Here is a 54,576-nt window from a genome sequence, read left to right on the forward strand (position 1 = left end):
ATCAAAGTAGGGGCCTGTAGCAGGAAACCGATCTGTCATAAAGAGGACAAAAAATTAAGTGGGGATCACAAGACACTTTCTCAGATTACAGCTCTGGCCCAGACTCAGATTTCTTTTATCTGAGCATGGTTTTGGCTGTGGGTCTTCCTCCTGTAACTCAAGGTTATTTATTCTGCCCATGATGGGGATTAAAGATAACACCCTTGTTTTCCTCCCTGCAGTGTTTTCCTTGCTGGGATGTCATTCCCTGCAGCTAACAAGACTTCTGCTAGTTGCAAGGTAGGGAGGGGGAGTTGGCAACATTCATCTATAAGGAAATTTTTCAGTGGATCACTGGAAAGAGATTGAGGAGGAAGCAAGCAGGAAGAGAGAAGGGAGCAGAAGCAGTTCTAATGTTGAAGGAGGGTCAAAAACGGATGCCTTATTTGTCATAAGGAAGTTGTGGCAGTGAGCATTTTGCTAGAGAAGTGTTGCTTTGTTTTAAATATTGTATTGCTAACCAGAGCATACAAAACCTTTGCTAGACCAATTCTCGAATACAGCTCATCTGTCATCATATGGAAGAAAAAACCATCTGTATGTGAAATGTTAAACATGTTCTCTTCAATAAGCTTTGATAATGGTTTGTTAATACACAGCATTGAGCCCCGAGATCTACCAGGCATATTAAAATGCCGTTGTCTCAAAACCGCAGAATTAACAAGAGGGGGAAAAATGTAACATAGACTGTATATAAAATAGTACGGAATAGGAAATATAAGAGAAAGGAAGAGAGGAATATAAGAAAGATATGTAAAAATGGACATTTATATATAGACATAGATATATAAAGGTATTTATGCATGGATAAAAGGAACATAATGGATATTTTAAGATGTAGAAGTGTTGCAAAAATGATATAAATGTATATTAAAAAAGGAAAAATTTATATAAAAAATGACCGTGTCTATGTAAGAATCGTCTCCAAATCTCACTCTTGAACAAAGTAACAAAACTGCAGAAAAAGAAGGTGGAAAAAAAAAACCCAATCTCATGCTGCTAAGGCTTGTCTTCAAAAATTTCTGAAAAATATTGTACTTTGTGCAAAAGACCGCAGAGAAGAACTACTTGATAGAACAGTTTTAAGCAACATAGTAAGTTGGGAACAAGTTTGGGCAATACAGGAAGAAGCAATTTCATGAATATATTATGCTTCTAATATTACTCCCATGTCTTCCTAGTAGGGTCCATCCAACTGCTGGGAATAGAGCCTCCCCGTTATTGCCCCATGTCCACTCAAGGTGCCCAGACTGAGTCCCCAAAATTAGCTTGCTGTGTCCTTGCTTGGGTAATGCGGAAGTTGGATCCAGATGCCTTCTCTACGTGGAATACGGCTAGGAAAATATTTTACAAATGATGGAGGGTCTTTCTTGACAGGCCAAGAGCTCAAGGTTGTAATTCTGTGTTCTCAAAGACTCCAATACTAGATGGAGAAATTTGGCATCGCTTTGGGAAGGAGATACTCATCCTTCTTTGTATTGAGGCAAAGAAGGCATCCTGAGACAAGGGTGGAGAATAGTCCTTCTGGGTATCCAAAATTTTATTAGGATAAGCTCTTGCAGACTACCAGAGACCAACAAATGCTCTGTCTTACACATTGGCAAAAAAAATTGGCAGCTTTCTTGGCCTTCCCTTGTGTTGGAATGTGGGGGCCAGGTTACGGCAGCTGTGGCCCTTGGAGTGTGGGGTTGACACAAAATACAAGCGGGGTGGACATGACCTTGTAGACGACCCCCACTCTGTCAAGGACCTTGGAGTAATCATCTGTAATGATCTAAGTGCCAGAGCCCACTGCAACAGCATTGCCAAAAAGGCATTAAGAGTTGTTAACCTAATCCTGCATAACTTCTCTGGTAATATTGTATTGCAAACTAGGGCATACAAAACCTTTGCTAGACCAATTCTCGAATACAGTTCATCTGTCTGGAATCCACACTGTATATCGGACCTTAATACGATTGAGCGGGACCAGAGGTATTTCACGAGAAGAGTCCATCACTCCTCTGCTCGCAACAGAATCCCTTATGCCACCATTTTGGCTTGGATAACTTAGAACTATGCCGCCTTTAGTCTGACCTAAGCATAGTACATAAAATTATCTGCTACAATGTCCTACAATGTCAATGACTACTTCAGCTTCAACCGCAACAACACACGAGCTCACAATAGATACAGACTTATGGTAAACTGTTCCAAACTCGATTGCAGAAAATATGACTTCAGCAACAGAGTGGTCAATGCCTGGAATGCTCTACCTGACTCTGTGGTTTCTTCCCCAAACCCCCAAAACTTTAACTTAAAACTGTCTACTGTTGACCTCACCCCATTCATAAGAGGACAGTAAGGGGCAGGCATAAGCGCACCAACGTCCCTACTGTCCCTGTCCTAATGTTCCTTTTTATTCGTATCCATTTCATGTATTCAAAATCATGTTTCTACTTATATATGTTATCTAATACATACTTGACAAAATAAATGAAATAAAATAAGTATACTCGGCAGAGATCATTACAGCCTTAACTGGAAGGGCTGAGCCAGTCAGGGGAGAGAGAGGAAACAGGGGGATCCTTACCTCTGGATGGTGGCCCTTCATAAAGCAACATGATTATGGGGAGCTTCCCTTTAGAGCCAATTTGGGCCAATCTCTGAATGAAAATCTCTTTCTGAATGAAATCGGCAAGTCAAACTAATATGTAAAAACAAAGTGATCTACCTTAATTCAGATTGGATTAACATTAGACCAACTTGATTTTCCAAATCCGTTTTAAGGCTTGTGCCAGAGGTGAGTGCCTCTCCAATTTGGCAGATTTCTTGGCCTTCCCTTGTGTTGGAATGTGGGGGACAAGATGACAGCAGCTGTGGCCCTTGGAGTGTGGGGCTGACAATATGATGCCAGGACTCCTGGTCCATCCAGTAATCTTATTTGGACCCTCAGACTTGTGTAGTGTATCTGTGAGAAGGCATTCAGAGAGTGGGGTTAGGTGGTATTCAGCAGGTTCTGACCAGTTCTGGAGAACTGGTAGCAGAAATTTTGAGTAGTTTGGAGAATACTACCTCTGGCTGGCCTCGCCACCATCGATTCTCTGTCTCCCGAGTACCAGCTGATTGGGAGGGAATGGGGATTTTGCAGTATCCTTCCCCTGGAGTGGGGAGTGAATGGGGATTTTGCAGTATCCTTCCCCTGGAGTGAAGAGGGAATGGAGATTTGGTAGTATCCTTACCCTGGAGTGGGGAGGGAATGGGGATTTTGCAGTACCCTTCCCCTGGAGTGGGGAGGGAATGGAGATTTGGTAGTATCCTTACCCTGGAGTGGGGAGGGAATTGAGATTTTACAGTATCCTTCCCCTGGAGTGGGGAGGGAATGGGGATTTTGCAGTATCCTTCCCCTGGAGTGGGGAGGGAATGGGGATTTTGCAGTATCCTTCCCCTGGAGTGGGGAGGGAATTGAGATTTTACAGTATCCTTCCCCTGGAGTGGGGAGGGAATGGAGATTTTACAATCTCTTTCCCCTGCCACGCCCCCAAGCCACATCCACCAAGCAACACCACGCCTTCCAAGCCAAGCCCACAGAACCAGTAGTAAAAAAACTTTTGAATCCCACCCCTGATGGAGACTCATCAGCAGGCTGCTTTTCCACTTTTGTACATAAAAAGGCGATACTTGCAGGTATCTCCTTGGTCTTAGGAGGGACATCCCAAGCAAGTGGTCAATTGGGGATAGCCCCTTTCCTGGTGGACCATATTTTTGAATGTCAAAGTAAATACAATTCTTCCCTTTGCATGACTCCAGGAGGGTCACAGGCAGTTTTCTGGATTTTGCATTTTATCTGTGTTCCCTTTTTAAGGTGGCCTCATTTGCAATTTACACCTCTCTTAGATGATTATATGATTTATGTGCCACTGGTATTATTTCAACACGATATGTTATTTCAATGGATTTTTATTCTGTTCTTTACTAATTGCATAAACCTCATGGGGAGAATATTTTATTGCAAAGAAAAATTCTAATCCATCAAATAAATAAAATAATGATTCATTTTCTATTCCAGTTTGGCTACTTCAGTGAGGCATACTTTATGAATAGTCTCTTCCTCTATCCACCCTATTTTTAAGTACATGTATCATTTTTTCCCCATTCCTCTTTTATTTGAAACAAAAAAAAGAAGTTATCAGCAACTGAATTTGATGAATCCCTCTGCCCCTGGGCAAAAGAGGGCTTTTATAAAAAAAGCCTTCTTATTTACACACTGAGGATCCTGGATAATGTCTGCTAAATAATTGCAAATGGTTAAAACTGACTAATTCCAGACTGGCTTTTATTGTATGGAATGGAACTGAAAGGAGGATAGCCAATGGGTCATTCTCTTCAGAGATCAGATTTCCTTTCCCCTTTTGCTTCTGAGAGTGACATCAATATGTAAAATGAATTTACATACCCTCAATTCAAGATTAAGAGGAAGGGCTGGCATTCAAATTGGAAGCAGAACAATGGTGGGATTATTATTTTTTTACTATGCTTGGTGGGCGTGGCATGGCTTGGGGGGCGTGGCAGGGGAAGGATACTGTAAAATTTCCATTCCCTCCCGATCAGCTAGGGCTTGGGAGGCAGAGAATACATGGGGCGGGGCCAGCCAGAGGTGGTATTTGCTGGTTCTCTGAACGACTCAAAATTTCAGCTACCGATTCTTCAGAACTGGTCAGAACCTGCTCAATACCACCTCTGAAGTAGAACATTATTCATTAACACACATTTTAAAAATATCATTGCGTTCAAGAGAGAAAATGACATTACTTTGTCCCTTTAAACCATTGTTTTTCAAATATGCCAACTTGAAGGTGCTTGCACTTCAACTCCCAGAATTCTCCAGCTGCCATGCTGGTTGGGGAATTCTGGGGCTTGAGCTCCACCCATCTTAAAGTTGCCAAATTTGAAAAACACTGTGTTTAAATGAAGCAATAAAGTTAAACTAATGTTTGGACTTCTTAGTTTTCCTTCATGTCAACATTCAGGATAGATATGGTGTTGCATTACCTACTGTTAAGTAATTAAGCTCCCCGTTAGAAGAGCGAGTATGCAGAGAAGCGTAGTGAGAGTGATATGGAATAACATGCACAAACCAACATACAGAGACACTGAATAGTATAAAAATATAGTAGTTTACTATGTAGAAATATAGAAGTATTCAGAGTCCGGTTTACAGTCCAAGTCATACACGGTTCAGTAATTCAGTTATCAAACATTCTCAGTTTAACCCACAAAGTAGCTAACAGTTGCAAACCACAATACCTCAAAATACACCAGCCAGCTTCTAACAAAACAGAGAGAGAGAGAGCTAACAACCATTCTGGCTCCCTCTTATAGTTGCTTGAGGTAACAAAGCAATTACATCTCTGAATCATTTAAAGTAACAGTAAAGTAATCATAGCTTATATACATTGCCAAGCCAAGCCTAGGATTACATCCCTAACACCTACCAAACTTCACAGAGTGGTCATCTATTCTACATGATAGGTTTAAGCAGCTCCTATCAAATATGCACGCAATGTTTTTCAGCTATGAGTGACAGTGTGTAAAGCATATTTTGCCCTTTAAAGATGTATGTTTTGATTCAGAGCCCCTTGGAAGCCCACTTGTTAGATTCACCGAGAGTAGCTTTGCTCCAATCCACAGGGATAAAGCAAGTATATAGCAGAACAAGGGAGTTGAGAGGGACCTTGGGGGTCTTTGAAACTCCTGCTCAAGCAGACCTTATACAATTTCAGACAAATGGTTGTCCACTCTTGTTTTACAGCTTAGAAATTACTGTACATAAATTAGAGAAATATGCAGTGGGGTACCACAAGTTTCCGTTTTAGGCCCAGTACTCTTAAATATCTTCATAAATGACTTAGATGGGGGAATAGAAGGGGAATTTACCAAATTTGCAGATGATACTAATAGCCAACACCCCAGAAGATAGGCTCAAGATCCAGATAGATCTGGACACATATAAACTGGGTGAAACCAGGCTTAATAGCAGTGACTGAGAGAGGGATCTTAAAATGTTAGTGGACAACCAACTAAATATGAGCCAGCAGTGTGCAGCGTCAGCCAACAAAGCCAAAGCAATCCTACGTTGCATTAACAGAGGGACACAATCAAGATCAAGATCAAGGGAGGTTCTAATACCACTCTCTAAAGCCCTAGTAAGACCACACCTAGAGTACTGCATCCAGTTTTGGTCACCACACTATAAAAAAGATGTTGAGACTCTAGAAGAAGTGCAGAGGAGAGCAACCAGGATGATTAGGGGAATGGAGACAAAACATAAGATGAACGGTTGCAGGAACTGGGCATGGCTAGTCTACTGAAGAGAAGGACCAGGGAGACATGATAGCAGGGTTCCAATATTTGAGGGGCTGCCACAGAGAGGAGGGGATCAAGCTATTTTCCAAAGCACCTGAAGGCCAGACAAGGAAGAATGGATGGAAACTGATCAAGGAGAGATTCAACCTGGAAATAAGGAGGAACTTTCTGAGAGTGGGACCAATGGAACAGCTGGCCTTCAGAGGTTGTGGGAGCTTCATCCCTGGAGGCTTTCAAGAAGAGATTGGACTGCCATTTGTCAGAAATGGCCTAGGATCTCCTGCTTGAGCAGGGTGTTGGACTAGATAACCTACAACGTCCCTTCCAACTCTGTTAATCTGTTAAAATCTGTTACACTGATTTGAGCAGAGTGAAATATTATTATTTCAAAGTGACTTATAAATGTTGATGTAGAATTGGCCACATTCTGGTATGGCCTTTCAACCAAGTTTTCCCCATGAGCATTTGACTGTTCTCACTGACTGGGTTCACACTTGTCCTGGGTGTTGTGCCATTGTGTGATTTACTTGATGGAGGTTCAAAGAGGACGGAGTTTCAATTTGCACAGTTTCAATTGCACATTTCCAGCTACCATCTGGATTGCATTGACCAGCTGCTCCCCTTGTGTCCATCCCGGACACAGTCCAGACACTCACTCCATGATGGGAGCAGGCAGGTAGTATAATGTTATGAACGCTACAGGATCTGATCAAAACTAAGGCCGAAATACATAGGGTGGGTATCAAGCAGGAAAATGCTGGATGAGGTCATGATTGGGAAGAGCTCAAGGTACAGCAGTTGACTCAAGAGATGAGCTCAAGAAATGTCTGCAGTGTCCTGGGGCTGTTGACCCAGGCAGGAGGGGAAGGGAGGCTTTATAAATGTATATAAAATACATATGCTTCCATAACATAAATAGAAAGGTATATTCACTTGGGCTGAAACTCTAAAGGGTCATTCTTAATCTCCATTGCCCAAACCTGGGTTTAAATTAAGGTTTGGGAAATGTTAATGTTTGGGGCTCCAGGAAAATAATTGGGCTTTGAAGAAGAGTGAGAAGGGTCCTCATGATTTGGGGGAGAGCTGAAGCTGTTGTCTTTCCTTCTCTTTCATTTCCTCTTTAATTCTATTTTAATCCCATTCTATTCCCAGAATAATGTCTGGATTGGACATAGAAGAACAACCAAATTAGGTGCAGGAGCAGGCGATGTGGCAGGCGAGAACCAACGACTGCAGCACATTACTCAATTTTGACTTGTCAAACATCCAGCGATTTCCTGTCATCATCTGACCTCAACGTTATCTTCCCCATTTTAGCTTCCTCTTAAGGAGAGGTCCCTTGCAAAACAAGCTCTTCTCTTTGTGGACATCGCTTCTCTTCCTCTTTGGCTTCAAGTGGCAGGAGAAAGAGCCAAACTACCCAAGTGAGGACTTCAAGGAGAGGAAAGGTAAAGTATGCTTCTCCAGTTCTTCTAGGTGGTGCCTTCCATGGATCTTCTCGTCCGGCTTGGTAAGAAGATGGGTTGAATTCCTCCTTTGGGGAAGCTGCCAATTTGGGCATTGTTTTCCAGGGAGTCCAGTTCCAAAATCTGCAAAACTTGTTTAGCAACCAATGGAATGGATCCTTTCCACTTTTAGGAGTGAGTGGAATTTACTTCTTCTGAGTAACTTTCCCCTCCCTAAAGATGGAGATGGACGGTATCTCCTGTTAAGGAGAAGATGACAGTTTGAAAAAAAGGGATGTATTCCCAGAACTGTGGAGTCTGTGCCCACTTTCAAGCCCTTGAACAGTGGATTTGCAGATAGGTGCATTTTCAAAATCTGTTGGCACAAAAAAAAAAATGCACCCAGAGAACTAAAACAATTTCCATCACCGTTCAAAATGTGTTATCTTTAAAACTTACCGTCTTTCCCAGAAAATAAGACAGGGTCTTATTTTCTTTTGACCCCTAAAATAAGCACTTGGCCTTATTTTTGGGGAGGTCTTATTATTTTTGAGGTGCAGGAGGCGGTGAGGGTGGTCACCTCATGGCTGTTGCCATGTTGCAATATTTTCAGGGAGGGCTTATTATCCGGGGAGGTCTTATTTTGGGGGAAACAGGGTAAGTGGTCTAGGAATAAAAACCAAGGGCTGGAAGGGAGGTACAATGCAATGCAATGCAATAGTAGAGTTGGAAGGGATCTTGGAGGTCTTCTAGTCCAACCCCCTGCCTAGGCAGGAAACTCTATACCATTTCGGACAAATGGCTATCCAGCATCTTCTTAAAGACTTCCAGTGTTGGGGCATTCACAACTTCTGGAGGCAAGCTGTTCCACTGATTAATTGTTCTAACTGTCAGGAAGTTTCTCCTCAGTTCTAAGTTGCTTCTCTCCTTGATTAGTTTCCACCCATTGCTTCTTGTTCTACCCTCAGGTGCTTTGGAGAATAGTTTGACTCCCTCTTCTTTGTGGCAACTCCTGAGATATTGGAAGACTGCTATCATGTCTCCCCTAGTCCTTCTTTTCATTAAACTAGACATACCCAGTTCCTGCAACCGTTCTTCATATGTTTTCGTCTCCAGTCCCCTGAGGTGAATGTTAATTGGCCAGCAGTCTTCCTAAAACATATGAAGAACGGTTGCAGGAACCTAGAAGTTTGAAAGCACATTAAAAATGCAAGTAGAAAGATAGGAACCACCTTTGGTGAGAAGGTAACAGCTTTCCATGCGCCTTCGGCATTTAGTCATGACAAGACCACAGAGACGTCTTCGGACAGCGCTGGCTCTTCACCTTTGGAACAGAGATGAGCACTGCCCCCTAGAGTCGGGAAGGACTAGAATATATTAATATTCAGGATTGTTCAGATGGAGTGCTTCGTAGTATTCAATTGAAGGGAAATTTATTGTGGCAATATGAAGCATCTAAAGAGCCATCAGAGATATTTTGCAATTTTTGAGAACTGCTTGTCGTTTCTTTTTTACAATCTTAGGGGGGGGAATTATTATTTTTTTACCGATGTATTTATGACCAGTGTTTTTAATCTTGTTTGGTGATAGGTCTCAGTTATTTCTGGGAACATTAAATTGGACCTTAACTTAAAATTATGATTAACAATGGAAATAAATAGGTATGCCTAAAAGTACTAGGCAGCTTGACTCCTTTATTATGATAAATTGGTAACTTGGCATCAAGTTTCTTGATCTTAAAATATCAGCATTACTATAAAATTCTGGATATAAAAGAACGGGCCTGTAATAACCTCAAGCCCAAACAATTCTTGAGACCTTTGGTTCAGATCTGACTCATGAAATCCAAAACCCATTTGAGTTAGGATGCTCTCCAACTGAGTTCATAGTTCAGGGGTGTCAGGCGAGCCCAGGAAATTGGATTAATTGGGGGGAAATGTGATTGTAAATCATTAATAAGCATCTCATGTGACTGCAATCTTTAAAAAGTTTCAGAGACTGGATAAACTGTTCTTTGTTAATTGCATGATATAAAAACAGATGGGAATAAAAGGATTATGTTGTAGTCTTTTAAACCACCCCCCAATCCCAGTGCTGAGCTACACAAAATTGTTAGAAAACAAGCAAAAAAATTTCCAGCAATGAAACTTGCTGGGAAAACTGAAGATCCAATGAAAGATCCACTTTAACCTGAAATCACCCAAAACAGCTTTCTCTTCAAGAATCCTCATGGAAAACAGTACAAGAGGATTCAACTCTAAGCGGATCATTTCAGCTGAGATTCCAGCAGCTACTTTTCAAGCTAATGCTGGAAATTGTAACCGAGACATATTTTCAATGTGAGTTTTCAATGGAAGAAGTTCTTGTACCAGAAAGCAAATGTCCAGGGTCCAACCCACATGTCTGGCGCACAGGTTCTGAGTGCACATGAAGCCAATCTGGTACATCACTAGGGATGGAAATTCTCCTGCAATGAGCTCCCTAAAACTTCCCCGTTTCCCCGAAAATAAGACCTCCCTGGATAATAAGCCCAATCGGGCTTTTTGAGCACACGTGCTAAAATAAGCCCTCCCCTAAAATATTTAAATACGTGTGCAGCTGGTCCCCACCATTTCCTGGGGGGCAAGGGGGAACATGCCCCATGCACCTCACATGCGCCTGCCATCCATGCGCAATGGCCTCACAGAGGCCACTCCCACCAACCCTAGCTACCGTGCCCCTTCTCTTAGTGGCGGCCGCAAAAAGGGCCATACACTAGGGCTGGCAAGAGTGTGCCAGAAACAGAGACAGAACTTCTGGCCCTCTCTGGATCAGCTGATCCACGGGCTGTGGTTAAGGGGCCTCCTGCACCTCAAAAATAATAAGACCTCCCCAAAAATAAGGCCAAGCGCTTATTTTCTGGGTCAAAATAAAATAAGACCCCGTCTTATTTTCGGGGAAACACAGTTATAGGGGATCCCTAACCGTCCATTCATCACGGATGGTTGGCTTTTAATGGGCCTTCCCTGCCCCCAATGGCTCTGGGAAATCAGCACACAAGCTCAGTTGGTTGTTGAGCATTCTTTGGTACAGCCGTCTTAGAGCCTCAGCCGCCCAGCTCTCTCTCTCGCTCCTCGATGCCCTTCCTCGCTCTGGAGAGCAAGGCTAAAGGATGAAGGTTGCAAAACCCTGACAGCAATAATTAGGGTTTTATCCCCCTCTTTCTCTGCTGCCATCTAGTGGTCATGTAAGGTTTGCAGCTCAGCTCTCCAATCCCATTCTCCCATATCATGAGATAATTGGGTCTAATTGGTGCTGGAGTTCAGCAACATTTAGATCGGTGGTTCCCAACCTTTTTTGGGGGGCCATGCCCCACCTAAGTATCTTTAAAACCCTGATGCCAGCCTCCCCCCCCCCATGACATATAATTCTTACTTTATTCAAAAAGTGAACTCTACTCACGCGGAGGAAGCCTAAAAGGCCATTAAACTTGATTTAAACAAGGTTCAATTTGCCCCCCATTAAAAATCAAATTGCCCCCCTGTGGGGCTTGGGAACCACTGATCTAGATCAATGTTTCTCCGCTTCAGCTGCTTTAAGACATGTGAATTCTCCAGACAACATATTGGTTGGGGAGTTCTGGAATTGGAGTCCACGCTTCTCAAAGTTACAGAGGTTGGAAAACACAGATCCAGGGGTTCACATGTTGCCTCCCTTCTTCTCAGTTGGGTCTCAGGTTAGACCCTGATAGGATCGTGGTGTCCTTTTCAGCAAGGAAATTAGGGGAGTAAGGTAGCAGGTCGATTGTGGTTGCGATGACAGATTGGGGCTGCTCTTTGTTTGTTCTTCCTGTGCTGGCTTCAGAGATGAAATTATCTCCCACCCGAGAAGCTTGGAGTAGGGGAGAGAGAGAGAGAGAGAGAGATAGATGGAGGGAGGGAGAGATAGAGATAGATAGAGAGAGGGGGGAGGGAGGGAGGGAGGAAGAGAGAGAGAGAGAGAGAGAGGGAGGGAGGGAGGGAGGGAGGGAGGGAGAGAGAGAGAGAGAGAGAGAGAGAGAGAGAGAGAGAGAGAGAGAGAGAGAGAGAGAGAGAGAGAGAAGCCTTGAAGATGAGCCGTGGTTCTATGCAGGTATCTTTAGGGTATGGTAGAATGTCAGGATGGGGGCCACATTTTGGGACACCCACAACCATGATACTATGCCTGGTGTGGGCTACATGTCACATTTGGCAGCAGAATAGTCAAGTTCCTTTAGTTGAGCTGTTGTGCTGACCTAGCCAGGGTCTTTGGTGAATATTGTCTTAGTAGGAGGAGGGCGCGCTGTACCTGACTTTTTCTTCCATTTTCTTCTTCTTTACTGTTTAAGCTGTGAGCTGCCCAGAGTCGAGCTGAACGGCTTCTCAATTTAAATGAATAAAAAGCATAGGCCAGCTTCCATTAGCATAAGGAATTTGTGCAAGTCCAGTAAATTAAGCAAAGTAAACCGTAGGTGAGTTAGCCAGTTACACAGTCCAAAATGCTTTCAAATCACCTGCCAACCAAAATGCCCTTTGGCTTATTGAAGGCTACTGTACCTGGACTGTTAATATGCAGCCACTAGAGGACAGCAAGCAGTCAGTATTTGCTGCTTAGACACAATCAACCCTTGTGTGTATCCAGCCAACAACTATTCAGGTTGAGCAAACACCGCCAATAAGGCATGAATCAGCAGGCTGTTGTGTGACACTTCTCTCTGGCCAAGCGTGCGTGAGAGGGAGAGATGGGGGGAGAAGCTGTTGGTACAATTGCAACCCATGTGCTAAATGTTGGTTTCTCCTTTTCAAAAAGGAAGTGCTGTAGCTCATGAAACTACCGTATTTCCCAAAAATAAGACAGGGTCTTATTTTCTTTGGATCCCCGGAATAAGCACTGGGCCTTATTTTTGGGGAGGTCCTATTACTTTTTGAGGTGCAGGAGGCAACAAGCGAGGTCACCTCATGGCTGCTGCTGTGTTGCAATATTTTCAGGGAGGGCTTATTTTCAGGGGAGGGCTTATTTTAGCAAATGCTCGCAAAAGCCTGATAGGGTTTATTATCCGGGGATGTCTTATTTTCAGGGAAACAAGGTAATTTGGATCATTTTTTGTTCAATTCTCCAGGCAAAGTAGAAGAGAGTTGTTGCAAGCATGCTCAAATTGTGTTTATGTCCTTTCCAGACTGATTGATGATGATTTATATAAGCATAATGGGAGGGAGCAAAGAGGGTGATCCTTGTTGAAGGACATCACCACAACATCTTGGGCACAGGGGGCAGCTCTGGCCGTTGTTTTGCCATTTACTCTACCACTGCCAGGCTCTGCCTCGTTTGGTTAGGATCTGCCTTGGCTGAGATGAATTGGGGCCAATTCTATTTGCTGGTCCTGTTTTTGTTTTAAAGCTAAAGCATTTATATGACACTCCTCATAACATTTCTCAAAGCACATTAATCACAAATAATAATACAGTCATTGATCATATTATGTCATCTACATATTTAATATTGGGACACGGTGGCTCAGGGGCTAAGACGCTGAGCTTGTCGATCAGAAAGGTCGGCAGTTTGGCAGTTCGAATCCCTAGCGCCATGTAATGGAGTGAGCTCCTGTGACTTGTCCCAGCTTCTGCCAACCTAGCCGTTCGAAAGCACGTAAAAAATGCAAGTAGAAAAATAGGAACCACCTTTGGTGGGAAGGGAACAGCGTTCTGTGCGCCTTCAGCATTTAGTCATGCCGGCCACATGACCACGGAGACGTCTTCGGACAGCGCTGGCTCTTCGGCTTTGAAACGGAGTTGAGCACCGCCCCCTAGAGTCGGGAACGACTATCACATAGGTCTAACTATGCATCTGTTTCTATAGGGAAATGATCATTTGCAACATAATAGTAAAACCAGATAAGCAACCCACCCCTGCAACAGAGATATCCCGGGGAAACTCCTGGGCCACCCAAGAGAACCCAAAGCAGGTGGAAGACCTGGCTCAGGTTGGAGGCCGACAGTTCCAGGGGCCTCCAAGACCAAGGAAACGCTCGGCTGCAGTCAGAATGTTTCACGGAGTTGTTAACTTTTGTTGTTTCACCTTTTCAGGCCTCTGATTGACGAAGAGGCAGCCGGCCACCTTCTACAGGAGCCCTCGGTGTTGCCCTCTGTGTATTTGACAAGCTGAGTTCGACACTCAGTGTGGCAGTGTCAGTTTGTCAAATATACAAAGTGCGGCATTTGTCCAGCAACGGAACAGCGGATCTTCCAGGGTCTTCCGAACACAGGTTGCGAGGATATCGGAGGATGCAAAAAGCAAACTGCAAAGTTTCGTATTTTTTTTTCTCCAAGGATTAGGTACTGGCTCTCCCCATTCAGCATCTTTAGAGATGGCATCAACTCCAAGGATCCATCAATATATCCTGTATGTATGTGTTTGGTGGTCATGCAGGTTAACATTGCTTTTATTATAGAGCAGGGGTGTCCAAACTTGGGAACTTTAAGACTTGTGGACTTCAACTCCCAGAATTCCCCAGCCAGCCATGCTGGCTGGGGAATTCTGGGAGTTGAAGTCCACAAGTCTTAAAGTTCTCAAGTTTGGACACCCCTGTTATAGAGCTACAATAACAGAATCTTGCAAGTCTGAACAAGCTTCGCCCCCCTTGCCTCCCTCTGTCTCTGTGAGAACCAGGGATGTGTTGTCTAAAATGCTTTCTCAGTTTACAGTTCTGGTCCTGATTCAGGTTTATTTTATTTATTTATTTATTTATTTATTTCTTAGATTTTTAGACCGCCCCTCTCCCAAAAAGGGACTCGGGGCGGGTTATCTCACTATTACCTTGGTAGGAGTTCTTCCTCCTGTTCCTCGAGGTTATTCCTTCTGTCCATTACCGTGAATGTTTTACAAATTATAAATACAAACATGCTTTTCGCGTAGACAGCTATTTGAAGTTACAACTGCCAAAACATCTTAGGGAGATATTTCCGCGAGTGAGATTCGAACAGCTTGACACAACAGTCAGATATGGGAGAATCCACTCTATATCCTACAATGAGTGCAGGGGTGGGTTCCGGCAGAGACTACTGCCGGTTTGCTTAGGGGTGCACTATCCGTGCACTTGATGCGTGCTGTGCGCGCATGCCCAGCACAACTAAAATTGTTCTGTGCATGTGCAGAAGCGAAAAACAAGATGATGGCGCCTATGGGGCCGCCAGTAGAACCAAATCAGGGGCGTGGCAGGCCAGGGTCGCTGCCAGTTCCAGCGATCCAGGGCACCAAGCTACTACCAGTTTAGCTGAACCAGTCCAAACCGGTAGGAACCCACCACTGAATGAGCGTCTCTGCATTTGTGGAGCGGCAGAGGTAGAAGGCCTGGCTCACATCCTATTGGATTGTTGCTTGTATAAAGGAGAGAGAGACAGGTACCTTGGTCCATATACCAAACGAAGGACCCATTGGGATCCCAATATCAAAACAACTTACTTTATGTGAGGCCAGAACCAGAAAATAACATCTAACCCAGTCCAGTACTTAATCAAAATGGTTCAGTTGAGATCTGCATATGTGGGACTGATTGGGGTAGATTACAGGGGGTGACAATGAAATATAATTTTGTCGTATTTTATCTATATCTTAAATTATTGTATTCTATTCCAATTCCACTTTAAATTGTATTTTATCACATTTCACTTTAAATTGCTTTTATCAAATTTCAGTAATAATTTGCTGCTAGAACTTTGCACTTGGATATGGCCCAAGGGCTAATCAATAAAGACTCAATGTCAATGTACAAGTTTTATAAATTATTGCTTTGACCCTTGTGCAAAGACAGCACTCCTCTGTTGGGTATTAAAACAGCCTTTTCCCAGCCATCTTCTTGGCTCTGGAAAAAAAAAGCTGCCACTTTAAGGAATCTACTTATATTAATGCAAAGTTAATAAAACTGTTAAAGGAGCTGCATCTCTTTTCAGACTCATGAGTCAGATTACAGGCTTTGGATAATGAATTGTTTCGGTTCAATCTGTGCAAATACGTTTCAAAAAGTGTTTATGTTTGTGTATGTAACTAATCAGACAGCTTTAATGAATAACAAAGAGATCAGAGGTGGTATTCAGCCGGTTTGCACCAGTGGCGGAAATTTTGCCCAGTTCAGTGAACCGGTAGCGATGGCCAACTGGCCACGCCCCTGAACCAGGCCCCCTGTCGTCCGTTGTTCACCCCGCCCACCCAGGCGCTGCTCGTTCACCCCAACACTTTGCATACTAGCTCTCAAAGAGGAGGAGGCTGACCGGAGGCCACCCAAAAATCTGCTGGTGAAAAATCTGTTGCTGTTGCCAACATTTTTTGTGTGCATGCACATCCCATTGTCTTGCAAGTCCTTGAAAGAGATGTTGTGTCAAGCACCACAAATCACTAAGACTCTTTTCTACTCTGCACCTTCTTTTGCACCCTGGATGTGGTAACCCTTCACGAGTCGTCTCTAACAGGGCATAAATATTAACCTGAGGCTCTTTTCAGCCTCTGTGTTTACACAGATTTCAGCAAGTGATTTTTAATTATCTGTTTTGTCCATGTTATCTGTAAAGGATGGACTGAAATTAAAATCTTTGTGATTAAGCATAGGTCAGCTGGATGATCATTGAAAACCGAAGGAAGGAAGGAAGATAGGAAGGAAGGAAGGAAGGAAGGAAGGAAGGAAGGAAGGAAGGAAGGAAGGAAGGAAGGAAGGAAGGAAGGAAGGATAATGATACTATTTTTGTTGCTGTTGTTTTGCAAGTGCAGACAATAGAAGTAAGTGCAGCCTCTGCACCCACCAGGATTCCTCTATTTACCACAGAGGACAAACATATAAAAGTGCCCAGTTGGGTAAATACTTATTTTCCAAACATGGCAACCTTTAATCATGGAGCTATGAGAATAAGACTGTACCTAAAGAAATAACACATTTATACAGAAATCCAGCAAATCCTTTTGAAAGTATTTGAGTAAGAATAAAAGAGGAACAAGTGATAATACTGTGAACATTTGTCTTATTGTTATGTATAAATGAATCTATGTGTACATGTAGCATATAGCATTGTTACCTTAGCCAGGAGTCTACAATCTAACACAAAGGAATGGTTTGGCTGCCAAAGACTGCCAGGCAGTTCTCTTCAGGCTAGGGGGCTTTTCAAGGTGCACCATGCGTTGGGAGGGCAAGCTGGCTTCCCACCAATGGAGCATAGAAGATAGAGGGGTGGCCTTCCTGCATGAGAGGATCAGTCTTTCAAAGAGACAGTAGTGATCATGGGAGATGTATTTATTGATCCAGACAGCTCATCTGTCTGGAACCCACACTGCATATCGGACATTAATACAATTGAGAGAGTCCAGAGGTATTTCACGAGAAGAGTCCTCCACTCCTCTGCTCGTAACAGAATCCCTTATGCCACCAGGCTTGAAATTTTGGGCTTAGACAACTTAAAACTTAGCCGCCTTTAGTCTGACCTAGGTGTAGTACATAAAATTATCTGCTACAATGTCCTACTGCTCAATAACTACTTCAGCTTCAACCACAGCAATACACGAGCACACAATAGATACAAACTCAAGGTAAACTGCTCCAAACTCAATTGCAGAAAATATGATTTCAGCAACAGAGTGGTCAATGCCTGGAATGCTCTACCTGACTCTGTGGTTTCTTCCCCAAACCCCCAAAACTTTAACCTTAGGCTGTCTACGGTCAACCTCACCCCATTCCTAAGAGGTCTGTAAGGGGCGTGCATAAGCGCACCAGCATGCCAACCAACGTGCCAATCATCCCTGTCCTAATGTCCCCATTTATTTCCTGTATTCATAATCCTGTTTACACTTATATCTGTAATGCACGTGCTTGACAAAATACATAAAATTAAATAAATAAAAGATTTAAATTATCCTGACATCTTCAGGGTACCTCTTTGCCAAGAGTCAGAGATGCCTGCTTCTATTTAAGAGTTTTTAAATCCTGCCTGTGTTTTTATAAATAAGTCAAGGTGGCAAAACAAAATGCTCCTTCTGCCTCCTATTTTCCCTACAACAAGAACCCTGTGAGGTGGACTGGGCTGAAAGAGAGGGAGAGAAGTCACCCAGCAGGCTTTCTCCTGTTTATTGGCCCATCCAATCGGCTTTCATGCCTAAAGCAAGACTAGAACTCGGAGTTTGCTGATGCTTGGCCCAGCCAGCTTTCATACCCAAGGTAGGACTAGAACTCGGAGTCTCCTGCTTATTGGCCCAAAGTCACCCAATCAGCTCTCTTGCCTAAGGCAGGACTAGAACTCACCATCTCCTGATTTCTAGCCTGTCTAGATCTGGTCTAGCCGCTAGACCCAACCGGCTCTCTCCCTTGTCCTCCTTCTTTTCAGAAGTAACAGATTAACAGAGTTGGAAGGAACTTTGCAGGTCATCTACCCTGTTTCCCCAAAAATAAGACCTCCTCGGAAAATAAGCCCAATCGGGCTTTTGAGCGCATGCGCTAAAATAAGCCCTCCCCTGGAAATAAGCCCTCCCCAAAAATATTGCAACACAGCAGCAGCCGTGAGGTGACCATGCTCACCACCTCCTGCACCTCAAAAAGAATAAGACCTCCCCGAAAATAAAGCCAAGTGCTTATTCTGGGAGTCAAAAGAAAATAAGACCCTGTCTTATTTTGAGGGGAACATGGTAGTCCAACCCCCTGTCCAAGCAGGAGACCCTACAGCTGCCTCTACTTAGGATCGGACTCAACCTCCTGATTGTGAGGCAAGAGATCTACCTTAGAAAGAAGAAGTAGGGAGTCTGCTACTGTGGCTGTAGACCTCACAATAGGGAGGGCGCCTTGGGGAGCTTTATGGACTCCAAGGGAAGGGAAGCTGGATCCAGGGGTTTCAGATGCTGAAGAGGGAAACAGTGGTGGGTTCCGGATTCCATTGCAACCAGTACGGTTGAAACGGCGCTCGGTGTCCTCCACATGAACTCACACGATACGCACACACATACACGCAGTGCACACATGCATACAGAGGTGATGCCTCTGCAAGCCTCCACGATGCTCTAGCTGTCAGCGGAGCATTGCACAGGTGCTGTATGTGCCGTGCCTGTGCGCAGAAGCGCAGAAGGCTGCAAAGGACAGGTAAGGAGCTCGGGCGGGCGGGTGAGCCCTCCAGAGCACCATACTGAAACGGTACCCGGTGCTCCGGGCAGGCTCCGGTATGCCTATACCGGGGCATACCGCCTGCAACCCACCACTTTTGTGGGGAACTCCACAAAAGGAGGTCCTGAAGGTATCATCACTAACAATCTCTCCAAGGAGAAAAAGCAGGAGAAATCAGAAGAGAAAGGAGTTGAGAGTACACAGCACTCAGAAATGCTGAGGGGCAAATGCACACAGTGCCTGCACGACCTCCAACGAGCAGCTGGGTGTCACAGGGGCGGTGGAGTACGCATGTGTGCGCAGCACATATTGGGTGTGTTCATGAATGGACCATGAGCAGCATACCAGTAGAGAAGGAAAGAGTAACCCACTGGTGAGGTGCAGTTGACAGACTCAATGATTGCTTTGTAGAACTGTATCAGCAGCTTCATTATAACATCCAACTTCATATTAATCAGAAAGAGGCCTACATGTAGGCCTGCTTTGTCTTTCTCTGGAGCAGAGAGCTTCTTAACTTTATTTATTTGTCAAATTTCTATACCACCTATGGTAAGTGATCTTGGTGGTTTACAAACAATGTGCTGGCTGAAAAATTCTGGGAGTTGAAGTCCACACATCTACCAGATTTTGCCAAACAATTCCTTCCTTCTTAGTCAATATTAGATTATTTTGCTTTAAAATATGTAGACCAATGAATAAAAACAAGCCTAGGAAAATATTTGAATACAGGACAGAAAAAGCTACATATTTATCTGCCAATTAGAGAGGGGGGGGAAACTGGTTTAAAATAAACTTAATTCATTCTCCCGTTTTGAAACATCACAGAATCCTCATTGAAGCAATCATCCCAAGGCTACCATTTCCCAACGTTTTGCAGTGTGATTCATCCGTTTGTCACAGAGAAGTGTTTTTTATTACGACAAATGTGCTTTTGATCAGATGGAAGAGTACAGAAAGTGTATTCTGGACAAACTGCAAACAAACAACACACACAAAAAATCAAACACATGCATATTTTAGTGTCCACATTTGTTAGTTCAAAGATTAGTTAGTTCCTATTCAACAAGCCAACCCTGCCAAATTCACAAGAAGGAGAAACGGAGAAAGCAGAGTCACCAAATGAGAGAAGAGCGAATTGGACATTTGCCCAGCTCTGCTTGCCCCAGATCCAGCTGCTCTTGGGCAGGGAGAAAAGTCTAAGCGGCCACTATTGAGTGAGTGGAGTTGCCAGGCTGAAAGAAGTCCATTTAGGAGACCAGACAGGAGAGCCACCGTTTGGGAGGAGGAGGAAGAGGAGGAGGACCTGCTCAGAGAAGGCAAGTTGACATGTTTTCATGTGAAGGGGTGAATATGGATATCCTTCAACTCTCAGCTCTTGGATAGGTAGCAAGATCTACTCTTTCCTGTTACAGGTTGCCCATCACTTCCCAAACTGCTTCTCAGTTACCAGGATCTCATATTCGTTGTCCATCTTTCCACCCATTGTCACGTACTCATCGGCTTTGTTCGGCTCCATAGTGTAGTTGTTACTGAAACTTGGATTTGGTTCTTCATACAGGCAGTTACCGTTGACTCCTGGGCTGGCTGGGATGTTTTCGTTGCCCTCCAGGGTGAGGGCATTGTTGTTGCTGAAATAGACAGACGAGGGTGAAATTAAGGCATGCAAAACGGAGGGCTTCCACTTACCCAGGGAATGCAAGACGCCTGCTGAAAGATGCATTTGCACAACACAATTTTTTTATAGGGCTGACTCAGAAAGATCCCCGTTTGCTGCCTCTGCAGTTAGCCTGCCTGCCTGCCTCAATTATCAGCTGCTGTGCGGAGAACATGATCTATTTTTGAGACTCGCAGTTCTGCTTTTAAAAAGCACAAAGGGTAACTTAGTGACATTTCTCCAGCAGGAACCAACCTGATCCCACTTGCCTTCTGCTCTCTCTCTGTTTCCCTCTGTGTGTCTGTCTGTCTCTTTCTCTCTCTCTGTCTTTGTCTCTGTCTCTGTCTCTGTCTCTCTCTCTCTTTCTCTCTCTCTCTCTGTCTCTGTATGTCTGTCTGTTTCTCTCTCTCTCTCTCTCTCTCACACACACACACACACGCTCACACACACAGAGGCAACCAGAGGAGAAAGAGAAAAGAATAAGAAGCTTATAGAGGGGAGATAAAAAACATTATATGTGGGGAGATACGGATTTCTCAAATCCCTCCCAGCCCCCATAATGGTGGGTGAGAACATTTGCATTTACCATGTAACAAGAGGCTGACTATTGTGATCCAAAGTGAAAGCTGAATGTGGAGATACTGATTTTAGGGAAGTGGTGCAATTAGCAGTGGTCAAAATCTTATGACAAACTAAATTATGGGTAGAAACCATCCAGCCTTTTGAAAAAGAAAAACAAACTGGTGGAAATGCAATTTTTAAAACCTTGCACAGCCTGCAACAAAACCCTTAACCGGATTCATGCAACACAATTCAGCAACACCAACTTAATCTCTTTGCTGGTTTGCACAATGTAAGCGATTCACTAGCCACACAGGCAGGGTATTAAGGCACGCACCTACTAAGGCGTGCACACATACACACATGCACAAACACACATACTGCATGTACACAAACATGGAAACCAATTCAGCTTTTGGACAAAGTGGAAGCAGCACATTGTGGGTATTTAGCTGACCCGGGTTAAAAGTGTTAAAGCCGGAGTGACATCAGAATCAGTCACATCGACCCCAAAAAGCTCAGGAAGCCTCTTTTAAGAGCTCTGTGCCCATCCTGGAGGGGCAAAAACTGTTCTGATCTAGGGTTCCTGAGAAAGCATAAATCACAATCTTAGTTCCAAAAACCCTCTTTTATTTATACAGCTGTGAATCATTCCCAGCCCATAATGATTCACAGACAGTCTGTGAAGAGTCCGACAGATGTCTGCTCAAGTAACAATCTTCCAGGGGAATGTTGATAAGAACCCACCTTTCTCTCTCTTGAAACGCTGCCAGAGAGCTAATTGCCAATTAGTTTTGCAAGGCCAAACATAGCACAGAGTCAAACAGGACTTCTCAGAGCTTAAACCGAACATATGAACTAATTGCTTCCTGCAAAAGCTCATGCCCCGTTCGCTCCTCTTCTGTCTTATGGGAGGGGCCAATCATCTCCAAGCCTTACTCCTGAGTCTCCCTTTTTGTCCTAACTGTTCTTGCCTTCTGGCAGCTCTACACATGTGCACACTGGGAACAGGCTCCTGCTGTTCTTCTGCCTTGCTGAGGTCAGGCCCTGGAGGCAGCACATAACTACTGGCCCCCTCTCTGCCTCTGATGCAGAGCCTTCCCCATCCTCCAGGACTGGCCCATATTCCTCCCCAACCTTCTCACTGTCCAACTCTGCTGCCAGTTCTGCAGGCCACCGGCCTCCGGCAGACCACAACAGAAAAGTCCACCAGCAGTAAATTCTGTCTTGCTTGCTTGGTTTCCTATTTCTTCACTGCCCATCTCGCTCAGAGATGGCTCAGCTAAGGACAGCATAAGCTTCTCTTACTTGGACCCCAGAGGTTAGATGAAGGCAAGAAGGTAGGGGCGTAACAGAATAAATAAATAAGTCTGGGATGGGAGGTATGGTTATACTGTGGTTTACTGCAAGTATGGATGTGGCATCTAGCACAGTGCATTCCAACCTAGGTCACTTTAAAAGTTGAAGATGGACTTCAACTCCCAGAATTCATCAGCCTGCACGCTGAGAAAGCCCACACCTCTTAACATCTGAGACTCACTGCTGGACTCACAGTTCCTTGAGCCCAACCGGTTCTCTGCCCTAATAACCAGCTGGGTAGGTGTGGCCCGGTGATCATGTGACCAAGTGGGTGTAGCCAACTCAACATCACTCAGGTTGATGGGCACTTTCGCCTTAGCTGTGACAATGTAATAAGGGTTAACTGGAGAGGCAGTTTCTGTAAGCAGGGCAATAAAGATGAGGCTAGAAACAACACCAGAATCTTTCCTTCCTGCCTTCCTTACAAGATTAGCCCTGTGAAGTGGGAAAAACACAAAATGAGATTTCTTCCAACAACTGGTTTTCCGAACTGCTTAGAAAGTTAACAACCGGTTCTTCTGAATAGGTGCGAACCTGCTGAATCCCACCACTGCTTGAGTCCATACCCAAACTAGCCTGCCTTGCTATGTCTTCTGCAAAAATAGCAATAAGACATCTGCATTTCCAAATAATCTCTGACACAGAAGGATGAAATCTGTGACTCTTTGGTTATTGCTGAACCACAGAGCCACGTCCCCCACCCAGAACATGCTGGTGAGATTGTGCTAGAAAACCCTCAGCTCTTTTGCACCGCTGTCACTGTGGCTGTCACTGTGGCAGGATTGCCCAACATTCTTCAGCCAGGTCAACTAAATATCACAATGTGCAGTTTTCATGTTGTGCAAAAGCTTGACTGGTTTTAATTTGTTTTTCTCTTTGTTCCTTAATGTGTTGCATGAACTCTGCTTGCTTAATTAGGACAGGAGTTGACTTGCAATGTAGGAAGGCAATATCTTTTTTCCAGGCGTTTGAGGGGCTCCTTCGATGTATTTCCGTTCTGCACCCAAAATGGGAACAGCACGCTCAGCCGTTTTTTTCACCAAGTCAGTCATTTTACACCCAGCTCTTCAGAATATACCCGGTCAACACATTTCACGCTTGTAACCCCAGGATGAGATGATTACTTACTATGTTACTTCGTAAATGTTATCTGAAAAAGAAACAACATTTGAATGAATTTTTACTTCCAGAAAACAAAGTCACCGGTACATTAAACTAAAAAACAAGTACAAAACTATAAAAAAAAGGAAAAAGAAAAAAGAAACGGGGAATGAAATGGAACAGAACAAAACAAATAAAAACAACTGGATAATTGGACATCAGGGTGGACTGCTTCTATGGCACCTCTTATGGTGTCCTGTTTTGAATTGATCAAGGCCCCGCAGTTTCCTAAAGTTGTCCTTGACAGCAGAATTTTGATGCTATGTTTGTGTTCTATTAACATTATACTTGTTGTGATCCGCCACCAGCCTGCGGAGCTGGCCGCAGAGTCGGACAACGAGGAGGTTAGGGAGGAACGTGGGCCAGTCCTGGGATCTGGGGATGGCTCAGATGAGGGCTCTGCATCGAGGCAGAGAGGGGGCAAGGGCCACCTGGGAGTTAGGTGCTGCCTCCGGAGCCTCTAGAGTCAGAAATGAGCGAGGCAGAGGAACAGGCTTCCCCTGTTCACAGTGCCTGCCTGTGCAGAGCTGCCAAAAGACAAGAACAGTTAAGACAGAAGGGACAACTCAGGAGTAACACTTGGAGGTGATTGGCTCCTCCTATAGGACATAAAGGAGGAGCAAAGGCATGGGAGTCTTTGCAGGAAGCAACTTGGTTCATGCCAGTGGTGAAAATCAATTTTTTTTACTACCGGTTCTGTGGGCGTGGCTTGGTGGGAGTGGCAGGGGAAGGATACTGCAAAATCTCCATTCCCACCATACTCTGGGTCCAGCCAGAGGTGGTATTTGCCGGTTCTCCGAACTACTCAAAATTCCCACTACCGATTCTCCAGAACCTGTCAGAACCTGCTGTATTTTACCCCTGGTTTATCCTGGTCAGTTTACCATCTGAAGCTCCATTTTGACTCTTTGCTCCATGTGGACTTGCCAAACTAATGGATAATTAAGTCTTTAGCAGTGTTTCAAGGAAGATAAAGGCGGGTGCTTATTAGCCTTATCCTAAAGGACTTTGGCAGCCTACTGTAGGACTCTTTACAACTATTGGGGACTCATTACCGGCTGTGAATGAACATAATTCACAGCCTTTGAAATAAAAAGAGGATTTTGGGACTAAGTGTGTGCTTTTTAATGTATCAGGAAGCCTTGGTCAGAACAATACCCTGGTTGTTCTCCCACTGTGGTTAGATGGACCAGGGGTGACACGAAAGCAGCCTTCCAATATTTGAGGAGCTGCCATAAAGAAGAGGTGTCAGCCAAGGCAAGACAAGAAATAATGGATGGAAACTAATCAAAGAGAGAAGCAACCTGGAACTAAAGAGAACTTTCCTAACAGTGAGAACACTAAACCAGTGCAATGGCTTGCTGTCAGAAGTGGTGGGTGCTTCAACACTGGAGGTTTTCATGAAGAGACTGAGCCGCCAATGGTATCTGCTTGAGCAGGGGGTTGGACTAGAAGACCTCCAAGGTCCGTTCCAACTCTATTATTCTATGTTCTACAATATGTTTTGAAATTTCACTTGGCCTGCTTGAAGTGTTCACTCACATGATTTTAAGATAGTTTCAACCCACCACCTGACCATACACATTCAGAATCTTACACAAAAATCAAGTCTCAGGATTGGGACAAAACAGCAGATTTCTACCTTCGAGTTTTCCTCTCTAGAATTCAGAATTTGTGATCTTAAATTTAGCCTAAAAGTGCTAAACGGTGCCGTCCAAAAATTCACTATTAGCAGTCTGGTTCCTAATTTGCTGTAGCCTTCCAATTCCTAAACTCCCAGTTGTTCCACTGTTGTCCCCTGATCCCCAATCCGAGAAAATGAGCACCCCGCAACTCACCACTCTTAGTTTTCCTTCTGCAAAATACCACAGAGATGACCATAAGGACGAAAGCTGCAGAGAGCACAGCGATCAGGATGGTGACATACAGGGGCAGACCTTTCTTCTGAGCACCTGGAGCTAGAGGGACACAGCAGAAATGGAGATTTCCATCAAATTTCCCTTGACCTTTCAACTTCAAGATGATTGAGGCAAACCAACATGGCCCTTAGGTTTGCATCAACTATCTTAATTGTTCATATTCTTAGATGAACAAGAATAACAAGAACCTACTGCTACTGGTTCAGTGCCTCAAAAATTTTGTGCTACGCGCACATTTGCGAATGAAAAGGTCTGTGCATGTGCAAAACCTTTAAAAATGGGGGGGGGGGAATAAATTTTTCCACTGAAAATTGATCTGTGCATGCGCAGAACCGAAAAACAGAGTGGCGGCCCAGTGGTGGGTTCCTGCCGGATCGCACCGGATCGCGCGTGCTCCCGTTCGGCAAGGAACCCGGAAGTAAGTTCCTGCCCCGCCCCTGGCGACGGGACGGCGCTTGCCTGCGCTCCACCAGCTCGGCTGGGACCGGAGACGTTTTCTCAGCGGAGCGGAGCTCCTGAAAGGGACGCAGGTTCAGCCTGCCAGGCTGCCACCGCTCCACTGAAGTCATGTCTGAGCAGAGAAACGTCTCCGGTCGCGCCTGAGCTGGTGGAGTGCAGGCAAGCGCCGTCCCGTCGCCAGGGGCGGGGCAGGAACTTACTTCCGGGTTCCTTGCCGAACGGGAGCGCGCGCGATCCGGTGCGATCCGGCAGGAACCCACCACTGTGGCGGCCCCATAAGAGAACCGGTTTCCGGGGTGTGGCAGGCCTGGGTCGCTACCGCTTCCAGCAACCCAGGCCACTAAGTTACTACCAGTTTGTCCGAACCGGTCCAAACCAGTAGGGACCCACCTCTGATCCTTCCTAGAAGTTAGCCCAACTGATATCTACTGGATGGCTTTTGATAGGCCGTTTGACTTGCAGTATCAGATAAACTTTGGAAATTATTAATAATAACAGGGTCATTCACTGTAGCAGGCTGAAGGCAATTGAGGCTTCTCCAGCAGCCTTGGGGTGGCACTTTGCAACTCAGAGTAACATCTGGAGGAAGAGACAGGAAGTTGTTTCACGTATTGATCACCTGCTACCGTGTTTCCCCGAAAATAAGACCCAACTGGAAAATAAACCATAATATAAGCCCTACCCCACCAAAATAAACCCCAGTTAAGAGCTCAGTTGCTAGGATCTCGCAGTCCATGCACACCTACTTGGCATTCCTTTTCACCCTTCCCTTCCCCCAGTTCATTGGCAAGTTGAATAGTGTTAACGTTTGAAAGAAGCAACGCTATTCAATCTCTCCGCAACGCATACAACTGGCAGACCTTCCATTACACTGTCTGGACTTTTTGACTGTGTTCTGCAGACATTCCCGTAACACACTAGCTCCCTGAAGTCTTTGTATTCATTCTTGCCATCCCTCCTTTTGTGTAGGAGAACAATAAGAACCAGCTGTGGGTTCCTGCTGATTTTACTACTGGTTTGCAACCTGCGTGCAACGTGCATACACATGCGCTGTTCAATGTAAATTGTTCTTTGTACATGCGCAGAACAATTTACAGTGAACTGTGCACGTGCAGTCACTAAAAATCGAAATGGCGGCGGCCCAGGGCCGGCGAGGGAACCAGTTTGGGAGCGTGGCAGGCCTGGGTCACTGCCGGTTCTGCGACCCAGGCCTGAATTCCACTACTGGTTCGGCTGAACCAGGCTGAACCGGGAGCAATCCACCTCTGATAAGAACTAAGAAGAACTGTCAGATTCTTTGTGCACAAACTAAGCAAGCTGCATAAATACACCCTGAACAAACCAGGATTAAAAACACTACAAATCTGCATTTTACTTGTGGCCCTAGCATTTTTCATTACCTATGTTCACTATATATTTTTTTAAAAAATGAAAATAAATAGTCAGAGTTCTACTGGTTGTGTTTCTGTGTGTAAAACACAGATAGAGATAGCTGAGGTTGTGTAGTCAAAATAAAATACTTTCTCTTGGGAACCAAGGACATTCTCACACCTGGTCAGAGGAAGGAGGAGTGATGTCACCGAGCAAGCAGATGGAGATGTGATTGGACCATGTGACTGATTGTTTTGAGAAAGTGAAAACTTTTTGCTTTTAATTTAACCCTTTCCCTGGAGTTACTGTGTAGGAGAGTTGAAAGATGGCAAAATGGTGATATAAAAAGTGAATCAAAATGGTCCATTTCAGGGGCATCTGCTGAGAGGATTAAAGCTGGCATCGAGACTGATGGCCAGCCCTTGTGTCACGTGCCCATACAAACAGCAGGCTTCGATTACTGTACTGCACTGCATCTATCTTGTAGATTTTGACATTGCCTTGCAAATTCTCCTGGCAATGATTTTCATGGGTACAGGTATGCAGGTCTTGGCGTAGTTGGGTCTTTTCCCATGTAAGATTGAGAGTATCTTGGCGACGTTTCGACGAAGTCCCAGTTGCCATCTTCAGGCTGGTACCTTCGGCTTTGTGCTTGTGCCTGAAGATGGCGAGTGGGAGTTAGTTGAAACGTCGCCAAGATACTCTCAATCTTACATGGGAGAAGACCCGAATACGCCAAGACCTGCATATATGTGTGTGTATGTGTGTGTATCACAACCCACAGTAGGTCAACAGCGCCTAAGGCAGAGTGTTTCAGCCCAGCCACGGTTAAGATGTGTGCAAAATTCTGGGGGTTGAAGTCCCCACATCTTAAAAGGACCAAGTTTGAAAAACGCTGCTCTGATTCATCCCCTACTTTCCCCACCTCCTGGGACACAGGTGGTCCCCAACTTTTCCTTCCTCTTACTTTTCTGCTGATGTCCTGAAACGTCCCCAAAAGTTGTGGATGAAGTCACCATTCCGTCTGGAAGACAAGCCAGAGAGGCTGATTCAGCGGGAAGGAACTAAAGCCAGTGAGATCCAGGCTGCGCAACGGAAGCTTTTGTACCCACTGCGCCAGTGGTGCGCTTCAAATGACTTAACAACCAATTCTTTGCCCTAATGACCAGATGGGTAGGTGGGGCTCAGTGGTCATGTGACTGTGTGGGCGTGACCAACTTAACGTCACTCAGGTCGATGGGCACTTCGCCTTAGCTGTGACAATGTCATAAGGGTTAACAGGAGAGGCAGTTTCTGTAAGCAGGGCAATAAAGATTAAGCTAGAAACAACACCAGAATGTTTCCTTCCTGCCTGCCTTCCTTACAGGATTAGTCCTGTAAAGTGGAAAAAACAAAAGGAGATATCTTCCAACAACCGGTTCTTCCGAATAGGTGCGAAATGGCTGAATCCCACCACTGCCGCTGCCCCACCTGCCAAGATGATTCCCCACCCCCACCCCACAGAGCTGGTGATGGTCTGCTCCAAGGGTGGAGCAAAGGACACTTTTTGGTGGAGAAGTAACTGTGTCACCGCCATGGCCCATTCTGTGAGCAGGGGAACAGAACCATCCAGGAGTGTTGGGGCTTAGCTGAGCAAAGCCGGTGGAGTCCAGAGTCAGCCATGCATGCAAATTAGGGGCTCTTCTGCACATTCATTGCCACCTGCAGATGGCTTGGAGGTCACATTTGGAGGACATAAATGGATCACGTCCAGTGGTGAAATTCAGTTTTTTTTATTATCGGTTCTGTGGCCGTGGCTTGGTGGGTGTGGCAGGGGAAGGATACTGCAAAATCTCCATTCCCTCCCCACTCCAGGGGAAGGATACTGCAAAATTGATCAAGTGGACACTCAACAGGTGAGGCATTGGAGGTGTGGGCGAGGGAGGCAGAGGGTTCGCTGTCCCTGGAAGCCCACGTGGCTCATCTCATGTCACGCAAGGCATGTAAAGAGGGGGGGAGATTTGATCAAGCACCTTGACCCCCAAGGGCCCCCCAGTTTCTTCTGTCATTCCTGTCTCTGGCTCTGTAAGGGAGGCTCCCATTCAGTGGTAAAATTCAACTATTTTTACTACCAGTTCTGTGGGTTTGCCTTGGAGAGCATGGCAGGGGAAGGCTACTGCAAAATCTCCATTCCCACCCCACTCTGGGGCCAGCCAGAGATGTTATTTGCTGGATCTCTGAACTATTCAAAATTTCCACTACCGGTTCTCCAGAACCTGTCAGAACCTGCTGAATTTCACCACTGATCACGTCCCTTCCACTTCCCCTGACCTTTACGTGGGCGGCCTCTACTTCCACTCCTGAAGAGGAGGATCCCTGCTCCTTCTAGCACAATCCATGCTTTGCAGGCTGGGAGGGAGAGACCGGTCTCACTCTTACTGTCCCCTAGGAACAGCAGGGGGCAAGTCCCCCCCATCCCGGCTTCTGGGCATGGATTTGCAGGGCCATTGACCTTCCCACAGGGCCAAGGATTCCTCTCCCCCATTTCTCTTGCCAACCCTAGCAAACCAGGGAGCAGATCCTTGGGGGGGGTGGGGGTGGAGGAAGTGATGGCGATACAATATGAAAGCAACCCTCAAACGTTGCCAATTATAGCATTGTGCAATGACACTATGGCACTTGTCAGGTCTTTGTGCCTAGTACCCAGTGCAAAGCCAAGCTGGATGCCACAACCATGTCATCAAACACCTTTGGGTGTGTGTTGCGCGACTGTAGACAGCATCTTGGACTTTTTTAAACTGCTCCCTGTGGAAAGCCATGTTCTATCTCATCTTCCAGGTACAGGAGCCAAAGGCACCACCCCCGTTTCCAGCTGGCAACCAATGGTGTTGGGGCTGGGGAAACACCAGACTGGGGAAGGGTTGTGGTTCCTCACCTGTCTTAGTTTGGGTCACTTCAGGCCTCCTGGAGGTTCCGGCTACAAAGTTCCAGACTGGCGTCCCTGTTTCTGCCGGGGTGGGAAATGCAGATGACTTGAGCACCTTCCCAGATACGTGGGAGCAGGGGTGAAATTCAGCAGGTTCTGGGGATCAAAGTGCTCGATCAAATCTCCCCTCCTTTACAGGCCTTGCCTGACATGAGATGAGCCACGTGGGCTTCCAGAGACAGCAAGCCCTCTGCCTCCCTCGCCCACACCTGCAATGCCTCACCTGTTGTGTGTCCAGCTGGTTCTGCAGTGGAGACTTCAGAAGAATCTAGAAGGGGAAAAGCAGCAGTGTTACTGTCCTACCCTCATGGCTCCCAGGAGCTGGGGGCACTTGGGGAGACCCTTGGGGGACGAACTCTTTGGCGAAGGCTTTTCCTACCCCTCCACTTGAAAAACAAGATGACTCAATAGGAAAAGATGGCTGCCTGCGGGGGAGGGGTAAAAGTTCACACAACGACTGGTCTCTTTGTTCCATGGGTTGTCACAAAAAGCCGTGTCTTCAATGGCGTGGTTGTGGTCATCACCTTGAATTTATTCACCTCCTCCTCTCCAAAACCCTGTTCCCCGAAGAACAAAGAATTAAAGCACCCCGATTTGACTGCAAAACCCCATAATCTGATTTTACTGATTTGTTTTCCCTTCACTCCTCTCAACGATGGCCCCTCTTCAGAGGTACATAATCCTCCTAATATGGGAGGTGAGTTTTGGTATTGCTGCTCAGTTGGACTAGTAGCCAGACAAAGCTACTTCCTCTCCAACCTTCCCTTCTTCTTTGCAGACCACAGAAAAGGTGGCAATCCCAATCGAAGGGTTGTCTTTCTGGCACTTTTGGAAAAGTCTCCAGAGAAGGCTGGTTGGAGCAGCAGCTACAGAGCGTGGGAGTGATGAAGGTAGTGGACCTGACCTGAGAGACCCAGATTCAGGCCCACTTGGAGCCAGAGAATTCCCACGGATGATTTGGGGCCTCTTAAACTAAACCTCCTTTGCTGCTTCCTGTTATATAGAAAAATAGGAAGAAGGAGCTATGCCTGTCGCTTGAACTCCTGAGGTGGGAACCTCCAGACCTAAAGGTATAACAAACCCTGACTCTGAACGGATGCTTCTCTGTCAGAGGTGGTATGCTGCCGGTTTGCACTGGTTTGGGCGAACCGGTAGTGGTGGCGGCGCAAGGCTCCGCTCACCAACGCAGACGTCATCACGGTTCTGCACATGCCCAGACTTGCTGCGCATGCGTGAAGCAAGCATGCAACCACGTGTCTTCCCGCTACCAAACTGGTAGTGAAGATAGTAGGATGCCATGACTGTTGCATGTATGCCTGAACTTGTAGCACCAGTAGGAAAACAAAGAATGGTTGAAAAGCAGCAGGTGGGTTACACAAAATAGCAAGTCCCAAAGGTGCTTTTTCCAGAGGCAACTGGACTTTTTGGTTTTTCTTTGAAGAGGTGTCACTTCTCAAGCAAAGCGGTGGAACGTCTTCAAAGAAAAACCAGAAAGTCCAGTTGCCTCTGGAAAAAGCACCTTCCGGACAACCAGGGCCTGGATGACGGAGAATCTCCATGGGCGCAAAATAGAAAGGCACAATATGCTTTGCTTGCTTTCGGTTTAGCCCCTGGCTGAACTCAGCTGTTACGACGTACAAACCATGCTTTAGGTCTTAGCATGTGACATCAACCAAGCTGGTGATGCTTTGCTCAATAATTCGTGGTAAAGCAAATCCTGGACAGACATGTGAATCTAGCCCAAGTGTGCTTCCACTATAGGTAGTTGTTCTGACCCCTCCCCCTCCATGCCTGTGAATAAACCAGAACACAGGCTTGGCTGTTTGCCAGTGTTTAATTACTTAGATAACGAATCCTTTGGCTGAAGGCCCAGACAACTCACGTTCAATAGAGCAACCCAGATAATTCAAATGAAGCAACGCAGATAGTCCAAACGAGCAGACACGGCTAGAATACACAGATAGATTTTCTTAACTACTAATTCGAATCCCTTTGGGGAGAGGGGGCGGTCTAGAAATCTAATAAATTAAATTGAATTGAATTGAATGGTTGTTTCCTGCAAATGTCCCCTCCCAACAACTCACCTATAATCTCTCTTGGGAGGGGCCAATCCACAACCACCTGTGCTTAATCATCTTCTGTGAGTCTGCCTATGGAGTTGCCGCTTCCGTTTCTCAGCCCTTCTCAATCTAGCATCAGGGACAAACTGCCTTTGATCCTCCCCACTGCTCCATGCCTCAGGCGCCTCCTGGTGGCCAACCAGCCTCTCTGGTCCCTGCTCTGAGTCTGAACCCTGCACAAGGTCCTCCACATCATCCAGGGCAGACTCATATGGTTCCTCGCTATCCGAGTCCATCAGCAGCTCAACCAGACCCTGCTGGACCACAACAGGTAGTCCTTGACGTACAACCACAGTTGGGACCACCATTTTTGTTGCTAAGCAAGGTGATTGTTAAGTGTGCCATGCCTGAATCTGTAACCATGTTTGCCTTGGTTGTTAAACTTGGCTTTTCCCATTGACCTTGCTAGTCAGAAGCCAGCTGGGAAGGTTGCAAATGGTGATCATGTGACTCCCAAGACAGCACAATCAACATAAGCCCCTGCTGGTTGCCAACCGCCCAGATTTTGATCACATGACCATTCTGTGGCAGACACGTTTTTCCAGTGTCATTGCAATTGTAATTTTTGAATGGTCGTTAAATAGCAATAGCCCTTAGACTTATATCCCGCTTCACAGTGCTTTACAGCCCTCTCTAAGCGGTTTACAGAGTCAGCATAATTGCCCCCAACAATTTGGGTCTTCATTTTACCCACCTCGGAAGGATGGAAGGCTGAGTCAACCTTGAGCTGGTCAGGATTTAACTGCTGGCAATGGGCAGAGTTAGCCTGCAATATTGCATTCTCACCGCTGGGAAGGGAGGGAAGGAAGGAAGGGAAGGGGGGGACTTGAACTGCCAAACTGCTGGCAATCAGCAGTCAGCAGAAGTAGCCTGTAGTACTGAACTCTAACCACTGCACCACTGTGGCTCCACAATGAATGGTGGTGAGTTGAGGACCACCTGTACTGCATTAATAGACAGAATTCAGAGCCTGGACCTCTTCATAAAGATGTGAGTCCTAGGAAAATGTTCTCCATGGACCGTCTAACCCTTAGTGTGATCCTTTACGTGATGTGGCTCTGTTGCAGTGACATCTCTGGCGCATCCTCACCTGTCACCATCAGCTGAAAGGAGTCGCTCTGTTCCTTTGGTGCATTAACCTTGTTTTCTGCTGTGCAGAAGTATCCGGCGGAATCTGACAGCTGCAGGCTTTTGAAGACCAGGACTGGACCCCTCTGTAGCTCCTCTGCTTCCCCCCCAGGCATGTCCTTGTACCATCGGTAGATGATGGGCGGAGAGCCATTGGCTGAGCAGGTCAGATTCATCCTGGATCCACTGGGCAGGACAGATTCCTGGCTGCTGGCTTCAACCACCGGCTTAGAGACTGCAACTAGAGAGCAGAAGAGCTGCTAAGGTTTCTCAGTGCACCTGTAGCAATTCAGAGCGAAACAAAGGAGGAATTGCAAGCTCATCGATCAAAGGGAAATATGGCTCCCGGGCAGGAGTGGGCCTCAAAGGTTTTAGCAAGGGGCTCTCTGCCTGGTTCCTGGGTGGGTGTGGCCTAGTCAGCCCCATGCACCACAGCTGGAGGGTGCGTTTTTGCTCTCCCCAAGCTCTGGAGGCTTTTCTCGAGCCTCCAGGAGGGCAAAAATGGCCTCCCCAGGCTCAGGAAGCCCTGTGGAAGCCGAAAACAGACCCATTTCCGGCCTTCCCGAACTTCCGGTAAGCCTGTTTTTTGCCCTCCCTACCCTTCCGCACACGCCCTGCACTTACTTGCATCCAAAACAGGTGGGGAGGGGAGGGCCAGCCAGGAGTGGGATATGGGGGTTCTCCAAACTGCACAGAATCTTAGCTAGAGGTTATCCCGAACCCCTGCAAACCCCATGTAGTCCACCCCTGCTCCCGGGGCCTTATTAATCCAATTAGAAGCTGAGAGTCTTTTCTGATCCAGGTACCCGTTTTTTCTTGAAAAGAAAAAAAAAGGATGAATATTCCAAGCAGAGCTGTGCTGCTTCTGTTACTGATGAGGAGTCGGCTTCCTGATTAGGATGCGTCCTCCTCTCGCCTAAATTCTGCTCCTAGCTTTGAAGTTCTCGAGAAGGAACGCAGCAGAAAGGAACGAACGAAATCAAAAGGGGATGCTATAAAATGAAGCAAAAGGCCTTGCAGGTTTTTGTGTGAGGGTCTCAGCAACCCAACTGCCTGATTACCTTTTATCACCTTGAGCTGGATGGTTTTTTCTCCGCTGATTCTGCTCCTGTTTTGGGCTTCCAACTCTACTAAGCAGACAAATGAACCCTTGTCGGTCATTTCAAGTGCCTTGATGTGGAGAGACACATCCCCGGGGGGGTTCGTGGCAACGTTGATTCGGTCTCGGAAAGCAGTCAAGAAGAAGTGGTCCCCAGAGGCATCGTGTTGCAAGATGGTGCCAGGAGTTTGGCTATCCTTGGAGAACTTCCAGGTCACAAGGAGCTGCTTGAAGTCAGGGGAGGGTTGGTACAGGCAGGGCAAAGTGGCAGGAGCTCTCCAGGTCCCATCGACCGACTGGCTGCCGGTCAAATGCAGGGCAGCTGGAGGAGGAGGGGTAAAAGAAGCAGAAGATTTAGATGCCGACACCAGAAAGTAAATGCAATGTCCTCAGGAGAAGAAGGGCTGGGGGTGAAGACTATTATGGTCTCATTCAAAGTGTTGTGAACCACGTTAAAGGGGGAGACATTTATCAGACAAGGATTGTCTTCTCCGCACATTTTAGCTCACTGATTCTCAAACTACAGCCCGTGGGCCGGATATGGCCCATCAATGCAAAGTATCCGGCCTGCAGAGTGGTGGGATTTAGCCCTGCCCCTCACTGCTTAAGGACAACGGTGAGGGGCAGGGCTAAATCCCACCATTCTGCAGGCCGGATACTTTGCATTGATTATCTTCCAGCGAGCATCCATTGCAGCTGCACTTCTGGTTGGTTATTTCACCAGTTGAGCAGCACTTCTGATCACACCGCTGCCGCCGAAGGTAAGGTCAAAGGATGATGGGGAGGGCCAGGTGACTGAGGGGTGATCTCGCCAGTGCAGCCACATGGTCTAGGGCCAGTGGGTGAGTAGGGGGGGGGGGGGCTGCTGCTGGCTTGAAAAACAACTCTGCTTGTAAAGTAGTGCTTTAAAAGTCTTTAAAAATGTTTTAAAATGCTTTAAAAACAGACTTTCAGGATTTTGTTTTCACAGCCCTTGTCAGGCCTGCAGCCACCTTTTCTTTTGGATCGTTGGCCTGCCACACTTTCTATTATTCTGCTATGAATTTTCTATTGTAGGAAATTGGGAGGAGGGGTTGTAAGGAGTTACGTACTAAGTAGCCATAACAAAATCCTTTCTAGAAAGCCAAGGTCATCCTTTGTCTCTGCACCTGACCGGAACTGGATGGGTGGAACTGCCAGCATGGCAGTGGGAGATTGGACCATGGGATGGACTTGTGGGTGTGGGGGCAAGATCTTGAACTTTGAACTGGGTGGGGAAAACCGGGAAGCTTTCAGATTTGGGTTTTCCCAGATGTGCCAACATGGCTCTCTTCATAAATTGGAACTTTGAGCAATACTTTGCCTTGGATTCTGATTTACTTTTGGATGCTATTTGGAACCCTGATAGCCATATGATCTAGGGCTGGTGGGTGAGTAGGGGAGGAGCAGGTACAGAAAGGGCAAAGGCAAAATAGACTGCTAAATTGGCCACGCCCAACAAGTCACATGACCACCTAGCCACCCAGCCGGTCCATCCCTGCAACGGTCTGAGGGACCGTGAATCGTCCCCTGTTTAAAGAGTTTGAGGACCTCGGCTTTAGCTCTTGCACCTCTCAGGTGGCATCAGCTGCCTTTCCACTATCCTGTATTCCCCACAGCAACCATTTTCTGTACATTTGGTAGAACCTTCCTTATTCACGAGAACGAATCAGGAGTGGATATGCTTACTCTCGCTGTTGTTATAATTTTGCAAAGAGTCAAAGGGCACACACGACGGTTTGATCACACGTGGAAGCCAGTTGGAGTTCTCAATTGCACCATCCAACCTGCCATCCTGACATTTGTGACCATGCCCCGCGGACACCCTGGAGGATGGAAACTAAAAGCCCCCCCCCTGCATCGCTGAACAGAAAAGGGCTACGTATTCCTGATCTAAATCAAGCTGTGAACAAGCAAGAAGAGCCAAATGAACAAGAAAGAAAAGCAGTGAGGCTGGAACTAGTTATGGGTGGGGTGGGGTGTTGAAGATTCCTGCATTGAGAACTTGGTTAGAGAAAGGGAGATTCTGCTGGCACATGGAGAAGAGTTTCTGGACAGCCACTCAGGCGACAGGAAGGCTGCAGAAAAAGCCACAGCCATCCAAAGGGCCTTTTGTTTGTCTGACCTCTCCTTGATTCCTACCCGTATCAAAGAAATCAGGGGAAATTTTGCTTGCCTGATTTCCCCTGAAGCCAAAAGAAGAACCATGGCCAAGCGACCTTCCTTTATCATCTGCGAGTAACAAACAATAAACAAGGACGGTGGTGACAGAGCAGAGCAGCCAAGGACAGAATGATGATTAGAGAACTGGAGGCTAAAACATACGAAGGACAGTTGCGGAAACTCTAGATGTCTACTCTAAATAGAAAGACGGGCTAGGGGGTGACATGACAGCATCTTCCAATATTTGAGGGGATGTCTCAAAAAAAAGGCAGGGGTCCACCAATTCTCCAAAACATCTCCGGGCAAGAAGTAACAGATGGATTTATAACATAGTATAGAGATTAAGATTAAGGAGAAGCTTCCTATTAATGAGAACAATTAACCAGTGGAACATCTTGCCTTCAGAAGATCCATCCCTGGAGGTTTTTAAGAAGAGATAAGACACCCATTGGTCTAAAATGGTATCAGGCCTCCTGCTTGAGTAGAAGGCTTCCGAGACCATTTTCTGTTATTCTGTTATAATAAGAAAGATGCAGGTGAGGTGAGATGCAGCGGCAGCCAAAAAAGCCAATGCAATCCTAAATTGCATTAACAGAGGGATACAATCAAGATCAAGGGAGGTACTACTACCACTCTATAAATCCCTAGTAAGGCCACACCTAGAGTACTGCATCCAGGTTTGGTCACCACACTATAAAAAAGATGTTGAGACTTTAAAAACAGTGCAGAGGAGAGCAACCAGGATGATTAGGGGACTGGAGGCTAAAACATATGAAGAACGGTTACAGGAACTGGGCATGGCTAGTCTGGTGAAGAGAAGGACCAGGGGAGACATGAGAACAGTCTAAAGTTTGAAAGGCTGCCAGAGAGAGGAGGGGGTCAAGCTATTTTCCAGAGCACCTGAAGGCTTAATGGATGGAAACTCAACCTAGAAATAAGGAGGAACTTTCTGACAGTGAGAACCATCAACTGATGGAACAGAAGTTGCCTTCAGGTGTTGGGGGGGTTGCATCACTTGAGAATTTCAAGAAGAGATTGGACTGCCATGTGTAAGAAATGGTGTAGGGTCTCCTGCTTGGGTGGGGTGAGATTGGACTAGATGACCTATAACCATGATGGCGAACCTATGGCCCGTGTGCCACAGGTGGCACGCGGAGCCATTTGTCAGGGCCCACGAGGCTTGCCCTGTTAGCTGGCCAGCGCGCATGCACATGCTGGCCAGCTGACTTTGGCCTTCTTTTGAGGCCATTTTTCACCCTCTAGAGGCTTCAAGAAACTTCCCTGAATCCTCCAGAGCACGAAAAACCGGCCCTATGGTCAAACTGGAAGTTCAGGGACGTACTTCCGGTTTGCTCGTAAGGCTGGTTTTAGCCCTCCGGAGCCTTCAGGGAAGCCTCCTGAAGTCCCCTGAAGGCTCCGGACTACGAAAAACATCCCTATGGCCAAACTAGAAGTGACTTCAGGTTTGCTCCTACGGTTGTTTTTTTGCCCTTCAGAGCCTTCAGGGAAGCCTCCTGAAGGCTCCAGGGGGCTAAAACCGGCCCTACAAGAAAACCGGAAGTTCGTTCCAGAACTTCCAGTTTGGCCTTAGGGCCGGTTTTATGCATCTTGGAGGCTTCAGGGAAGCTCCTGAAGTCTCCGGAGGGCCTCCGGGGGGGGCTGTTTTCGCCCTCCTCAGGCTCCTATAAAACCTCTGGAACCTGGGGAGGGTGAAAAAAGCACACCATAAATGGGGGGAGCACTGGTCATGCGCACATGCGCACTGTGGTCATGCACATAGCATTATGGGTGTGGCATGCCTGCGCATGACACCCCCCTTGCGCTGTCCCCGCTTTTGGCACGCGAGCCAAAAAAGGTTCGCCATCATTGACCTATAAGGTCCCTTCCAACTCTGTTAAATCTGTTAAATCTTAACTCATTCCTCATTCCTCAATGGTCTTTTTTATTATAGCAACTAGGTCAGATTCTAGTCTGCAGACACCTGAGGTGGAGGTTGCTGCTTCAAGAAGGACCCTCTTCTGCTCCATCCAGGGACCTTCCAGGTTTGAAATATAGAAAGACAGATTTCAGAGGTCTTCTAGTCTAGCCCTCTGTTCAAGGCAGGAAACCTTATGCCATCCCAGCCACATGGTGATCCAGTCTACCTTTGAAAACCTCCAGTGGTGGAGCATTCACGTTGATTAATTCTTCTCCCTGTCAGAAAATGTCTCCTTACTTCTAGGTTGGATTTCTCTTGAACAAGCTTCCACACATTACTTCTGGTCCTGCCTTCAGGTGTTTTGAAGAATAAGACAGCCCCCTCTTCCCTGAAAGATCCCCTCAAGTATTGGAAAACAGTAACCATGTGTCCCTCCTCCCAATCCTTATCTTTGATAGGCTAAACATACCTAGCTCCCTCATACAATTTAGAATCCAGACCAGTGGTGGGATTCAAAAAATTTTCTGGCAGTTCTGTGGGCGTGGCTTGGTGGGCGTGACATGGCTTTGTGAGTGTGGCTCGGTGGGCGTTGCAGGGGAAAGTTACTGCAAAATCCCCATTTCCTCTCCAGAACTGGTCAGATCCTGGTGAATACCACCTCTGCCATGGCCTTTCCCTTGATGCCCAAAGGACCTTCTGCTTCTCCTTTTCCTCCTAGATACTGTGATGGCAAGATAACCTCTCGTGTTCAGCATAATCTTTTAGCTTCTCTTATTTTCAGCTGCTATGAAGCTAAAAATCATAAGTTCAATGCCATATTCCATGATTCATCTGCTAGAGTTCCCAGTTTCAGTTTTTTAAAGAGGAAGCAGAATAATCATTTTAAAATTTTGTCTCTCTTGAACGATGAAATTTATGAAGCACATCAGGTGGTATTCAGTAGGTTCTGACCAGTTCTGGAGAACCGGTAGCGGAAATTTTGAGTAGTTCGGAGAACTGGCAAATGCCACCTCTAATTAGCCCCGCCACCACCTATTCTCTGCCTCCCGAGTCCCAACTGATCGGGAGGAAATGGGGATTTTGCAGTAACCTTCCCCTGCCACACCTGCCAAGCCACACCCACCAAGCCACACCATGCCCACCAAGCCACGCTCACAGTACCAGTAGTAAAAAAAATTGAATCCTACCACTGGAGCACATGTTCTGGTTTTTGCTTTGTTTTTGTTTTTTGATTTTATGGACCCACACAAGAAATGCATGAAAGATGATGTTGAATGCCAGGAAATATTAGATAGCAATCAGTCTGAATCCTGCAGAATTACAAAGGTGTCTGGAAATTAAAATCCCCTGAACATTCAAAAAGTACAGAACCTGACGAGCAGAAAGTGGCCTTTTGTACATTTTTGCGTAGTGGGAAGACTTGTTTTTTAGCTTCCTATCTAGTCAGTTATTGCTCAGCAAAACTGAGTGAAGCTCATATTAATAGAAGAGAATATATGTAGCTTAGGATTCAACCGCGGAATCCTTGGTTTCATTACGGCAGGGGTGTCCAAACTTGGGAACTTTAAGACTTGTGGACTTCAACTCCCAGAATTCCCCAGCCAGAACCCGATTAGGTAACACCACCTGAAGATGCTGACTAGCCAGGTAATCAAACATCTGCAAGCAAACAAGTTCAGAGAGCACCAAGGACTCCCCAGAAGCTTATATGGTTGCAGAAAAGTTGCATGCATAAAAGATTTGGTAGAATGCATGGCTAATGCATGACTGGAACAATCTGGAACTGAACACACTCAAAACTGTAGAAATGGTGGTAGACTTTAGGAGAAACCCTTCCATACTACCACCTCTTACAATACTAGACAACACAGTATATTTGGTACCTTGCTCAGTAGTAGTAACTGTGAGAGGGAACTTGGAATCCTAGAGGGCAACCATTTAAATATGAGCCAGCCGTGTGCAGCAGCTGCCAAAAAAGCCAACACAATTCTAGGCTGCATAAACAGAGGGATAGAATCAAGATCACGTGAAGTGTTAATACCACTTTATAATGCCTTGGTAAGGCCACACTTGGAATCCTGCATCCAGTTTTGGTCGCCACGATGTATAAAAGATGTGGAGACTCTAGAAAGAGTGCAGAGAAGAGCAACAAAGAAGATTAGGGGACTGGAGACTAAAACATATGAAGAATGGTTGCAGGAACTGGGTATGTCTAGTTTAATGAAAAGAAGGACTAAGGGAGACATGATAGCAGTGTTCCAATATCTCAGGGGTTGCCACAAAGAAGAGGAAGTCAAACTGTTCTCCAAAGCACCTGAGGGTAGAACAAGAAGCAATGGGTGGAAACTAATCAAGGAGGGAAGCAACTTAGAACTGAGGAGAAATTTCCTGACAGTTAGAACAATTAATCAGTGGAACTGCTTGCCTCCAGAAGTTGTGAATGCCCCAACACTGGAAGTCTTTAAGAAAATGTTGGATAGCCATTTGTCTGAAGTGGTATAGGGTTTCTTGTGATTTATGTTGTTTCCTAATATGATTTGATTGCTTATTAGTATCCTATGCCTATTATTAAGTGTTGTACCTTATGATTCTTGATGAATGTATCGAGAGCAAATGCACCAAAGACAAATTCCTTGAGTGTCCAAACACACTTGGCCAATAAAGAATTCTATTCTATTCTATTCTATTCTATTCTATTCTATTCTATTCTAATCAAAATTCTATAAACATTGTTATTATTGCCTGATTATTTAACATGATTTCAAAATGTGTCAAAAACTTTGGTGAAGAGAAACTAATAAAAACAAGTAAAAGAGGGCTTCTCCCTTCAAATGAATGAATCCAGTCACGTTTGAAGTCTATCCACCTTAATTGGGTTTAAGTAGGAGTTCTGTGTTGCAAATAAGCTTCCTATCAGAACCACGGGAACAGAAATATTTAAGTTGATTTAATTCAGTTATGGAAACCATGACATCTTTTTGGCATGTGTGTTGCCTCCTAGCCCCCAAAGCAGGGGCAGTTATGGTTGAAATAATGTCAGGTTTTACAGCCCCCCTTGAAATAAGGCTCCGGATATATTTTATCAAAACTTCATTAAATTTCAAAAAATATATAAAATACAAAAAGCAAAGAAAGGCAGTTGGAAAAAAAAGAGGGAAAGGGTATAACAGCAAAATTAGGGAGTGCAAGCAACAGCAACAAAAAAAGGTATAGAAAAAAAAGGAAACTTCAGCTTTCTTCAGTATAGACTAGTCCAGGGGTGTCCAAACTTGGGAACTTTAAGACTTGTGGACTTCAACTCCCAGAATTCCCATTCTGGGAGTTGAAGTCCACAAGTCTTAAAGTTCCCAAGTTTGGACACCCCTGGACTAGGTAAAAGTAAAGGCTCCCCTCACACGTATGTGCTAGTTGGGGGCCAATGCTCATCTCCGTTTCAAAGCCGAAGAGCCAGCGCTGTCCGAAGATGTCACCATGGTCATGTGGTCGGCATGACTAAACGCCAAAAGCGCACAGAACGCTGTTCCCTTCCCACCAAAGGTGGTTCCTATTTTTCTACTTGCATTTTTACGTGCTTTCGAACTGCTAGGTTGGCAGAAGCTGGGACAAATGACGGGAGCTCACTCCGTTATGCGGCGTTAAGGATTTGAACCGCCAAACTGTCAATCTTTCTGATTGACAAGCTCAGTGTCTTAGCCACTGAGCCACCACGTCCCTACCAATATAGATTAAAAAACCTATAAATCAATAAACCTCTAAACTAGAATGATAGTACTTCTACCATCATAAATGTATGTAATCAGTAACAGTCAAGAGGGCGACCAATCGAAAGCCATCCACACAGTGGTGAGATTCAAAATTTTTTACTACTGGTTCTATTGGCGTGGCTTGGTGGGCGTGGCAGAGCAAAGATTCCCTCCCCATTCCATGGGAAGGTTACTGTAAAATCCCCATTTCCTCTCCACCCCACTAACCTGCTTCCCAGTTCTGTTCTCATGTTCAGGGCAACAAAAGAAGATCAGTTGGGAGGCTGCTGGGGCGGGGGCCAGCCTATTTGCAGGTTCTCTGAACTATTCAAAATTTTTGCTACTGGTTCTCCAGAACCTGTCAGAACTGACTGAATACCACCTCTCCATCCACATATTTAGCATATTCGCTGCTGTCTTTGTAGTCATACTTGGCAGTGAAATGCATCCCTTAAGAACCCAAAGCTGCACTAAACAAGGCAGTTAAAATGATGGATTATATACAAGCAAGACCAGAATAGTTACCATGAAATGAGGAGTCTGCCTAACCTATTGCTGAAGTGAGATGCTTGTTTCGTGAACAAATGTTGGTTTGATTCTATGAATCTCAAGAAGAGACACGCTTTTTCACTGGAAGATTCCTTTAACTTATGTTGGCTGCAGAAAGTGGGATTTTGTACTGATATTGGACTTATCTGAATGGCATTGATAGTTCACCGTAAGGTACAAAGATGCTAGATTTAAACTTCAAAGTAAATTTAAAAGTTTTAAGCTTCAAAGTGAAGTTAGAGTAAAACTCAACTTTGGAGAGAGCAGGTTTTTAAAAACCAATCTTTATTGCTTTCCAAATCTCAGCAAGTTTTTATTAACCAAAGAAATTTCTGTCAAAATCCTGGTCATACCTGTCTGATTTCTGGTGCCACAGAATCCTTTTGCTGTACCACCTAATTTAATGCCTTTGAACCGCCGTTAAGGCTGACAGGATGACCGATGGACATTCCTATTGACTTCACATTGCCAGCATTTCCTCACGTAGAACTGGAGAATTTCTGGATACAGCTTTTAAAAGCAAATCCTGAAACTGCCTATCAAGTATTAAGATAGTTTATGTTTTTACAGCAACATCACTTGGTGGGAAATCCTTTCTTTACATGGAATGACAAAAAGCAAACCTAGAAGTAGAACTAGATCAGTGGTTTCCAACATTTTTTTTTGCCATGCCCCACCTAAGCATCTCTAAAATCCTGAGCTCCCCCCCCCCCCCATGACATATAATTCTTACTTTACTCAAAAAGTGAACTCTTCTCACGCAGAGGAAGCCTAAAAACTTGATTTAAACAAGGTTCAAATTGCCCCCATTAAAAATTAAATTGTTCCCCCATGGGACGTGGGAACCACTGATCTAAACAGACATTAGATCTGAGAAGAACCTCTTGTTAATAGCACCATCAAGTCACAACTTCTGAACTCACCTTTTCCAGGGACAACAGCCACCAAGCTCAGAATCCACAGCTGGACCCAACTTTCCATATTATTCGTCACTTTCTTGCTCTCCACTGGTGAGATGCTACCCCTCTCAAGACCAGGAGTGAAGTAAGCATGACTTCCTTTCCTTCTTTTGCTTTATTATCCTTCCTTCCTTATTTATTTCCTTTTCTGAAAGAATCTCGCAAGAGGCTTTGTGTCTGCAAGCTAAACTGACTAAAGGAGCAGCCGGTGAAATCATGCCATTTGAAAGTTTTCAAAGGGCTTGATAGTCAGGAATACAGTCTGCTTGGAGACTCTGAGATGTTATCCCCTGGAAAAGACAACTAAGGGGAGACTTCAGCATTTCTAAAACACCAGGCAGGCAGCTGGGAGAGAAATATCAAAGCTTGTTCTCTCAAATCTCAGAGAAACATTGGCCTTATACCATGAGTCCTCAAACTACGGCCCGCGGGCCGCATGCAGCCCACCGAAGCCATTAATCCGGCCCTCATAGGACCACAAGGCTGCCCCACCTCCATCGCCTCACCCACCCTTCAGCCAAACACTGAACTTACCTTTGCGAGCCCCGTGGGCTAAAAGGTAAGGCCAACAATTTTGGCCTGCAGAGATGTTCTGGGGGTGAAAAATGGGGTGCACAGATGCCCCAGGAGGCAAAAAATGGGCAAAATGGCCAGTTTTGGGGCAAAACCTGGGCCATTTTCACCTGTTTTTTGCCTGCAGAATGCTTCTGGAGGCAGGGGAGGTGAAAAATGGGGTGCACAAAGGCCTCAGGAGGCAAAAAACGGGCCTGTTTCTCACCTCCCCCACCTCTGGAAGATAGATAGGGAAACAGAGAGAGAGAGAGAGAGAGAGAGAGAGAGAGAGAGAGAGAGAGAGAGAGAGAGAGAGAGAGAGAGAGAGAGAGAGAGAGAGACTCTCGGTTCTTAATTCCTACTATGCAATTTTAATGTTTTTAATTTTTTTGTATTCTTGCGTTTATTGTGTTTTAAGTCACACAGAGTTGCTTCAATTTGATTTTGTATTTGGCTCTTCCTTCATCAAGACCCCCTTCACGAAGACCCCCTCCCTGCCTTCCAACTCACTTCTCACAAGATGCATGATGAACAAAAAAACTATACCTTTAACTGTCCTCCACATTATACAATTGCATACTGATGGTGAACATTTGAATAGAACAGAATAACAGAGTTGGAAGGGACCTTGGAGGTCTTCTAGTCCAACCCCCTGCTTAGGTAGGAAACACTACACCACTTCAGACAAATGGTTATCCAACATCTTCTTAAAAACGTATGCACTATGAAACCTCCAAGGCAGTGGTGGGATTAATTTTTTTTTACTACCAGTTCTATGGGTATGGCTTGGTGGGCTTGGCTTGGTGGAGAAGGATACTGTAAAATCCCCATTTCCTCCCGATCAGCTGGGACTCGGGAGGCAGAGAATAGATGGGGGCGTGGCCAGTCAGAGGTGGTATTTACCGGTTCTCCGAACTACTCAAAATTTCCACTACTGGTTCTGTGACCGTGGCTTGGTGGGCTTGGCATGGCTTGGTGGGTGTGGCTTGGTGGGCATGACAGGGGAAGAATACTGTAAAATCCCCATTCCCTCCTGATCAGCTGAGACTTGGGAGGCAGAGAATAGATGGGGGTGGGGCCAGCCAGAGGTGCTATTTACCGGTTCTCAGAACTACTCAAAATTTCTGCTACTGGTTCTCCAGAACTGGTCAGAACCTGCTGGATACGAACTCTGCTCCAAGGTCTCTTCCAACTCTGTAATTTTGTTATTCTTCATTGTATGGAATTTATTCATTGGGATGTCCATCATGATTCTTTCTAAGAGCCACATTGCTCTTCTATTCTGGATAAATGCAATGGAAAAGAACCCAAGGCCTTATGGGAAACCTGAACCAACCTCTCGATCTCATTGGGGAACCCAAACTTTTGGCCAAGATCAGCCAACCCTTCTCAGTATGCAAGAGATCAACATCCTTTTCACTTTGCTTCAAGTCTGCCGGACCTACTAATGCCACTTTGCAAAATACAAGAGCTGAGATTGCTTACGTTATAAAAGAACAGTTGCCTCTCCTTTTTCTAGGTTGGCACCAAATTGCAGGGGGTGACGCACAAATGGGAACACTTTTTTAAAAAAGGATGGGCGTATTTCCCCCCACAATTGCAACACTACCCCTCCACAGAGGAAACTGGAGTAGTTTTTAGAGAGTGATTAGTAAGGAAGATCCATTGATGTCATGGCAATTTTAGGGACCTTGATGAATGCAGGAATTATTTCCACTATGCCAAGTGGGCACATTCAATGAGGGACAGTCCTGGCCACTTTCATTTCCCATTTCTGAAGTAGCGTTGTAAACAACTTTCTATTACTGCAGTTACTTACAGGAGACATACAACATTGGTGCAGGATGAGGGGAGTGGAGGCTAAAGCATACGATGAATGGTTGTGGGAACTGGGAATGTCTACTCTAACAAAGAGTCACTTGGAATACTGCATTCAGTTCTGGTCGCCACGATGTAAAAAAGATGTGGAGACTCTAGGAAGAGTGCAGAGAAGAGCAACAAAGATGATTAGGGGACTGGAGGCTAAACATATGAAGAATGGTTGCAGGAACTGGGTGTGTCTAGCTTAAGAGAAAGAAGGACTAGGGGAGACATGATAGCATTGTTCCAATATCTCAGGGGTTGCCACAAAGAAGAGGGAGTCAAGCTATTCTCCAAGGCACCTAAAGGTAGAACAAGAAGCAATGGGTGGAAACTAATCAGGAGAGAAGCAACTTAGAACTGAGGAGAAACTTCCTGACAGTTAGAACAATTAATCAGTGGAACAGCTTGCCTCCAGAAGTTGTGAATGCCCCAACACTGGAAGTCTTTAAGAAGATGTTGGATAGCCATCTGTCTGAAATGGTACAGGGTTTCCTGCCTAGGCAGGGGGTTGAACTAGAAGACCTCCAAGGTCCCTTCCAACTCTACTATTGTATTGTAAAGAGAAGAACTAGGGTGACATGATAGCTATGATAATCACCCTAGTTCCATATTTTAAAAAATCCTTTTAAAAAAAAGGAACCAGGAGCACCAACTCAGGTGACTCTGAGGACGCAGATAAACCTTCAAGTGCTTCAAAGACCCTCTAAAAGGCTGCAAATGACCAGTTGTCCGCAAGGAATATAAATCCTTCCATTCCCCATTATCCTGCCAGAGCTGTAGAAGCTTCTTGGATGAGAAGTGAAACATCTTCAAACGAAAAAACAAGAAAGTCCAGTTGCCTCCTGAACAAGCATATTTGGGGACATTCAGAAAACATTGTTTTCCATGGCACTGAAACGGGAGCCCAGGTATAAACTTCAGGGATGTAGTCAAAGAGCTCCCATCAAAGTGGCAAACTTTATAAACCAGGTGTCAGGCCTGTAGTTACGTTTTTTTTAGGATCTTTGGCCTGCCACACTTTCTTATAATTTCCTATGTGTTTCATTAGTGTAGTAGTTGGGAGGGGGGAATAGAAAGGAGTAGGATTGTGGAATGTATTGTTGTCATTCTTTTCTAGAAGCTCAAGGTCATCTTTTGTCTCCGCACCTCGACACCTGACCGGAAGCAGAGGGGTGTAGATGCCAGCGTGGAAGATGATGGTTGGAACATGTGATGGATTATGGGTGTGGGGATAAGATCATGAACTTTCAGCTGGGTGGAATTCCAGGAAGAAAATCAGAGTTGGAATTCCATAGACGTGCTAACATACCTGTATGATTAAATTGGAACTTTAAGGATGATTCTGCCTTTGATTCTGATTGATTTCATGCATGGTATTTAGAACCCTGACACCAGGATTCCCTAATTTTGTTTCATATTTGTAATGTGCAAGTTAGAAGAAATCATAAATCTCCATATAAGCAGTCATCTATATACATTAGCTCATTTTTCCTTGAAGAGCTACTTCTCCTTTTGAGAACAAAAGGTCTTAGAGCAAAAGCAGAAGCTTTCATTAATAACTGAATTATCAGCCAAAGCTAATGTTATGCTACAAGAGTCATGACACGCTATTTCACTTGATTGGGGCTGTGGGAAAACACCAGTGTGCCCTCTGTGTCATTGCAACAGTCCTAGGGATCATTGCAACACAAGGAGTATCTGTCTCTTGTTACTGTCCTTCTCATCAATTTCCTTGTATAAATGAAGATTGGTCCAGTGGGCTAAGTGCCTCCATAACTGGAAGCAGAATAGAGCTGGACAGGACCTTGGAGGTCTTCTAGTCCAGTCCCCTGCTCAAGCAGGAGACCCTATACCAGGGGTGTCCAAACTTGGGAACTTTAAGACTTGTGGACTTCAACTCCCAGAATTCCCCAGCCTGCTGGCTGGGGAATTCTGGGAGTTGAAGTCCACAAGTCTTAAAGTTCCCAAGTTTGGACACCCCTGCCCTATACCATTTCAGATAAGTGACTGTCCACTCTCTTCTTAAATCCATCCAGTGATGAAACACCCACAACATCTGAAGGCAAGCTGTTCCACTAGTTAATTGTCCTCAAAGTTAGGAAGTTTCTCCTCAATTTCAGGTTTCTTCTCTCCTTGATTAGTTTCCATTCATTGTTTCTTCTCTTGCTTCCTGGTGCTTTGGAAAATAAGTTGATCCTCTTTTCTTTGTGGCAGCCTCTCAAATACTGGAAGACTGCTATCATGTCCCACCTGGTCCTTCTTTTCTCTAGACTAGCCAAACCCAAATCCTGCAACGGTTCTTCATATGTTTTAGCCTCCAGGCCTTTAATCATCTTAGTTGCTCTTCTTTGCACTTTTTCCATGTGGTGACCAAAACTGGACGCAGTATTCCAAGTGTGATCTTACTAAGCTAAGACTTTATAAAGGAGTACTAATACTTCACATGATTTTGATTCTATGGCTCTGTTTATGCAAACAAGGATTGTATTAGGTTTTTTGGCTGCTGCCACGCACTGCTGGCTCCTGTTTAAGTGATTGTCCATTAGGACTCCAAGCTCTCTCTCACAGTTACTGTTTTTGAGTCAAAATACAGAATAAGGTAACAGTTTCACTTGCACATATGTGCTCATTGTTCTCGACCCCAAGGGGTGGTGCTCATCTCCGTTTCAAAGCTTGCCTCCAGAAGTTGCCTCCAGAAGTTGTGAATGCCCCAACACTGGAAGTCTTTAAGAAGATGTTGGATAGCCATCTGTCTGAAATGGTATAGGGTTTCCTGCCTAGGCAGGGGGTTGGACTAGAAGACCTCCAAGGTCCCTTCCAACTCTACTATTGTATTGTATTGTATTAAAGCCAAAGAGCCAGCGTTGCCCGAAGACGTCTCCGTGGTCATGTGGCCAGCATGACTAGACACCGAAGGCGCATGGAAGGCTGTTACCTTCCCACCAAAGGTGGTCCCTATTTTTCTACTTTCATTTTTTATGTGCTTTCAAACAGCTAGGTTGGCAGAAGCTGGGACAAGTAACGGGAGCTCACTCCATTACGCGGCGCTAGGGATTCAAACCACCGAACTGTTGACTTTTTTGATCGAGAAGCTCAGTGTTTTAGCCACTGAGCCACTATGTCCCTGTAAAATACAGAATACAGAAGTCAGAATACAGAATAGAACATAGAAGAACAGAATAACAGAATTGGAAGATGCCTTGGAGGTCTCTTAGTCCAACCCCTTCCCAAGCAGACAAATGGCTGCCCAATCTCTTCTTAAAAGTCTGCACTGATAGAGCATGCCCAACTTCTGGAGGCAAGCTCTTCCACTGATTAATCATTCTTAATGTCAGGAAATTCCTCCTCAATTCTAGGTTGGATCTCTCTTTTTTTTATTGAAAAGTTTTAATAGAATTTACAGGTATTTCCCCTTCCCTTACCCTCCCTCCAACCCACCCTCCCCCAGCTTCCCAGAGCAAAATACAGGGTATAAACATTTAACAATCATACACTAACATAAGCTAACTAAGTATAACATCTTACCTCCCTCTTGTACTTTAACTCCCCTTATATTAAGCTAAGTTTGGATTGAACTATAACATTCCTTATTCATACATAAACAAATTGAAGTTATCTAGTCCAATGTTTATTTTGAATATAGTCAATCCATCTTCTCCATTCCAACTTGTATTTCTCCTCTGAATAGTCTTTCCAATATGCTGAAATTTTAGCCGTCTCTGCTAAATTAACTACTTTTAACGTCCAGTCTTGAATAGTAAGCAATTCTTCCTTCTTCCAGCAGACTTGTTGCCATTATCAAATTCAGAATGGTTGGATCTCTCTTTAATGATCTTCCACTGATTACTTCTTGTCCTGCCCTGGAGAATAGATAGAACTCCCCTATTCTACAAATCTATTGTAGAATCAATCTTTCACAGCTACAAGCAAAATGCAAACAAAAGTCCAACACAATTGACAGGAAGATTTGACGAACTGCAATTGGTTTTCTGATTAATGCTACTGTATTTTTCGGAGTATAAGACGCTCCAGAGTATAAGAAGCACCTTGGTTTTTGGGAGGAAAATAAGAAGAAAAATTCTGCCTCTGCCTAACAGCATCCACGGTATTCAGCTGACACATGGTAACAAGGTCAGCCAATGAGGGCTATTTGGACTCTGAAATTTGCTGTGTGAGCAACAAGGAGACAAGAAGGAGCCTGGCTTAGCTGAGAACTGAAAGTGAAACTGCTTGTGTTTTGCTTGTATTTACTGCTACCTCGAAAAACCTGCTTTTGGTAATGTATTGTGTATTATTATTATTATTATTATTATTATTATTATTATTATTATTATTATTATTATTATTATTATTATTATTTTGAATCCTGCTGAATCAGTTACTGTGCTTTCTGAATGTGATTGATGCTGCAAACTCTGACCAGCCAGGGTCAGCTTCAGCACTTATTGCAGCCTGATTCATCACAGCTGATTGGCGGGTGGATAGGACTGCCAGAATACCCCCAATCAGCTGTTCCAGGCTGCAGGGATTGCCACAGACCAGTGGTGGGCAACCTTTTTTTTCAACTGAGCCAAATCTCGCCAAAACCACAATTGAAATTTACTTTGAGAGCCACATTTTTAAAACCGAAAATACATAGGATGGTACACTGTTTTTAGTTTCAATAAGTTTTTATTGAGAATATTCTGCATGCAAGTATCCACATAGGTCGGGAGGATACAAATAACACAACTAATAAAACAAAAACTTTAGAACGATATTATTTATCGATAACGTTAAATTCCGTAAAATTTGCCTCTGTCACTCTGTGTGTGTGTGTGTGTGTCTGTCTGTCTCTCACTCACTCTGTCTGTGTGTGTGTCTGTCTCTGTCTCTCCCTCTGTCTCTCTCCCCTCCCTTCCTCTCTCTCTGTCACTCTGTGTATGTGGGTGTGTCTGTCTCTCACTCATTCACTTAATCACTCACTCTGTGTGTGTCTCTCTGTCTGTCTATCTTTCTCTCCCTCCCTCCCCCTCTCTGTCTCTGTCTGTGTGTGTGTGTCTGTCTGTCTGTCAGTCTCTCTCTGATTCCCTCCCTCACTCCCTCTCTCTGTTCCTCTCTCTGTCTGTCTTTCTCACTCACTCACACACACACACACTGTGGTCACCTTGTTGAGTGTTCCAATCACATTTGAAACACTCAACAACTGGCCTGCATTTATGGTATTTTGCAGCATTCTGCAGTCATAGGACCAAAATTGGTTGTCACTCGCCCGGGCTTTTGCAGAAGCTTCCCTCCGAAGCCGGAGAGGAGGGAGGGGAGCGGGCACCCGGCACACAGAAGAGCCACATTAAAGGGTGTAAAGAGCCACATGTGGCTCCCGAGCCGCGGGTTGCCCACCACTGCCACAGACCATCGCTGCCTCCATGCCTCATGTTTTTGGCCTCTGGTGTGTGTGTGTTACATTCAGTGCATAAGATGCACCCAAATTTTCACTCTTTTTTGTGGGGGAAAGGTGCGTCTTATACTCCAAAAGATATGGTAATTTACTCACAAGTGAAGTAAATCTGCAACTTCCGGAGCCTCCCAGTTACCTGCAACCCTTGGATTCTTCTGCCCTACCCTTTTGCCTGTCCTCTCCAGGTTGGCCAGAGGATGGGAAAGAAAGCAGGAGGATAAAGCTGGTGAACTCATTTCAAGTTAAGGGAAACCTTCAAAGGGAGAAGACTCATTTTGCACCAGGCAACCAAACTGGAAGCGAGCCGAAAGCGGCTGATTCAGCAAACTCCTCTTCCAGGTCTCCTGCTCTGCCTAAAATGCTAAAGTACATGTCAGCTTCATTTCCTGACTTCATCCTCTCTCTTGGGTCTGGCCCCAGAGAAATCTGTTTTGAAACCTCGAGGTAGGCTTAGCTGACCAACTTCATTGAGCCCAACCTACCAGGGTTGATATGGTGAAAATAGGAGGAGCAAAGAGTATTAGGTATGTTCATCCTTGAGTTACTTATAAGGTAATAAAATGTAATCAATCAATCGATTTGGATGCTAAGCGTTGAGTCATCTTTTGAAGCTCAATCAATACTGCAGGAAAGGGCGTAACTTTAGCAGAATTTAAGTCTTTCTCAACTATTCCATGTCTCCTCTGTGGCAATGGTGCAACACAGCTGACTCATGTTTGGCTCATGACTGATGGGAATCCCAACATTGCATGTGTACCACTGGCAATATAGGTACCATGCATCCAAAAGTTATGTTACCCAAGTGTAGAACTTCCTATTTGCCCACAATAAACATCATTCTTGTTTCCCATCCAATCACTGTTGCAATCACGAAGGGTCCTCTAGAACATGATCTGATCTGGATCTGTGGCAGATGGGATTTGGGATCTGGCCTGGGACAGGAACTCTTCTCCTGTCCACTTGTGACAGGACCTGGGAGTATGACCATTCTTCTCAACCCTAGCATCCTTGTGGACCATCTACAATGCTATGGTGGTTCTTTTTTTTCTTAATGGATAGATCCTGTGAGCAGGGAGAGGGAGAACATTTAGACTCTGAGCAATCTGCTTTGGGATGCCCATGGTTTGGTCTTTTCTGCTTCATCCTAATTTAGTATCTACATGAGGCTGCTGGGACAGACCATGTCAATTCAGGGTAGGGTATGATCAAGAAGCAGATGATACCCAGCTCCACACCACTATCTGAGGTCCTGTAAGAAATTTATCAGAACACCTTACCTCAAGACTGTCAGGGCTTGGTTAGGAGAAAATGTTGTGGCCTACCAGCAGCCAGCAGAGCTAGCAGCAGATTCGGACAGTGAGGAGGTTGGGAAGGAACATGGCCAAGTCCTGGAGTCTGGGGAAGGCTCGGACGAGGGCTCTGTGTCGGAGGCAGAGAGGGGACCAAGGCCATCTGGTAGTTATTTGTTGCCTCCGGAGTCTGACATCAGTGAGGCAGAAGAACAGAGGGAGCCTGTTCCCAGCGTGTGCATGCTCAGAGCTGCCAGAAGGCAAGAACAATTAAGAAAACAGGGTCGACTTGGGAGTAAGGCTTGGAGATGATTGGCCCCTCCCATAAAACCTAAAAGAGGAGCGAACAGGACATGAGCTTTTTCAGGAAGCACTTAGTTCATCTGGTCGGTTCAAGCTTTGAAAAGTTTTGTTTGACTCTGTGCTCAGTTTGGCCTTGCTCTGCATTCGGCAATTAGGTCTCTGGCAGCGTTTCAAGGGAGGTAAGGTGGGTGTTTATCAACATTCCCCTGAAAGATTGCGGCAACTCGAGCAGACATCTGTCGGAACCTTCATGGACTGTTTGTGAAGCCTTGAGGGCTGTGAATGACCATATTTTACACTTACAAATAAAAGAGGGGTTTTGGGACTAAGGTTGTGATTCATACTTTCTCAGGAAGCCAAGTCAGAGCAGAAACACAAGGTCTTCTCCAGAACAAGAGAGGGACTACCGATGCAGAGGCCTGCTGATTCTAGGATAGAGCCTACGTCGATTCTCTCCTCCATGGGGGTTGCGCTTGCCCAGAGACAGCAGGCCTGCAGCCTAATGGTTCTTCTACATTCACAGATCCTGCTGGACGTACTGATGACCCAGAGAGCCTCTGCTCAGCTTCCATTGGTGCAGCCTTATCTTAAACAGAGTTGACAGCAGTCACTCATATCCTCAGCTTCACTCATCATCCAGCTCATATCATTGAGGATGCGGAGAGCTGGGCATCTGAGCAATCAAACTCAGATCTCCTGGTCCAATAAAATTGGGGTTTAAATACAAAAGCCATTTCTTCCTGCTTATGTATTGCAGCCATGGATGGGAAGTTTAAAAAATCTGGCACAGAGAAACTCAGGGAAGTGCTCCTGGGCTTGGAGCAGACGGTTCAAAACCATCGTTCACTTTCACATTTTCACTTTTGAAATCAAGTACCAAAGCACTCTGCAGTTTTTCATTACAGCTAGTCCTCAAATTATGACTGTAAAGGGGGCTTGCCTATTACAGTCATAAGTTGCGACAGTCATAATGTATTACGTGACCAACCGGATTTTATGATGTTTGGCAGCAGTTTTAACCAAACTCAGTTTGCT

The 54,576-nt window shown here is 45.3% G+C and overlaps 1 protein-coding gene and 1 long non-coding RNA gene across 8 annotated transcripts; one reads left to right on the plus strand and one right to left on the minus strand.

Moving 5' to 3' along the window:
* The first annotated feature begins 7,773 nt into the window (after positions 1–7,773).
* On the plus strand, positions 7,774–14,558 carry LOC309397750. Its single transcript, XR_014176312.1, has 3 exons — positions 7,774–7,894; positions 13,910–14,281; positions 14,390–14,558. It is a non-coding gene; the product is annotated as an uncharacterized lncRNA (long non-coding RNA).
* Positions 14,559–19,841: 5,283 nt separating this feature from the next.
* On the minus strand, positions 19,842–44,193 carry VSIG4 (V-set and immunoglobulin domain containing 4). Of its 7 annotated transcripts, none has more exons than XM_081964009.1 (9): positions 44,062–44,193; positions 34,710–35,069; positions 33,611–33,889; positions 30,624–30,668; positions 30,350–30,421; positions 28,403–28,459; positions 25,525–25,644; positions 23,654–23,675; positions 19,842–20,579 (listed from the first exon to the last, which is right to left on the minus strand). In XM_081964009.1, exons 1-9 carry the CDS (start codon positions 44,117–44,119, stop codon positions 20,372–20,374), a joined length of 1,221 nt encoding a protein of 406 aa, XP_081820135.1. In that variant the 5' UTR covers positions 44,120–44,193; the 3' UTR covers positions 19,842–20,371. The 7 variants fall into 7 exon arrangements, with proteins under 7 accessions (XP_081820135.1, XP_081820133.1, XP_081820137.1 ...); XM_081964007.1 differs by having other exon boundaries at positions 30,350–30,496; XM_081964011.1 differs by lacking the exon at positions 30,350–30,421.
* Between the last annotated feature and the right edge of the window lie 10,383 nt (positions 44,194–54,576).

Source organism: Natrix helvetica (genome assembly GCF_964273705.1).
Source record: "Natrix helvetica genome assembly, chromosome: 11".
In the NCBI taxonomy this organism is placed as follows: domain Eukaryota; kingdom Metazoa; phylum Chordata; class Lepidosauria; order Squamata; family Natricidae; genus Natrix; species Natrix helvetica.

Bases quoted from the DNA above. Each gene is read 5' to 3' on its own strand.
- VSIG4 (XM_081964007.1), bottom strand. From the start codon at position 44,119: ATGGAAAGTTGGGTCCAGCTGTGGATTCTGAGCTTGGTGGCTGTTGTC. The intron at 30,497-30,623 runs GTGAGGCATTGC...TTTGATCCCCAG, and splicing joins ACCAGCTGGACACACAACAG to AACCTGCTGAATTTCACCCC. The intron at 23,676-25,524 runs GTGAGTTGCGGG...TTTCTTTTTCAG, and splicing joins CAGAAGGAAAACTAAGAGTG to ATAACATTTACGAAGTAACA.